Source organism: Hordeum vulgare, chromosome 5H (assembly GCF_904849725.1).
Source record: "Hordeum vulgare subsp. vulgare chromosome 5H, MorexV3_pseudomolecules_assembly, whole genome shotgun sequence".
Taxonomy (NCBI): domain Eukaryota; kingdom Viridiplantae; phylum Streptophyta; class Magnoliopsida; order Poales; family Poaceae; genus Hordeum; species Hordeum vulgare.
The window spans coordinates 46,724,767-46,796,855 of NC_058522.1; positions in this window are offsets into that span (position 1 = coordinate 46,724,767).

Here is a 72,089-nt window from a genome sequence, read left to right on the forward strand (position 1 = left end):
GATTCCTGCAAAAAAAATTTGGGGAGACAAGTTTCAAAACTATTGCAAGCAATATTCTTGACACTTGGGGGCTAATGTATGATTCTATTCGAAGTCATACAAAATTCAATATCCGGCTCATCTTTCAAAAGATGACCCGGCCCTTGGGGGCTACAGGTTGAAGATTTTTTCTCAATACAAGACCCGGCTCATCTTTCAAAAGATGACCCGGCCCTTGGGGGCTACAAGTTGAAATTTTTTTCTCAATACAAGACCCGACTCATCTTTCCAAAGATGACCCGGCCCTTGGGGGCTACACGTTGAAGTTTTTTTTCAATACAAGACCCGACTCATCTTTCAAAAGATGACCCGACCCTTGGGGGCTACACGTTGAAGATTTTAAACTATATACAAGACCCGGCTCATCTTTTAAAAGATGACCCGACCCTTGGGGGCTATGGACAGATCCGGGTCTGACAGACATTCCAACAAAAATTATTTCATCAAGCAAAGACTAGTCTATCGGAAGGCTAATGGGTGGAAGAGAATACATAATAGACGTACCTCATGTTTAACTTTCATCAGGTGGATCAAGCTTTTGTTCATTCCGTAACTCGTTTCTAGGCGACTTGCGAAGCCAGATCAGAGTTGATCAAATTCCAGCTTCTCATACTGGGGAAGTTTCATCTTATTGACATTTTTTCGGTGGAAGGATGGGATTCCTTTGAGGTGTGGTTAGATAACACCGCCGCCGCCACAGGTTGGGAGTAGCCAGTACCAGTGATTATGACGGCATCTGGATCGTTAGTCGCCTTGGGAGGGCTCGACGGGTTAACCTTGTCAGCAGTTTCCTTTAAGATGCCTGGCGAGTCTTCCCGAACGTTGGGGATATCATCCACAGGAACATCATGAGCCGCCACTTGGTCCTCATCAAGCTCTAGGACAGAGGCGCTCATGCCTAAGACCTCAGTCGTCTTAGGAGCAGAAGATGAGTCACCAGTTTTTCTTTTCTTTGCTTGTGCTCTGAGATGAAGCCACCAAGATTAGGGCAAATATCATTATTGGGAAGAGAAAGAGTTAATAAAGGAGCTAACCCTTGTACACGAATCATTGGCGGAAGAGCTGACATCGCTGAGTTTCCAGATGAAGGATGAGAAGTCTGAAAGAGTAAAAGTTTGAAGACTGAGGGAGTTGAGAATCGCATTTTCCACAAGGAAGAGTGTGTTTAGACAAAAGTATACCTCGCTTGTGCGCTTCCGATCGGTTGACTTCTCAGGCAACCTAGAAATTAAGTCGCCAGAGCGGCTCCGGGTTTTGTTCTTGGGAGTATATCTCGCCTTCTTCAAAAGGAAATCAGGGTCCATATAAGCATTTGGGTGAGACATGAGAACTTTCCCACAAATCCACGTGGCTAGCCTAGGTGAAGAGGAAGTTGAGTCAGAAGAAATAGAAATTACCTCAACCGCATCACCTTGGCTCTCGTTGTCGTTGCCCTACGCATAAAGACACATGGTATAAGCATGATTCAGAACATAAAGATGATAAGTAAAGGGGAAGTTTTACCTCTGACTGTTCTTTGACAGCTTGTGACTCGCCGACAATGGATTAATCCTTGACGGCGGCTTTGCCTTTGCTTGCTTTCTTCTTCTTCTTTGGTGGTGGTTTGGTGTTTTTTGGGCTGTCACTTTTGGACCTCTTTGCCAAAAGGGATCATCTTTCTGGTGGACGGAATAAAATTTCAAACCCGGAGCATTGGCACGTGTATTTATAAGGTAAAGGAAGGCGACTCCGATTCTTACCGACGGAGCTGGGTTGGAGCGGCAGAAGGCCTTGAGCCTGATTTTGGCACAATCTTCCAAAGACTCGCCGGTTAGCTTCTTAATTATCCCAACAATGTCCCTCTCTGCGAGTTTTTTTATGGTGGAAGCATTGCGGATGGTTGATACGTCTCCAACGTCTCCAACGTATCTATAATTTTTGATGGTTCCATGCTATTATCTTGTCAACTTTGGATATTTTGTATGCATTTTATATCTTTTTTGGGACTAACCTATTAACTCAGTGCCAAGTGCCAGTTCCTGTTTTTCCTGTGTTTTGACCTTTTTCAGAGGAGAATATTAAACAAAGTCCAGACGGAATAAAACCTATGGAAAGATTTTTTCCGGAACAGAAGATACGCAGGGAACTTGAGAACCAAGGCAAAGGGCTCCAGGGGAGGCCACAAGCCCCCTAGCCGCGGCCTTGGGGGGGGGGCTAGCAAGCTCGTGGGCCCCCTGTGGCTCCTTTGCCCTACCTCTTCCGCCTATAAATTACCTAAAAATCTGAAACCACGGGAGAGAGCAACGAAAATACTTGTCCACCGCCGCAAGCTTCTGTCTCTGCAAGATCCCATCTGGGGCACGTTCTGGTGCCCCGCCGGAGGGGGATTCGGACACAGAGGGCTTCTTCATCAGCACCATTGCCTCTCCGATGATGTGTGAGTAGTTCACCACAGACCTTCGGGTCCATAGCTAGTAGCTAGATGGCTTCTTCTATCTCTTGGATCTTCAATACAAAGTTCTCCATGATCTGCATGGAGATCTATCCGATGTAATCTTCTTCTGCGGTGTGTTTGTTGAGATCCAATGAATTGTGGATTTATGATCAGATTATCTATGAATCTTATTTGAGTTTCCTCTGATCTCTTATATGCATGATTTCATATCCTTGTAATTCTCTTCGAGTTGTGGGTTTTGTTTGGCCAACTTGATCTATAATTCTTGGAATGGGAGAAGTGCTTGGTTTTGGGTTCATACCGTGCAATGACCTCACCCTGTGGCAGAAGGGGTAGCGAGGCACGCATCGTGTTGTTGCCATCAAGGGTAAAAAGATGGGGTTTATATCTATTGCATGAATTTATCCCTCTACATCATGTCATCTTGCTTAAGGCGTTACTCTGTTTGTTATGAACTCAATACACTAGATGCATGTTAGATAGCGGTCGATGTGTGGAGTAATAGTAGTAGATGGAGAAAGTATCGATCTACTTGTCTCAGACGTGATGCCTATATGTATGATCATTGCCTTAGATATCGTTATGACTTTGCGCGGTTCTATCAATTGCTCGACAATAATTCGTTCACCAACCATAATATTTGCTATCATGAGAGAAGCCTCTAGTGAACACTATGGCCCGCCGGGTCTACTTCACATCATATTTTCAGCTCTACACTTTTACTTTGTTGCACTTTCCACCTTTAGATCTCACCTTGCAATCAATCGTGAAGAGATTGACAACCCCTTTGTAGCGTTGGGTGCAAGTTTGCTGTTTTTGCGCAGGTACTTTGGAGACTTGCCTTGATACTCCTACTGGATTGATACCTTGGTTCTCAAGCTGAGGGAAATACTTACTACTACTGTGCTGCATCACCCTTTCCTCTTCAAGGGAAAAACCAACGCAAGCTCAAGAGGTAGGAATGGTCCACGCTACCATCGTATTCACACATCAATCCGTCCCCGCGACTCAGAGGAAGAATGTTCCACTCCACCCAGCAACAGAACAAATCAATCCCAGTAAGCCCGTTATTAGTCAAGGACCGTAACTCGGAGAATATGGGAATGAATTCCGATTCTTCTTCTTCTGTGAGCTTCTCAGGCAGCTTGAAATCCATGGGCAGGCGATCTTCTCTATAACTCGGAATTGGGTCCTCGCCAGGAGGAGAGGTGTCGCGACAGTAAAACCATGACTCGGCCCAGCCTTTGGGATGGCTGGGCAGAAGGACTAATGGAAACCCACGCTCACGGCGTCTTTGGATGTTGACCCCTCCAAGTTCATGATTGGGTCCGTTAGAGAATTCAGTCTGGCGATTCAAATGAAACAAGTTCCAGAACAAAGGAACTATGGGCTCTCTAGGTATACCTCGCAAAACACTTGAAACTGGCAGAGATTGCTGATGGAATTGGGTCCCAGGTCTTGAGGATGAACGTTAAGGAAGTGCAGAGTGTCTCTGAAAAACTTTGACCCGGGCGGCTTACAACCTCGTTCAAGATAATCGGTGAAAATAACTACTTCTCCTTCGGCGGGGTTGGGGATCAACTCGCCTGGGGCGGTTCGCCAACCGATGACTTCCTTACTGTCGAGGTGATCTGACTTAAGAAATTTCTCAAGAGTAGCATCATCGATCTTGGTTGGTAACCAGTCGCACTTTCAAACAACGACCATGACTACAAAAAAAAGAGGAAACAAGGCGACTCAGTGGGGACCATGAAGTACGGTAACTTGCTAGTTCGGGATTTACGATGTGCCGGTGAAGGACTTTATGACTCGCCGTTAGGTGACAAAGTATGGGTGTGAAAGCATCCTAACTCGCCAGTTGGGTGATTTATGGAATATCTTTAAGGTATCGCGACTCGTCCCTCGACCGGAGAAAGGGCGTAGCTATGGGGATAAGTCTAAATCGCTGTGGTGGAAGGAACTGAGCGGCGACTCTCAAAGGTCTTTTTCCTTAGGAATATTTCCGGGAGAAGGACAAACATGTTTCTAAAAAATGAGTAGTAAATTACGGATCTACGGGCAGATCGAATTAAAAGGATAATGCTTAATAAAATGGCGAAGGCTATAAACACAAAGATGCGACAGTGTTATTATCTGGATCTACGGAGTAAAAACTTAGGTGGCGGAGAGATGCAATGAGGCTACCATGATTTGCTACTACAAAGATCTACCGCAAGAATATGAAGCAGATCCGGAACAAAAAAGGACGTTCGTTGCATTTCGAAGCTAACTTACAAGAACAATGGCGTTCTTGGTCTAATCCTGCTACATCGACAGAAACCTTCTGTCGTCTCTTGAAGTTGCGTTGGTTTTCCCTTGAAGAGGAAAGGGTGATGCAGCACAGGAGCAGTAAGTATTTCCCTCAGTTTGAGAACCAAGGTATCAATCCAGTAGGAGAATCTCGTCAAGTCCAGAGTAACTGCACAAACACAAAGAGCTTGCACCCAATGCTATAAAGGGGTTGTCAATCCCTTCAAGATTGATTGCAAAGTGAGATCTGAAGGCGGAAAGTGCAACGAAGAAAAAGTGTAAGGCTGAAAATATGGTGTGGAGTAGACCCGAGAGCCATAGTGTTCACTAGAGGCTTCTCTCAAAATAGCAAATATTACGGTGGGTGAACAAATTACTGTCGAGCAATTGATAGAACCGCGCAAAGTCATGACGATATCTAAGGCAATGATCATACATATAGGTATCACGTCCAAGACAAGTAGACCGATACTTTCTGCATCTACTACTATTACTCCACACATCGACCGCTATCCAACATGCATCTAGTGTATTGAGTTCATGACGAACAGAGTAACGCCTTAAGCAAGATGACATGATGTAGAGGAATAATCTCAAACCAATGATGAAAACCCCATCTTTTTACCCTTGATGTCAACAACATGATGAGTGCCTCGCTACCCCTTCTGTCACTGGGTGAGGTCACCGCACGGTATGAACCCAAAACCAAGCACTTCTCCCATTGCAAGAATCATAGATCTAGTTGGCCAAACAAAACCCACAACTCGAAGAGAATTACAAGGATATGAAATGATGCATAAGAGAGATCAGAAGAAACTCAAATAAGATTCATACATAATCTGATCATAAATCCACAATTCATCGTATCTCGACAAACACACCGCAAAAGAAGATTACATCGGATAGATCTACATGAAGATCATGGAGAACTTTGTATTGAAGATCCAAGAGAGAGAAGAAGCCATCTAGCTACTAGCTATGGACCCGTAGGTCTATGGTGAACTACTCATGCATCATCGGAGAGGTCATGGTGTTGATGAAGAAGCCCTCCGTATCCGAATCCCCCCTCCGGCAGGGCACCAGAACATGCCCAGATGGGATCTTGCGGAGACAGAAGCTTGCGGCGGCGGAAAAGTACTTTCGATGATCTCCTCATTTTTTCTAGGATTTTAGGGAATTTATAGGGGAAAGTCCTAGGGCAGAGGTGGCCTAGGGATCCCACAAGCCAAGGAGGCGCGGGCCCACCTGGCCGCGGCTAGGGGACTTGTGGGGGTCCCTGCAGGCCCCCTGCCCTGATTCTTGGGCTTCCCGATCTTTTTCTGCTTCGGAAAAAATCTTTTTGGCAGTTTCGTTTCGTTTGGACTCCGTTCAAAATCCTCCTCTGAAAGGGGTCAAAAACATGGAAAAAACAGGAACTGGCACTTGGCACCGAGTTAATAAGTTAGTCCCAAAAAATATATAAAAGGCATACAAGGCATCCAAAGTTTGACAAGATAATAGCATGTAACCATAAAAAATTATAGATACGTTGGAGACGTATTAAGCATCCCCAAGCTTAACTCTTGCTCGTCCTCGAGTAAGGAAGTGATAAAGACCGAATTTTTGATGTGGAATGCTACCTAGCATAGTTGTCCTTTGCAACTTCTTTCATGTGACATGAATGTTCAGATCCGTAAGATTCAAAACAATAGTTTGCTATTGACATGAAAACAATAATAATTCAAGCAAACTAGCAAGGTAATCATGAACTTTCAAAATAACAAGGCCAAGGGAAGTTATCCGTACAAAATCATATAGTCTGGCTATGCTCCATCATCCTCACACAACTAATGTAGATCATGCTCAACCCCGGTATTGGCCAAGTAATTGTTTTCGCACTCTTACTTTCTCAAACTTTTTTATAACTATCACGCAATACATGAGCGTGAGCCATGGATATAGCACTATAGGTGGAATAGAGTATGGTGGTGGTTGTGAGACAAAAAGGAGGAGATGGTCGCATTGACTCGACGTATCAAAGGGCTATGGAGATGCCCATTAATAGATATCAATGTGAATGAGTAGGGATTGCCATACAAGGGATGCACTAGAGCAATAAGTATGTGAAAGCTCAAAAGGAGAACTAGTGGGTGTGCATCGAACTTGCTTGCTCATGAAGATCTAGGGCAATTTTGAGGAAGCCCATCATTGGAATATACAAGCCAAGTTATATAATGAAGATTCCCACTAGCATATGGTAGTGACAAAGCAAGAAGCTCTCAATCATGAAGAACATGGTGCTATTATGAAGCACAAGTGTGGAAAAAGATAGTAGCATTGTGCCTTCTCTCTTTTTCAATCTTTTTTTATTTGGGCTCTTGGGCCTCTCTTTTTTCTCTTTTCTATTTTTTTATTTGGGATCTTTGGCCTCTTTTTCTTATTTCCTCACATGGTACAATGCTCCAATAATGATGATCATCACACTTTTATTTACTCACAGCTCAAAGCTTAGAACAATGATGACTTTAAAGGAAATGCCTCCGGAAGTGTACCAGGATGTGCAACGATCTAGCTTGGCGTATGACGTTGAAACATCTCGCTAGCTATCTTACGATCATGCAATGGCAATATGAGAGTGACGGCACAAGTCATGAGACGGAACGGTGGGAGTTGCATGGCAATATATCTTGGAATGGCTATGAAAATGCCATAGTAGGTAGGTATGGTGGTTGTTTTGAGGAAGGCATATGGTGGGTTTGTGCACCGGCGAGAATTGCGCGGCACTAGAGAGGCTAGCAATGGTGGAAGGTGAAAGTGCATCTATACCATGGACTCACATTAGTCATGAAGAACTCACATACTTGTTGCAAAAGTTTTTATTAGTAATCGAAACAAAGTGCTAAACGCATGCTCCTAAGGGAAGGGTTGGTAGGTGTTAACCATCGCGCGATCCCGACCTCAACACAAAGGATGACAATCAATAGATCGATTATGCTCCGACTTCCTAACATAGCGGTTCACCATACGTGCATGCTACGGGAATCACTAACTTCAACACAAGTATTTCTAGATTCACAACACCCTACTAACATAGCTCTTAATATTACCAAATCCACGTCTCAAAATTAATTGAGAGGAATCAAGACTTGTCTTTCTACTCAATGCACATGAAGATGGAGGTTTTTGTATCCTCTTTGGGTACCTATCACCTTTGGGACTACTTTCATTGCACAAACCAACTTCCAAGTCATGCACCACCGTGCTCTAAAAGATCTAAGTGAAGCACATAGAGAAAAATTATCTAGCTCAAAAGATATAAGTGAAGCACGATGAGCATTCTAGCAAAATCACGATGAGTGCATGTCTCTCTCATAAGGTGTGCAGCAAAGATGATTGTGACACAACAAAAATAAAAGACTTCTACGATACAAGATGCTCCAAGCAAAACACATATCATGTGGTGAATAAAAATATAGCTCCAAGTAATGTTACCGATGGATTGAAGACGAAAGAGGGGATGCCTTCCCGGGGCATCCCCAAGCTTAGGCTTTTTGGTGTCCTTGAATTTGGCTTGGGATACCTTGGGAATCCCCAAGATTGAGCTCTTTCCACTCCTTATCTCTTTTTCCATGAGAACATCACCCAAAACTTGAAAACTTCATAACACAAAACTTAAACAGAAACTCGTGATAACATTAGCACAAGAAAACAAACTACCACCACTTTTGGTACTGTAGCAATCTTGATTTCTATTTATATTGGTGTTGGGCTTATTGTATTTTCACTTTTCCATGGCTAGTACTCCCCGATACTATCCATAGTTTCATCAAAACAAGCAACCAACTCAACAAAAACAGAATCTGTCAAAAACAGACCAGTCTGTAGAAATCTGTATACTTCGTATACTTCTGGTACCTAAAAAATTCTGAACAATTACGACTGCCTGGGAAAAAGGCATATCAAACAGCAGAAAAAAGAATCAACTCAAAATCTCTTTCTGAATAAAAATGAAAAATCATCTCGTGAGCGAAAAGTTCCTGTCTTTTTCCAGCAGGATCAAACAACCATCATCAAGACTAGCCATAAAGGTTTTGCTTGGCTCAAACACAAAAAGAAACACAAAAAACACAATCACAACAGAATTATGATGGTGTGGACGCAACAAAACAGAAATAAAAAGATAAATTCATTGGGTTGCCTCCCAACAAGCGCTATTGTTTAACGCCCTTAGTTAGGAATAAGGCGATAAAATCCCGTATCGTCGTCTTTGGTGCTCAAACCATAAGTGTCCCTCATCATGGATTCATAAGGCAATCTTATTTCCTTTCTAAGAAAGTGCTCCATGCCCTTCTTTAAAGGAAATTAAAATCTAATATTCCCTTCCTTCATATCGATGATATCACCGATAGTCCTTAGGAATGGTCTACCAAGAATAATAGGGCATGTAGGATTGCAATCAATGTCAAGCACAATGAAATCCACGGGTACATAGTTCCTATTTGCACTAATAAGAACATAATTGATCCTTCCCATGGGTTTCTTGACAGTAGAATCCGCAAGATGAAAATTAAGAGAACACTCTTCAATCTCATTAAAACCTAGAACATCACATAAAGACTTTGGAATTGCGGAAACACTAGCACCCAAATCACACAAAGCATTGCATTCATAGTTTTTGATTTTGATTTTGATAGTAGGTTCCCACTCACCATGAAGCTCTCTAGGGATAGAGACTTCCAATTCAAGTTTCTCTTCAAGAGATTTTATCATAGCTTCGATCATATGATCGGTAAAGGCCTTGTTTTGGCTATAAGTGTGTGGAGAGTTTAGCATGGATTGCATCAAGGAAATGCATTAAATCAAGGAGCAACTATCATAATTGAGTTCCTTGAAATCCAAAGTAGTAATTTCATTACTACTCAAATATTTAATGTCTTCTACTCCACTTTCAATGCTTTTAGCATCAAGATAGATGGACTCCGAATCATTGGGGCGCTTTTCAACCAAAGTGGATTCATATATAGCCCCATCATCATTAGGTTTGACACAACAAAACAAAGATTTAATGGGAGTCACACCAAGCACTTTAAGATCTTCGTGATTCTTATCACGAGAACACGGCTTTTTAAGCCATTCATGTCTAGCACGAATTTGGGTGGTTCTTTCTTTGCTCTCAATCATGGAAACACGCATAGCTTTCAAAGTTTCATCCATATTGATCTTGGGAGGAGCACATCTAACTTTCAAAGCATCAATATCACTAGACATTCTATCAACGCTCTTAGCCAAATCGTCAATTTTGAGTAGTTTTTCCTCTATGGACGCATTGAAAATCTTTTGCGAGTTGATAAACTCTTTGATATTACTCTCTAGATCAGAGGGTAATCTATTGTAATTTCCGTGATATTGTTGTAGGAGTTGCCAAAGTTATTAGAAGAGTTATTAGGAAAAGGCCTAGGAACATAGTTTCCTCTAAAAGCGTTGTTGTTGCCAAAATTATTCCTACCAACAAAATTAACGTCCAAGCTAGCGTTGCTACTCTCAATCAAAGAAGACAAGGGCATATCATTAGGATCTAAAGGAGCACTTCTAATAGCAACCAAATTCATTAACTCATCCATCTTAGCGCTCAACGAGTTAATTTCTTCTATAGCGTGTACCTTCTTACTAGTAGGTGACCTTTCAGTGTGCCACTGAGAGTAGTTTGTCATGATCTTGTATATTAGTTTTGTGGCTTATCCTAACGTGATTTCCATGAACGTTCCACCCGAGGCGGAGTCCAAGATATTTCTAGAAGCGAAGTTCAAGCCAGCGTAGAAGATTTGTATAATCATCCAAAGACTCAAGCCATGAGCGGGACAATTTCTAATCATCAATTTCATTCTCTCCCAAGATTGTGCAATATGTTCATGATCAAGTTGCTTAAAATTCATGATATCATTACGGAGAGAGATAATCTTAGCCGACATAAAATACTTGGATATATAAGCATCTTTGCACTTATCCCAAGAATCAATACTATTTTTGGGCAAAGACGAAAACCAAGTTTTTTCTCGATCTCGCAACGAGAAAGGAAAAAGATTCAATTTAATCACATCATTATCCACATCTTTCTTATTTTGCATATCACAAAGCTCAATGAAGGTGTTAAGATGGGATGCGACATCTTCACTAGGAAGGCCGGAGAATTGCTCTTTCATAACAAGATTCAGCAAAGCGGCATTCATTTCGTATGACTCCGCACTGGTGGAGGGAGCAATCGGAGTACTAATAAAATCATTATTATTAGTATTTGAGAAGTCACAAAGTTTGGTGTATTCAGACATGGTCACTTCAGCAAGCAAGCAAGCACACGAGCGAACAAAGAGCAAGCGAGAAAAAGGGCAAACGAAAAGGCAAACGAAAAAGGAATATCTTTTTGTAAATTTTTGTTTTTCAGAAGTGGGGGAGAGGAAAACAAGAGGCAAAAAAGGTAAATGCAAGAGATGAGTTTGTGACACTTACTTGGATGAGTTCTTGACTTGATCCTCCCCAACAACGGAGCCAGAAATCCTTCTGCTACGTCGACAGAAACCTTCTGTCTTCTCTTGAGCTTGTGTTGGTTTTCCCTTGAAGAGGAAAGGGTGATGCATCATAGGAGCAGTAAGTATTTCCCTCAGTTTGAGAACCAAGGTATCAATCCAGTAGGAGAATCTCGTCAAGTCCACAGTACCTGCACAAACACAAAGAGCTTGCACCCAACGCTATAAAAGGGTTGTCAATCCCTTCAAGATTGATTGCAAAGTGAGATCTGAAGGCGGAAAGTGCAACGAAGAAAAAGTGTAAGGCTGAAAATATGTTGTGGAGTAGACCCGGGGGCCATAGTGTTCACTAGAGGCTTCTCTCAAAATAGCAAATATTACGGTGTGTGAACAAATTACCGTCGAGCAATTGATAGAACCGCGCAAAGTCATGACGATATCTAAGGCAATGATCATACATATAGGCATCACGTCCGAGACAAGTAGACCGGTACTTTCTGCATCTACTACTATTACTCCACACATCGACCGCTATCCACCATGCATCTAGTGTATTGAGTTCATGACGAACAGAGTAATGCCTTAAGCAAGATGACATGATGTAGAGGGATAATCTCAAACCAATGATGAAAACCCCATCTTTTTTATCCTTGATCGCAACAACACGATGCGGGCCTCGCTACCCCTTATGTCAGTGGGTGAGGTCACCGCATGGTATGAACCCAAAACCAAGCATTTATCCCATTGCAAGAATCATAGATCTAGTTGGCCAAACAAAACCCACAACTCGAAGAGAATTACAAGGATATGAGATCATGCATAAGAGAGATCAGAAGAAACTCAAATAAGATTCGTAGATAATCTGATCATAAATCCACAATTCATCGGATCTCGACAAACACACCGGAAAAACAGATTACATCGGATAGATCTCCATGAAGATCATGGAGAACTTTGTATTGAAGATCCAAGAGAGAGAAGAAGCCATCTAGCTACTAGCTATGGACCCGTAGGTCTATGGTGAACTACTCACGCATCATCGGAGAGGTCATGGTGTTGATGAATAAGCCCTCCGTATCCGAATCCCCTCTCCGACAGGGAACTAGAACGTGCCCCAGATGGGGTCTTGCGGAGACACAAGCTTGCAGCGGCGGAACAGTACTTTCGATGATCTCCTCATTTTTCTGGGATTTTAGGGAATTTATAGGCGAAAGTCCTAGGGCAGAGGTGGCCCAGGGAGCCCACAAGCCATGGAGGCGCGGCCCCCCCTGGCCACAGCTAGGGGGCTTGTGGGGTCCCTGCAAGCCCCCTACCCTGATTCTCAGGCTTCCCGATATTTTTCTGTTTCGGAAAAAATCTTTTTGGCAGTTTCGTTCCGTTTGGACTCTGTTCAAAATCCTCCTCTGAAAGGGGTCAAAAACATGGAAAAAACAGGAACTGGCACTTGGCACTGAGTTAATAAGTTAGTCCCAAAAAATATATAAAAGGCATACAAAGCATGCAAAGTTTGACAAGATAATAGCATGAAACCATAAAAAAATATTGATATGTTGGAGACGTATCAAACCCTAATGGGGAAATGCGTTTACCTGGGAGAGGAGAACGTCACCGGAGATGGACGCGGAGAACTTCGCGCCTTTGGTTGGCTCGGAGACGCCCAGGAACCCACGGCTGGCGATGAAGCTTCGGGGGCCGGTGAGGAAGCCGAGGCGCTGGCACAAGGAAGACGAAGGACGCGAGGAAGACGAAGGTCGCGAGGAGGCCGAAGTGGGGAGAGGTGACGGAGCTCCCACTCCCCCTGTGGTTATTTAAAGAGCTAGAGGAGGAATCGAGGTGGCCAGAGCGGGAATCAAGGTGGCCAGAGCGGGATCGAGGCGACAAATCGAGAATCTGCAATGATGGCACCTGGATTTTCGGGATAAGTAAATGTGGAGCAAAAGATCCGTTGGGTGGTTACAACATTAAAACCCCGGAATTAAAGGGATAAGGTGATGTTATCAAAGATTACATGGCGTGTTAAACAAATTAATGATGAATGGTGGCTTATCATCCGTCGAAAATAAAGTATGGTATAAGTCGCCCCAAGTGGGTGAAGGTTTATTGGCGTGAATGAATTCAAGACAATCTGGGGCCTAATGTTGGGGATATTACCTGCGTTATAACCCGCCCTAGATGCGTTATAATCCGCGGAGGAACGTCACTTTATATTGCCCACTGTGATAAAGAACTTTATTATGCAGTCTGTGGCTTTTATGTCTTCTTCACCACAGGTTCGTATAAAGCTTATTTTCCACACACTAATAGATCATACATATTAGAGAGAAATTTTTATTGCTTGCACCGATGACAACTTACTTGAGGGATCTTATTCAATCCATAGGTAGGTATGGTGGACACTCATGGCAAAACTGGGTTGAAGGTTTATGGATGCACAAGTAGTATCTCTACTTGGTGCGGGAGTTTTGGCTAATATGAGGTGGAATCAATCGTCACATGCTAAGGGATCTCTAATCATATAACATTGTTCATAGCCAAGCAAACACAATCCATTACGTCGTCTTCCTTGTCCAACATCTACTTCTAGGCATGCTATAGTTTGGTGAATGTTCACAATCACAGATGGTGTCAGAGATGATATATTTATATGTGAACCTCTCCTTCCTTATCACTTCCTATTAATTGCAACAATGACCAAGGTCTACGTTTGCCTACCCTCAAAAAGTTTCAATCCTCATTCTTTTTATATGTGAACCCATCACTCCTCATAAGATCATTACATGATCTTTCATGCTTTTGTTCTATTCTCACTCTTTTGATCATGGCAAGAGGCAAAGCCCTTCAACTAAGACACTCTTTATTATATGGCTCACGAGCAAGAATACATGGGGGGTGACACAAAGCAAAACTCAAGACTAAAACACTAAGACTTGTAAACTACTAGAGAAAGAGAAAACTGAAAAGGAAAACTAAAACAAAGGTAAAGGCAAAAGATGTGATGGTGATACGATACCGGGGCAACTCCCCCAAGCTTGGAAAAAGCCAAGGGGATTGCCCATACCAATGCTCAGTTGTCTTCCTTTGGTGGTGATGGTGGAGTTGTTGCAACATGAGTTTGATCGTCCGTCTTCCAAGGCATAGGTGCTCCATCATGGAAGGATGAACGAGTCACCGGAATCCTCAAATCTGCAGCCAAACGTATTGATTTCAATCTATACTCATACTCACAGTTTTGGTTCTGTAGGTCATAGATCTGGCCCTGGAGTTGATCAACCGTGTCATAGAGCCTGGAGAGGTGCTTCCCAATGTCATTGGCATCCATCTTTTGCTTGTTGGTGAACTCCGTGATCATCATGTGGTTGGCGTTGAGTCCACGCTCCACCATCCCTTGGCACTTGAAGACTTGTTGCTCCATTGCTTCAAGCCTCGTCTCCATGCTTTCGGTCTTCTTAGGCCCCTCAACATCATGGATGTGCAACATCCCCTCACGCATCTCAATAGATTGAGGGTGTTGCAGCACTTCCATGAGGTAGGGATTGATGACCTTCTCGAAGATTTTGTCCTTAGGAGCTTTTGGGGAAGTCATGGCGATCTAGATCTGCAACAGAAACACGCTCGAAGCGAAAAACAGAGGAAATCTGCATGATGCGGGGTCAGACCAAACAAAAGTATATATAATGAATTTTTTCAGACCAGAAGGAGTCCCATGCACGAAAACAGAGTCCGGGAGGCGCACGAGGTGGCCACAAGCCCTCACGGCGCGGCCAGGGGGTGGGCCCGCGCCGTGCAGGCTTGTCGCCTCCTCGCGCACTTTCCGGACTGCTTCCAATTTTTGTATTTTTTCAAATATTCCAAAACAGAGAAAAATTCCTACTAGAAAAGTTTTGGACTCTGTTTTCTTACCGAATCTCATACCTTTTCGCTTTCGGAGTCTGAAACAGGCTGATAAATGTCCCTAAGGTATTCTTCCGGAGTTATGGTATTGATGATATTGCTTTCAACATTTATGGGAGTACCTGAGATATAATGCTTGATTCTCTACCCATTTACAACTCTCGGACAATTACCTTCTGTGTTGTTGATCTTGATAGCACCGGAACGATATACTTCCTCAACAACATAGGGACCTTCCCATTTAGAGAGAAGCTTGCGTGCAAAGAATCTTAGGCGAGAGTTATATAGCAAGACATAATCACCTACATTGAACTCAAGCTTTTCTATCCTCTTATCATGCCACCTCTTAAACTTTTCTTTGAACAACTTGGCATTCTCATATGCCTGAGTTCTCCATTCATCAAGCGAGCTAATATCAAATAACCTCTTCTCACCGGCAAGTTTGAAATCAAAGTTGAGCTCTTTGATTACCCAATAAGCTTTATGCTCTAGCTCAAGCGGTAAATGACATGCTTTCCCATACACCATTTTGTACGGAGACATGCCTCTGGGATTCTTATAGGCAGTTCTATAAGCCCACAGTGCATCATTGAGCTTCTTAGACCAATTCTTTCTAGACCTATTGACAGTCTTTTGCAGAATCAGTTTAATCTCTCTATTACTTAGCTCTACTTGACCACTGGACTGAGGGTGATAGGAAGATGCAATTCTATGGTTGACATCGTACTTAGCAAGCGTTTTACGGAAAGCACCATGAATGAAGTGTGAACCACCGCCGGTCATTAGATATCTAGGGACTCCAAATCTAGGGAAGATAACTTCTTTCAACATCTTGATAGAAGTGTTGTGATCAGCACTACTAGTGGGGATAGCTTCTACCCACTTAGTGACGTAATCAACAACAACTAAGATGTGAGTATACCCGTTGGATTTGGGAAAAGGTCCCATATAATCAAAGCCCCAGACATCAAATGGTTCAATGACAAGTGAATAGTTCATAGGCATTTCCTGACGTTTGCTAATATTACCTAGTCTTTGACATTTGTCACAGGACAAGACAAACTTACGGGCATCCTTGAAGAGAGTGGGCCAATAGAAACCCGATTGCAATACCTTGTGTGCAGTTCTATCTCCCGCATGGTGTCCTCCGTAGGCCTCGGAGTGACACTTCTGTAGGATCTGTCCCTGTTCATGTTCAGGTACACAACGTCTAATAACACCATCTACTCCTTCCTTATAAAGGTGAGGATCATCCCAAAAGTAGTGTCTCAAGTCAAAGAAGAACTTCTTCTTTTGCTGGTACGTGAAACTAGGTGGTATGTATTTGGCAACGATATAGTTTGCATAATCAGCATACCACGATGGACTACGTGAAGCATTTATGACATCCAGTTGCTCACCGGGAAAGCTATCATCAATAGGTTGTGGGTCATCAAGAACGTTCTCCAACCTAGACAAGTTATCTGCTACTGGGTTTTCAGCACCCTTTCTGTCAACAACGTGCAGATCAAATTCTTGTAGCAAGAGAACCCATCTGATAAGTCTAGGTTTAGCGTCCTTCTTCTCCATGAGGTACTTAATAGCAGCATGATTAGTGTGAATAATGACTTTGGAATCAACAATGTAAGACCTAAACTTTTCACACGCAAACACGACTGCTAAAAATTCCTTCTCCGTAGTAGCATAGTTTCTCGGGGCACTGTCTAGAGTTTTACTAGCGTCGTGAATAACATTCAACTTCTTATCAACTCTTTGCCCTAGAACATCACCAACAGCATAATCACTAGCATCACACATGATCTCAAAAGGCAAGTTCCAATCAGGTGGTTGAACAATAGGTGCAGTTATCAAAGCCCTCTTAAGTATTTCGAAAGCTTCCTCACAATCTTCGTCAAAAACAAAAGGAATATCCTTTTGGAAGAGATTGGTAAGAGGCCTAGAAATCTCAGAGAAGTCTTTAATGAACCTTCTATAGAAACCAGCATGACCAAGGAAACTTCTAATCCCTGTGATATATGTGGGGTATGGCATTTTCTCGATTGCATCAACCTTAGCCTTATCGACTTCAATACCTCTTTTGGAAATTTTATGTCCTAAGACGATGCCTTCATTAACCATAAAGTGGCACTTCTCCCAATTCAAGACAAGATTGGTGTCTTTACATCTCTGCAAGACCCGATCAAGGTTGCTGAGGCAATCATCAAAGGAAGAGCCATAAACGGAGAAGTCATCCTTGAAAACCTCAACAATATTTTCATAAAAGTCAGAGAATATAGCCATCATACATGTTTGAAAGGTGGCAGGTGCATTACATAAGCCAAAAGGCATACGTCTATAAGCAAAGGTACCGAAGGGACAGGTGAAAGTGGTTTTCTCCTGATGAGATTGTGCAACTGGTATTTGGGAGAAACCAGAATAACCATCTAGAAAGCAGAAGTGTGTGTGTTTGGATAGTCTTTCTAGCATTTGGTCGATAAAAGGCAAATGGTAATGATCTTTCCTAGTGGCCTTATTCATCTTCCCAAAAACAATCACCATCATATAGCCAGTAATAATCCTCCGTGGGATCAACTCATCCTTATCATTAGGGACAACGGTGATGCCTCCCTTCTTAGGAACGCAATGCACCAGACTCACACAATCGCTATGAGAAATAGGATAGATAATACCTGCTTCTAGGAGCTTTAGTATTTCTTTTCTCACTACTTCTTTCATCTTAGGATTCAATCTCCTTTGATGATCAGCAACTGGTTTGAATTCAGGATCAGTTTTGATCTTGTGTTGGCATAGAGTGGGACTAATGCCCTTAAGATCATCAAGAGTATATCCTATAGCAGCACAGTGCTTCCTCAGAGTTTTTACTAACTTCTTTTGTTCCTGCTCTGAGAGGTTAGCACTAATAATAACAGGATGTATCTCCTTTTCATCAAGATAGGCATACTTAAGAGTATCTGACAACTGTTTAAGCTCGAACACAAGATCACCCTTTGGTGGGGGTGGATCCCCAAGCAGTTCAACAGGAAGATTATTCTTAAGGATAGGATATTGTTCTAAAACAACTCTATCTATTTCATCCCTTTCATCCATATGCATATCATTTTCATGCTCAAGCAAGTATTGCTCTAAGGGATCAGTAGGAGGCACGACAATAGATCTAAGGCAATAGTTTCATCCCTACTAGGCAACTCCTTTTCATGAGGTTGTCTACCAAACTTAGAGAAATTGAACTCGTGTGACACACCTTCAAAGCCAACAGTGACAGTTTGCTTCTCACAGTCAATATGAGCATTGACGGTATTGAGAAAAGGTCTGCGAAATATGATGGGACAAAAGCTATCTTGAGCAAGAACGAGGAAATCAGCAGGATACTTCGTTTTACCACACAAGACTTCAACATCCCTAACAATTCCCACAGGGCAGATATTATCTCTATTGGCAAGCTGAATAGTGACATCTATAGGTTCTATCTCAACAGGTGCAATCTCATATTTGACTTCATCGTATAAGGATTGAGGTATTGCACTAACACTAGCACCCAAGTCACATAAACCATGATAACAATGATCTCCTATCTTAACAGAAACCACAGGCATGCCAACAACAAGCCTATGTTTGTCTCTAACGTGAGGTTTAGCAATTCTAGCAGCATCTTCACAAAAGTGAATATTGTGTCCCTCAACTTCTTCAGACAGAAGATCTTTGATAATAGCAATGCTAGGTTCAACTCTAATTTGCTCAGGGGGTGTAGGTGTTCTAATATAGCCTCTACGTATCACAGTTGAAGCTTTAGAATGATCCTTTATCCTAACATGGAAAGGTGGTTCCTCAATGTAAGCACTAGGAACCACAGGATCATTATAGGCAATGACTTTCTCTTCAACTAGAGTGGGTTTAACTACATTGACTTCTAAAGGAGGATGAAATTTAAACCACTTCTCTTTGGGGAGATCAATATGAGCAGCAAAGGATTCACACAGTGAAGCTACTATATCAGAGTCAAGTCCATACTTAGCGCTAAAATCACTAAAGATATTTGTCTCAACAAAGGATTTAATGCAATCAAACGTGAAATTCATACCTGACTCCTTACCTTCTTCAAGCTCCCAATCTTCAGAGTTGCGTTTAATTCTCTCCAATAAATTCCATTTGAAGTCAATATCTCTCTTCATAAAAGAACCAGTACAAGAAGTGTCAAGCATGGTGCGATCATCATGAGAAAGCCGAGCATAGAAGTTCTGAATGATAATTTCTCTTGAGATCTCATGATTGGGGCATGAATATAACATTGATTTAAGCCTCCCCCAAGCTTGAGCAATGCTTTCTCTGTCACGAGGCCAAAAATTGTCAATATAATTTCGATCACGATGTACTAAATGTATAGGATAAAACTTTTGATGAAATTCCAATTTCAACCGATTGTAGTCCCATGATCCAGTATCATCACATAGACTATACCCTGTCAATGCCTTATCCTTCAAAGATAAAGGAAAGACCTTCTTCTTGACCTCATCCTCGGGCACACCTGCAAGCTTAAATAAACCACAAACCTCATCTACATAGATCAGATGCAAGTTTGGATGTGATGTTCCATCTCCTGTAAAAGGTTAGCCAACAGTTTCTCAAGCATAACCAAAGGAAATTCAAAGCAAATATTTTCAGTAGGTGCAGCAACTTGAGGAGCATCTCTTTGTGCTTCCGTTTGAGGTGAAGATACCCCGAACAAGCCCCTCAAAGGATTAATATCCATAGTGACAAGTGACAAGAAATTTCAGCACACAAGATGAATGTTTCCTTACCAAGTTCCACTTACCAAAGGCGCTTCACTCCCCGACAACGGCGCCAGAAAAGAGTCTTGATGACCCACAAGTATAGGGGATCAATCGTAGTCCTTTGATAAGTAAGAGTGTCGAACCCAACGAGGAGAAGAAGGATCTGACAAGTGGTTTTCAGCAAGGAAAAATCTACAAGCACTGAAATTGTCGGTAACAAGTGATTGTGTGGTGAGATGATTCGTAGCAAGCAACAAGTAACAAAAGTAGCAATGGTGCAGCAAAGTGGCCCAATCCCTTTTGTAGCAAGGGACAAGCCTGAACAAAGTCTTATAAGAGGAAAAACGCTCCCAAGGATACACGGGAATTTCTGTCATGCTAGTCTCATCATGTTCATATGATTCGCCTTCGTTACTTTGATAGTTCGATATGTGGGTGGACCAGCGCTTGGGTACTGCCCTTACTTGGACAAGAATCCCACTTATGATTAACCCCTCTCGCAAGCATCCGCAACTACGAAAGAAGAATTAAGACAAAGTCTAACCATAGCATTAAACTAGTGGATCCAAATCAGCCCCTTACGAAGTAACACGTAAACTAGGGTTTAAGCTTTTCTCACTCTAGCAACCCATCATCTACTTACTACTTCCCAATGCCTTCCTCTAGGCCCAAATACCGAATGAATACCAAATTCACATGACTGTGATTAGCATGACTTATCCCATGTCCTCAGGAACAAAAGTAACTACTCACAAAGCATAATCATAATCATGATCAGAGGTGTAATGAGTAGCATCAAGGATCTGAACATAATCTCTTCCACCAAGTAATCCAGCTAGCATCAACTACAAAGAGTAATCAACACTACTAGCAACCTTACAAGTACCAATCAGAGTCGCGAGACGGAGATTGTTTACAAGAGATGAACTAGGGTTTGGAGATGAGATGGTGCTGATGAAGATGTTGATGGTGACGAGTCCCCGCCGATGAGAGGAGTGTTGGTGATGACGATGGCGACGATTTCCCCCTCTGGGAGGGAAGTTTCCCCGGCAAGGTCGTCCTACTGGAGCTCTAGATTGGTTCTGCTCAAGTTCCGCCTCGTGGGGGCGGCAAAACCACGAAAAAGCTCCCTTCTGATTTTTTCCTGGACGAAACCCTCCATATAGCAAAAGAGGGGGGGGGGGGCAAGTGGGCCAGCAGGGTGCCCACAAGCCCCCATGGCGTGGCCTGGGGGGTGGCTGCGCCGTGCAGGCTTGTGGCCACCCCCTGACGCCCCTCTGGCACTTCTTCGGCCCAATATTTTTTATAAATTGGGAAAAAAATCTCCGTTGATTTTCACGGCGTTTGGAGTTGCGCAGAATAGGTATCTCAACTTTGCTCCACTTTCAGGCCAGAATTCCAGTTGCCGGTATTCTCTCTCTTCATGTAAACCTTGCAAAATAAGAGAGAAAAGGCATAAGAATAGTACCGTGAAGTGAAATAACAGCCAAAGAAGCGATAAATATCAACGTGAAAACATGATGATATCATTATGGTGTCTACTTTGCCGCCAAGAAGTTGATGCAATACTTCCAGGAGCATTCCATCACTGTGGTGAGCATTGCTCCACTCTCAGAAATCATGGGCAACCGTGATGCCACGGGCCGGATCACCAAGTGGACCATCTCCATGGCCGACCACGACATCCGCTACGAGCTGCGCACTACCATCAAATCTCAAGTGATGTCCGACTTCCTCGTCGATTGGGCTGAAACCCAATTTCTGCCACCGCCTCGACACTCCACTCATTGGTGGATGCACTTCGACGGCTTGAAGATGCGAACTGGTCTGGGAGCCGGCATTGTCTTGACGTCTCCGAAAGGAGACCAACTCAAGTATGCTCTCTAGATACACTTCACCGCCTCCAACAACGCCGCTGAGTACGAAGCGCTCGATCATGGCCTCCGGCTTGCCAAAGATATTGGCATCTGGCGGGTCCTTTGCTTCGGCGACTCGGACCTTGTGGTGTAGCAGGTCTCTGGCGAATGGGACGCCAGGGATGCAAACATGGCGAGCTACCGCTTCTTCATTCAGCAGCTCAGTGGACCTTTCGAGGGCTGTGAGTTCCATCATGTCCCCAGGGCGGATAATGAGGCGGCCGACACCTTGGCCAAAATTGGCTCCACAAGGCAAGCAATCCCAGTTGGCATCTCCCTCGAGCAATTATTCAAGCCCTCCATCAAGCCGTCTCCGGAGTCGGCATCAATCTTTGTACCGGCAGATCCTTCTGTCCCATCAACGTCGGCTATAACAGCTCCGACGGCTACAACAGCTGTGCCGGCTACAACTACTACGCCGGCTACAACTACTATGCCGTCTACAAGGATTCTGCCGGCTACAACTGCTGCGCTGGCTACAATGGAGTTGCCGGCTACGACTGCCTTGCCGGCTCCAACAACAACATCAGTCGCGCCAAGCCCCGAATCCTGTCGGCTCAACACCCAGTGGGTGGCCATTTTGGAGGTAGACGGTGTGCCGGCTGCCACGCCGGCACCAGAGACAGAAGGTCACGAGCCTGCGACTGCATCGTCAAGTGCGAGGGCTTCAGAAGCCCCTGACCTTCAGGTCCAGGCAGAAACGACTCCAGTGTCGGCTCCTTCGTGGGCACAACCCATCCTGGCCTTCCTTCTTCATGGCGAGCTTACCCAAGACGAGGTGGAGGCAAGGCAGATCCAGCGTCGATCCCCGGCGTACGCCATCATCAACCGCGAGATGGTTCGGCGTAGCGTGACCGACGTGTTTCAACGCTGCGTCGAGCCGGAAAAGGGGCAGGAAATCCTCAGAGATATACATCAGGGTGAGTGCGGGCATCATGCTGCCTCTAGAACCTTGGTGGGCAAGGTGTTCCGCCATGGATTTTACTGTCCCACGGCCCTCGAGGAGGCCACACACATGGTCAACAAGTGCGAAGGCTGCCAGCGCTTCAGCACGCAGAGCCACCTACCGACATCGGCCCTCAAAACCATCCCCCTTGTCATGGCCGTTTTCCGTCTGGGGGTTGGATATGGTGGGGCCATTCAAGACTGCTCGAGGCGGCATGACACATCTTTTGGTTGCTGTTGATAAATTCACCAAGTGGATTGAGGCCAGACCCATCAAGAACCTTGACGGTCCCACGACCATCAGGTTCATCAAGGACATTGCTGTCCGCTACGGCATCCTCCACAGCATCATCACCGATAGCGGCACCAACTTTGCCAAGGGTGCATTGGCGCTCTTCTGTGCCAAAGAAGGCATCCGGCTCGATTTGGCGTCGGAGGCGCACCCGCAATCCAACAGCCAGGTGGAAAGGGCAAATGACCTAATTCTAGCTGGCATCATGCCAAGACTGGTGTTGCCACTGGTTAGGTCAGCTGACTGCTGGATAGAAGAGATGTCGGATGTTCTGTGGAGCCTCCGCACCATGCCAAACCAGTCAACCGGCTTCACACCATTCTTTCTGGTATATGGGTCTGAGGCAATCATCCCCTCGGATGTTGAGTTCGACTCTCCTCGAGTCACCCTATACACGGAGACGGAAGCGAAGGAGGCAAGAGAAGACATCGTCGATCTGCTTGAAGAGGCACGGGAGCTGGCCTTGAGCCGGACGGCCATATATCAACAGAAGCTGAGGCACTACCACAGCAAAAAGATCAGGCCCCTCTCTTTCCGGGAGGGGGACTTGGTGCTTAGAAGAATCCAGCGAATAGCCGGCCAGCACAAGCTCCCCCCCATGGGAGGGACCTTTCATCGTCAGCAGGGCGTTGCATAACAATGCATACTATCTGATAGACGCCCAGAAGCCAAGGAAGCACAAGAGAGATGACTTTGGCCAGGAAACAGAGCGTCCATGGAACACGGCTTTGCTTCGCCCGTTCTATTGCTAGAAAGCAAGAAAAAAGCATGTACGTATGTATCTTCTTCCCTTTTGGGGACTTTTAATGAATGCAATAGCCGATGCTTGGGGCATACCTCTTTCAGATTCATGGCAAGAGTTGTTCACTCGTTTGTGAGTTCCCCGATCCGGCTCCACGGGCTCGAGGGCTCGCTAGCCGGGCTGAACAACTTCCTTAGTTGTAGGCGGACGTATAGTGTACACCGGGTCGAACCCTTGCCGCCTCGCACAATCTATAGTCCGGCTCCCGGCTGTCCGGCTAACGAGACTTTGGTAGGAAACACCGGCTACACGAAAATTTCGACTACAAAGAGGTTGTTGGCTCGGGCCGGTTTGATCGCTTCCGATCTTACTTTCTAGCCGGCCTCTGCTGGCTTGCTTTTAAGTGTAAGTGTCTCGATGGCTTTGAAAAATCTAGGTCCAATGTTTTCAAAGGTAGAAGCCTCGTCCCAGTTACAAACCTGCTCCCGGTTGTCGGCTTGGTAGGGCGGATGCTAGAGAAAGCAAGGGAGCTGGATGTATAGGAGCCAAAAGGGAATCGTAAGATAAAAAGCGAGTCGACAAGCACAAGGCTTACAAATACAATGCAGAATAGATATCATATATCATATTCAAAGCATTCAAAGGCCCACGACCAAAGTTCATTACAATAAAACACCCCTAGTGTGTGGAACTATTGGACTGACAACAAAATGCAGAAAAAAACAAAAAGAAGGAGAGCTAGTTGGTGGCGGCTCCGTCTGTGGCCCCAGCAGCGGCACCTGAAGTGGTGGCTTCACCATCTCCGGCTACGCCGGAGGTAGAAGCACCATCTCTGCCTCGGGCGCTTCCGACACCGTCCTTCATGGTCGAGTCCTCGTATGCCTCGCTGCTGAAGTCGACAACTTCTTCCTTAAGGGCCGTCTCGGCAGAGCTGCCTTCGGCGTCGTAGGGTTGTAGATGGAACAGATCCTCAGGGACCATGTTGCCGTCTGCATCGCACTCCAAGCCAAACAAGTCCCAGACGGCGAAGGAGGCGATGCCACTGGTTCTCACTTGTAGCGCATCCTCCAGGGCTGCCAGTTCCCCCTCTGAGTCGGCGCGCTGCACCGTGAGCTTTCCCAAGTCCAGGTTCCGATACCAGGACTTGGCCAGGCGGAGCACCATGTACGCTCCAGCATGCACGGCCTATGCGCGCCAGGCATCTAGGCGAGAGCTGTCGGCTTCAAGCCAACGGGATAGCGACTCATGGACGCCGGCTCCACAGCATTAGGCCATGGACCAGCCGACATTGGCATCCACTTCTTAGCCGGCGGCGCGATGTTCCTCATGGCTAATCTCCACGGGCCGCTTCTGCCGCCTCTCGTGTCCCAGGGAAGAGCACTGGAGAATGGGATGTGGTATGAAGGGCAAGGAGAGGGAAACGCCAGCAAGAACAAAGACAAAATCAATACGAAAAAGACTCATGGTTGAAGTGGGTGTCGGTCTCGCGTGCCTCCTCCAAGGCTTCGCGGTCTCATGCTGCGCTCTCTTGAGCCAGGCGGACGAGCTCGCCCTGGAGGGCCTGGGCCGCCTCGGTCTCCTTCGCCAGCTAGGACTGAACCTTGGTCAAGGCGGCGTCCTCCTCCAGGGTGGCGTTCTTCCGCTTCGCCTCCACAAGATGGACCTGCTCCAATCGCTCCATGTCGGCGGTATGGGAGGAATCCTTCTCGTGCAGGGCGGCGTGCAGCTGCTCCAGCTCCGTCTGGTGGGCCGTCCCGTGGTCCTTCTGCTCCATCTGGAGAAGATCCAGCTGCAGGCGGAGCTGCTTGCCCTCTTCGCACAAGGCATCATGCTCCGAGACGGTAGCGTCCAGCTGATACGTCTCAAACGTATCTATAATTTTTGATGGTTTCATGCTGTTATCTTGTCATCTTTGGATGTTTTATGTACCTTTTATATCTTTTTTGGGACAAATTTATTAATTCAGTGCCAAGTGCCAGTTGCTGTTTTTTCTGTGTTTTTGGCTCTTTTCAGATCTGATTTTGGAACGGAGTCCAAACAGAATAAAATCCCCGAAATAATTCTTTCCCGAACGGAAGAAGATCAGGGGGCTTGAGGGCCAAGCCAGGAGAGCTACAAGGGGCCCACAAGCCCTATAGCCGCCACCAGGGGGCGGCGGCTAGCAGGCTTGTGGCCTCCCTGGCACCCCCCTGACCTAGCTCCTTCGCCTATATATTCCCTAAAATACAGAAATAAATCAGGGAATCCACGAAAACACTTTTCCGCCGCCGCAAGCTTTCGTTTCCGCGAGATCTCATCTGGAGACCCTTCCCGGTGCCCTGCCGGAGGGGACTTTGGAGTTGGAGGGCTTCTACATCAACATCATCGCCCCTCTAATGACTCGTGAGTAGTTCACTTCAGACCGACGGGTCTGTAGTTAGTAGCTAGATGGCTTCTTCTCTCTCTTGGATCTCCAATACAAAGTTCTCCATGATCTTCATGGAGATCTATCCGATGTAATCCTGTTTGGCGGTGTTTTTGTCGAGATTCGATGAATTGTGGATTTGTGATCAGATTATCTATGATATATATTTGAGTCTTTGCTGATTTCTTATATGCATGATTTGATTCCTTGTAAGTCTCTCCGAGTCTGGGGTTTTGTTTGGCCAACTAGATCTATGATTCTTGCAATGGGAGAAGTGCTTGGTTTTGGGTTCTTACCGTGTGGTGACCTTTCCTAGTGACAGTAGGGGCAGCAAGGAACACATCATGTAGTTGCCATCAAGGGTAACAAGTTGGGCTTTGTCGTAGATATGAGATTGTCCATCTACATCATGTCATCTTGCTTAAGGCGTTACTCTGTTCTTTTGGACTTAATACATTAGATGCATGCTGGATAGCGGCCGACGTGTGGAGTAATAGTAGTAGATGCAGAAAGTATCGGTCTAGTTGTTTTGGACGTGATGCCTATAGATATAATCATTGCCATAGATGACGTCACGACTTTGCATGGTTCTATCAATTGCTCGACAGTAATTTGTTCACCCACCGTCTACTTGTTTTCATGAGAGAAGCCACTAGTAAACACTACGGCGCCCGGGTCTATTCACACCTATCATTTCCACTTTCGCTTTTACTTTGCTTTGTTACTTTGTTGCTTTCAGTTCTCACTTGGCAAACAATCTTTAAGGGATTGACAACCCCTTCATAGCATTGGGAGCAAGCATTTTGTGTTTGTGCAGGTACTTGTGATACTCCTTCACTTGATCGATACCTTGGTTCTAAAACTGAGGGAAATACTTACCACCGCTGCGCTACATCACCCTTTCCGCTTCGAGGGAACACCAACGCAAGGCTCCAAGGCCACGGGGGAAATCCTTTGCATATTTTCCTAGGAAGTCCCTTAAGGCGTAGCCGTAGGAAAACGATTCCGGGTGCCGTTGCTGAGGAGTATCAAGACAAGAACAGCTCCCGCCAGCACGTGTTTCTGGCGTCGTTGGAAGGTCTTTTGTTGCAGTAGCAGAAGTATTTCTGGCGCCGTTGCCGGGGAAGGACAGATCTATCCAAGTAGGTCTCACAAACTCATCTCTTGCATTTACTTTTTTTGCCAGTTGCCTCTCGTTTTCCTCTCCCCCACTTCACATTTGCCTTTCTCCTTTGCCGTTTTCTTTTGCTCGTTTCACTCTCTCCTCCTGCTCGTTTGTGTGTGAGATAGTCCATCAATGGCTAGACCCACCACTCCAAACGATACCCCTGAGAATGAAGTTCTCAATTTTAGGCAGTGTGAGGAAGAAAATTTAAAGGACGCTTGGTACAGGATTTGCAATGCTCAAAGTAGATATACTCGTAAGCAATACACTACCGTTCTTCTTCGCAGTTTCTATGTTGGAATTTCTCCTTGGAATAGGTATATCCTTGATACCATTGTAGGCGGGAATTTTTTGGGGAGCCATACTGTTGACTCCTATGGAGCTATCATGAATTTGGTAGGCTGACCCCTGCTCATGGTTAATGGAACTACCTTAACCTTGGAACACGTGATGCAAAGACTTGACGCTATTGAAAACAAAATTGCCACAGTTGAACTTATTGAGGGTTTGGATAGAAAGATCCACAATCAAATTACTTAGTACGGATCCAAAGTGGGAAATTTTTTGAAAAATTTAAGGGAGAAGGAACTTATAGTTAATGATTCTTCTCGAATTGGCAAACTAGAAGATGTCATAACCAACTTGGTTTTCGCTTTTGCCGCTGTGCAAAATACTCCAAATCTCACTCTCAAAAAGACCGTCAAGTCTGTTTTTGTTCCTAAAGCTAGTGGTGAGTCATCCAATAAAGATGAAGATCTTAAGATGATAAATGATCACACTACTTATGGTTTGAGCACCAAAGATGACTATACGTGATTCCACCACCTTTTGCCTAGATAAGGGCGTTAAACAAAAGCGTTTGTTGGGAGGCAACCCAACGAATCTATCCTTTTTCTTTCTGTTTTGTGTTTTACACACTTTCATAATTCTATTATGATTGTGTTTTTTCTGTTTCTTTTTGCGTTTGTGCCAAGCAAAACCGTTATGATTAGTCTTGGGGATGATCGTTTGGTCATGCTGGAAAAGACAGAAACTTTCTGCTCACGAAAAGAATTTTTTTTTATGTAAGAGCTTTTGAGTTGATTCTTTTTGCTGCTGATTTCTACGCACATTCTTCAGACAGTCGTAATTTTTCAGAATTTTTGAAGTACCATAGGTATATGAAATATACAGATTTCTACAGACTGGTCTGCTGTTAACAGATTCTGTTTTTGTTGTGTTGGTTGCTTATTATGATGAAAATATGGATAGTATCGGGGGGTATTAGCCATGGAAGATTGAAAATACAGTAAACCAACATCAGCACAAGTAGAAATTAAGTTTGCTACAGTACATAAGGAAGTGGTGGTTTGCTTTCTCATACTAATGTTATCACGAGTTTCTGTTTTAGTTTCGTGTTGTGAAGTTTTCGAGTTTTGCGTGAAGTTCTTATGGACAAAAAGATAAAGAGGGGCAATAGATCAAGCTTGGGGATTCCCAAGGCACCCCAAGAGATTCAAGGATGCCGTAAAAGCCTAAGCTTGGGGATGCCCCGGGAAGGCATCCCCTCTTTCGTCTTCAATCCATCGGTAACATTACTTGGGGCTATATTTTTATTCACCACATGTTATGTGTTTTTGCTTGGAGCATCTTGTATCATAGGAGTCTTTTATTTTTGTTGTGTCACAATCATCCTTGCTTCACACCTAGAGAGATAGACATGCACTCACCGTGATTTTGTCGAGCTTCACTTATATCTTTTGGTAGACAATTCAGCTCACATGTGCTTCACTTATATCTTTTGAGCTAGATACTTTTGCTCTATGTGCTTCACTTATATCTTTTAGAGCACAGCGGTGCGTGGCTTGGTAGTTGATCTATGCTTTGAAAGTAGTCTCAAAAGGGGTAGTTATCCAAAGGGATACGGAAACTTCCACCTTCATGTGCATTGAATAGTTAGAGAAGTTTGATTCATCTCAATTAGTTTTGAGTTGTGGTTATGGTAATATTGAAGTCATGCTAGTAAGGTGTTGTGGATCTAGAAATACCTGTGTTGAAGTTAGTGATTCTCGTAGCATGCACGTATGGTGAACTGCTATGTGATGAAATCGGAGCATGATTAGTCTATTGATTGTCATCCTTTGCGTGGCGGTCGGGATCGCGCGATGGTTTATACCTACCAACCCTTCCCCTCGGAGTATGCGTTGAACGCTTTGTTTCGATTACTAATAAAACTTTTGCAACAAGTATATGAGATCTTCATGACTAATGTTGAGTCCATGGTTTAGATGCACTTTCACCTTCCACCATCACTATCTTCTTAGTGTCGTGCAACTTTCGTCGGTGCACAAAACCCACCATTAGCCTCCCTCAAAATAGCCACCTTACCTACCTACTATGGCCTTTTCAAAGTCATTCCGAGATATATTGCCATGCAACTACCACCATGACATGTGCCACCACTTCTACATTGCCATTGCATGATCGTAGATAGCTAGCATGATGTTTCCATTAATGTCTATGCCATGCTAGATCATTGTCACGGTACACTACCGAAGGCATTCCATATAGAGTCATCATTGCTCTAAGTTTTGAGTTGAAAGTGTGATGATCATCATTGATGGAGCATTGTCCCATGTGAGGAAATAAAAGAGGCCAAATATGCGCACCAAAATAAAATAAAAAATAAAAAAAGAGGCCAAAGTGCCCATTCAAAAAAATGAGAGAAAAAGAGAGAAGGGACAATGCTACCACCTTTCCACACTTGTGCATATTAAGCACCATGATCTTCATGATTGAGAGTCTCTCGTTTTGTCACCACCATATAGCTAGTGGGAAATTTTCATTACATAACTTGGCTTGTATATTCCAATGATAGGCTTCCTCAAAATTGCCTTAGGTCTTCGTGAGCAAGCAAGTTGGATGCAGACCCACTAGTTTTCTTTAAGAGCTTTCACATGCTCTTAGCTCTAGTGCATCATTTGTATGGCAATCCCTACTCATTCATATTGATATCTATTGATGAGCATCTCCACAGCTCATTGATATGCCTAGTTAATGTGATCATCTTCTCCTTTTTGTCTTGCAACCTCCACCACACTCCACACCACTTATAGTGCTAAAACCATGGCTCACGCTCATGTATTGCGTGAGAGTTGAAAAGGTTTGAGAAAGTAAAGGTGTGAAAACAATTACTTGGCCAATACCGGGGTTGTGCATGATTTAAATTCATTATGCAATGATGATAGAGCATAGCCAGACTATATGCTTTTGTAGGAATAACTTTCTTTTGGCCTTGTTATTTTGAAAGTTCATGATTACCTTGATAGTTTGCTTGAATTATTACTGTTTGCACGTCAATAGCAAACTATTGTTTTGAATCTAATGGATCAGAACATTCACGTCACATAAGAGGAGTTACAAAGGACATCTATGCTAGGTAGCATGAAAGCATCAAAAATTCATTCTTTATCACTTCCCAACTCGAGGACGAGCAGGAGTTAAGCTTGGGGATGCTTGATACGTCTCAAATGTATCTATAGTTTTTGATGGTTTCATGCTGTTATCTTGTCATCTTTGGATGTTTTATGTACCTTTTATATCTTTTTTGGGACTAACTTATTAATTCAGTGCCAAGTGCCAGTTCCTATTTTTTCTGTGTTTTTCTCTCTTTTCAGATCTGATTTTGAAACGAACTCCAAACGGAATAAAATCCCCGAAATAAATTTTTCCCGAACGGAAGAAGATCACGGGGCTTGAGGGCCAAGCCAGGAGATCTACAGGGGGCCCACAAGCCCTATAGCCGCCACCATGGGGGGTGGCTAGCAGGCTTGTGGCCTCCCTGGCGCCCCCTGACCTAGCTCCTTTGCCTATATATTCCCTAAAATACAGAAAAATTAGGGAATCCATGAAAACACTTTCCCACCGCCGCAAGCTTCCGTTTCCGCGAGATCTCATCTGGAGACCCTTCCCGGTGCCCTGCCGGAGGGGACTTTGGAGTTGGAGGGCTTCTACATCAACATCATCGCCCCTCCAATGACTCGTGAGTAGTTCACTTCAGACCTACAGGTCCGTAGTTAGTAGCTAGATGGGTTCTTCTCTCTCTTTGATCTTCAATACAAAGTTCTCCATGATCTTCATGGAGATCTATCCGATCTAATCCTCTTTGGCGGTGTGTTTGTCGAGATCCGATGAATTGTGGATTTGTGATCAGATTATCTATGATATATATTTGAGTCTTTTGTGATTTCTTATATGCATGATTTGATATCCTTGTAAGTCTCTCTCAGTCTTGGGTTTTGTTTGGCCTACTAGATCTATGATTCTTGCAATGGGAGAAGTTCTTGGTTTTGGGTTCTTACCGTGTGGTGACCTTTCCCAGTGACAGTAGGGGCAGCAAGGCACACATCGTGTAGTTGCCATCAAGGGTAACAAGTTGGGCTTTGTCGTAGATATGAGATTGTCCATCTACATCATGTCATCTTGCTTAAGGCGTTACTCTGTTCTTTCGGACTTAATACACTAGATGCATGCGGGATAGCGATCGACGTGCGGAGTTATAGTAGTAGATGCAGAAAGTATCGGTCTACTTGTTTTGGACGTGATGCCTATAGATATAATCATTGCCATAGATGACGTCACGACTTTGCGCGGTTCTATCAATTGCTCGACAGTAATTTGTTCACCCACCGTCTACTTGCTTTCATGAGAGAAGCCACTAGTAAACACTACGGCCCCCGGATCTATTCACATCTATCGTTTCCACTTTTGCTTTTACTTTGCTTTGTTACTTTGTTGCTTTCAGTTCTCACTTGGCAAACAATCTATAAGTGATTGACAACCCCTTCATAGCGTTGGGAGCAAGATTTTTGTGTTTGTGCAAGTACTTGTGATAATCCTTCACTGGATCGATACCTTGGTTCTCAAACTGAGGGAAATACTTACCACCGCTGCGCTACATCACCCTTTCCGCTTTGAGGGAACACCAACGCAAGGCTCCAAGGCCATGGGGGAAATCCTTTGCATATTTGCCTACAAAGTCCCTTAAGGCGTAGCCGTAGCAGAAGGATTCCTCGTGCCGTTGCTGAGGAGTATCAAGACAAGAACAGTCTCCCGTGAGCACGTGTTTCTGGCGCCGTTGGAAGGTCTTTTGTTGAAGTAGCACCAGCCGGCTCTGAAGATCGCCGGTTCAGTCTTTAGCTCCCTGGATCTGCGCTAGAAGCGCGTTGTATGCGTGCACCTCTGCGTCATGGAGTCCCTACGAACAATAAAGACAAAGCAAGTAATGAGATTCGACCCGGCTAACTCTCAGCCGGCCCGATTCTCGGGGGCTACACCCAGTGGGTGCACGGGCGCGCCCCCACTGATGCAAAGACAAAGAGAAAACTGAAAGGCGCGGGTTTGGAAACTTACCGCAGTTCGTCCTTCGAGGCGCTCCAGGTCGCATTTGGCCACCAGAGCCGCCTGCGCCACCTTCTCGCGGCTGCGGGAAAATTCTGCCACCAACGCGGGGATGCCGCTGAGAACACCACGTGGAGGCAGAGCTGCGCGTTCGGTGTTGGCCACGCGCCAGGTCTTCACGGGCCGGCTCTCGAAGATGAGACTGGCTCCAGACGTGGATGGGCCGCGATTGGCTACGACCATGGTGCCGTCTCCGGGCGGTGGGCTGGCGGCCGGCTCCCTCGACGCCTCGGCCGGCGCCGTCTAAGCGGCGGGAGGTGGATTCGCCGTCTCTGGTACCTCCATCGCCATCTCCGGCGCGCCGTCTACATCAGCTTGAGGCGTGTTGGGGATCACGTCAAGGTCCACAGGCGTGGAGGACGCTGGCTCGGCAGACTTGGTTGTCTCGGCTGCCTCGGTGTGGTTCTGGGCCGGCTCGCTGGCCGGAATCTCCACACGTGCCTGTGGGGCGGAGTCGTGCCTCATCTTTGACCGCCTCTCCTTGGTGGCCAGCTTCTCGACCCGGCTGGGCTGGGTTCGGCCCTTAGCCGCCTTTCGAGCCGCCTCCTCCCACATGCGATGCTATTCCTCGACCACAGCCTTCCTGGCGAGGTCAGTGGCGGCCCAGGCGGCTCGCTCGGCGGTGGAAGAAATATCTTCCTCCGCCTCCTCGACATCCCTACCGGAAGCAAAATCGATAAGGGAAAGTCCTTCACACCAAAAAACCAAAAAGAAGGGGAAAAGTGTTCCCTTACCCGGCTACGACGGCCATCGTCCTCCTGCTGGTGGTGGCGTGCTACTTCTTCGCACCGCCGCCTCGGCCTCCAGCTGGAGTTCCAGCTGCGGCACGCTTGGGAGCCTCCTTGACAGTGGCAATCTTCTTGCCCTTCTGCCGCGCTGCTTCACCCGGCGCTGCCGTCTCACCGGCGGCTCGACGAGCTCGTGTCAGGGGAGGGCTGGAGACCTCCTCCAGGTCCTCTTGGCCCTCTTCGTCAGCTGCATCATGCACAGGAGGCGGTGTTTTGTCATCATCCGTCCAATCAAGAAGAGCAAACTTAAGATGCTCACCACGCGGCTTAGTGCCCTCCGACTCCGCTGCCCCATCCACGTCCGCGGAGGCGGCGATTTGCGGCTCCACCAGCCCCTCGTCCTCTATTTCAGCCGGGTCCGACGGCTCCACGTCGGCAGTCAGCTGCCGATAGATCCGCAGACGCTTGAACAGCTAGAGGACGGAGCCGGCATCTGACGTCAGAAAATGAAGAGAATACTCAAAGAAGATAAGAAAAAGATTCTGGGAATGCGCTTAACACTAGAGCTGGGTGGTTTCGGTCGAAAGGGGCCATGCCCCATTCCCAATCTCCGCCTTCATCCATGTTGGCGGAGGAGATCAGATTCACGTTCCGGGCCACCGCGCCGGCTCGGTAGTTTTTGGAGGAGAGCCGGCAAGGGTCGTGCCGGACACCCATCTGGCATATCAGGTGTGGCCGCCGCTGCAGAGGCAAGACCCGACGTGCTACCATGGTGGCGAGCAGGTCACGGGCCAAGAGGCCTCGGATCTTCATGTTGTCGAGGTGAGTGCATATTTGCGCCACCTCGTCGATCGGCTTCGGAAGCGTTGCCTTCAAGTTCTGCTTAGCCGTTGGCGGAGCAATGGCGAATGGAGGGAGGTTGATGAATTCACAGGAGGGGTCAACGTTCTTCACATAGAAGAACCCCTTCTGCCACTTCTTTATGAAGTCATGTAGCGGCAGCTGCAGGAAGCCGGACGTCGTCCAGTGGTGCACCAACGCGGCGCCGCAGGGGGTCATCAGCTTGGGACCCGACTGCTCCGCCGCCGTGGACTTGTCCGTCATCATGGACTATTGCTTGAAGAAGAACAACTTGCACCAAAGGTCTAGGAGGGGTTCAATCCCAATGAACCCCTCGCACAGGACGACGAAGGCGGCAAGCTGGAGGATGGTGTTGGGCGCCAGGTGATGCGGCTACAGACCGAAGAAGGTTAGGAAGTGAGAGAAGAAGTCGCTCGTCGGAATCCCGAAGCCGCGGTAGAAGTGTTCCTCGAACACCACCACCTTGCCCTTTTCGGGGGTCGGGGCTGCTTCGGCGCCAGGCACCCTCGCCGCCACAAGGTCTAAAGGAGGCACCACACGGCGGTGGCGAAGCACTTCGATGTGCTCGGCGTTGACCTCGCTCCCTACCCACGCGCCTCGGAACTGCCCCTTCTTGGGGGCGCCGTTGGACATGGTGGGTGGCGGCGAGGACTCAGACGGAGTCTCGGCGGCGAACAGCGGCGACGACTCAAACAACGGTGAAAGCAAACAACGCTCTCTTCTTTCTCCGGCTCAGGGAAGGAAGGGGCGTTTGTGCGGGGCGAGAAGGGGGTGAGTAGCCCCCTCGACGCCCCCGCATGCCTTTTAAACCCCAAGAGATCGGGGGATCCGATGCGCATGATCCCCACCTCCTCCGATTATGCAGGGGACATTTACTCTCCTCAGAGCCCAACCGTCGCGGCGTGATCCACAGAAGATCTGCATGCGCGAGGGCCGAGGAGGCGTCATGGCGGGACCCAGGGTGCAGGCCCCATCCCGTCACCCGTGCAGATAATCATGATGTCAGGCCCAGGGCCTGGCACGTGGCGCAGCGGTGGTGACTGCGGTGAAGCCGAGGCGTCCGTTGGAAGCCAGCCGGCTTCTGACTCGGCGTCTCCTACAAACAAGCGATCCATGAAGATCATCAAAAAGGAAGTCAAGCCGGCGAGGCCCTCCGCCTTGAGGCGGCAGACCTCCCCTGCTTCGAGTATTACTGACGGGGGGATAACCCCGGGGTAGGCTCATCGATCCTATTCCTTTGCGTCCAAGTATAAAGGGAATCATCAGCTTCCTCCAAACGGCCAACTCCTCATGTCCGGCTAGGAAGTGCCTACCGGCTAGGGACGAGACGGCCACCCCTCCTGGCCGGCTAGGAAGTGCCTGTCGGCTAGGGGAGAGACTACAACTCCAAGGCCGGCTAGCGAGATCGCTAGCCGGCTAGCGAGCCCTAGTCACATCAGATCCTAGGCTGTGACGGTACCCTATGATTAAAGGTGAATACGCGTCAGCACAGGTACAAGGTTGCGGCACACGGCAGACACAGTATCAGCGGCATAGCCATGTCGTTGACCTAGGCCGACTCCGATCCGTGAACCCCGCACAGTACCGGCCCGTCAGCACCCACTCCATTACCAAGCTTGGTGTGGTAACAGTTGAAATGGCCGTACTGGCGACCCATGACGTATCTCGAAATACGACGTTGGACATACCACACATGTCATGTGTGGGTCTCATGCGAGAGCTCCATTGGCTGGCCGGCGGGTCCCATGGCCAGATTGGACCTTGCAGCCGGCGGGACCCTCCAACGACAAGACTAGTCTACTATGGGCCCCTGGCCAGCCGGCGAGGCTCCCAGGCGGGTCCCTCTTATGTACCTTTATCCATATTGTAGGTCAGTGGGTTCGTCTATAAAACCTGTTGGAAATATGCCCTAGAGGCAATGATAAAATAATAATTACTATATTTCTTGTTTCAAGATAATCGTTTATTATCCATGCTATAACTGTATTGAATGGAAGCATAGATACATGTGTGGATATATAGACAAAACAATGTCCCTAATAAGCCTCTAGTTGACTAGCCAGTTGATCAAGGATGGTTAAGGTTTTTTGACCGTATGCAAGTGTTTTCACTTGATAACTAGATCACATCATTAGGAGAATGATGTGACGGACAAGACCTGTCGTGGGTATAAGTCTGACAGTAGAAGTATGGGGTACGAAAGTATATGGGCAGAGCCTTAGCTATGGCGAGGATGTATGAGTTCAGGCCCCTCTACGGTGGAGGTAAAAGCCCTACGTCACAGTGCTCTTGGGAGCTTTGTGTCGAGTGAATTATGGGATTACACCAAGTGCCAACCCTTGCACCGGTGGGGAAGGGCGGCTTATATAGAGTGCGTTGCCCTTCATAATGGTCCGGTGGACAGGGGTGGAGTAGTGGCGAGTAAACGCTTACGTTACAAGTAACGTAAGCTTTAAATGCTAATAATGGTGTATGAAAACGTATGACCGTTGCCCTCCTGGGAGGTTAAGATGTACAGAGTGGATTCCAGTCGGTACGTTAGATATGCTCCGAGTGGATCGTCACCGACTGGATGATGGGGGCGTCCTTAGTTAAGTCGGAACTGTCTAAGGGCCTTGTCTTCTATGAAGGGTAGTCCTTGGGTAGGACCTATAGGGTAGACCTATGACCCTACCCTGGGACTATAACCCCATCATTATTCCCCGAATGGATCGGGGTTGGAACGATGAAGTGATGTCTGGAGTTTGGAACCGACTGGTATTGAGGTGACTTTAGCGTTGTTTGCCTCGATCCATTTTATCTTTTCAGCTAGCGATCCGAGTGAATATGCTAGTGAAATGAACCGTGAGGGACCAAATGCTTCTGCGGAATCTTTCGACGTGACCGGTCATACTGACAGCGCTGGATTTTCTGGGATCCTTAAATTTCGGTTACCGCACGCTCAGCGGGGATGACGACATCACCATCGAGTAGGTTTCGCCTCCTCGATTACCGCGCCGTTATCTTCTCCACTAATCTTGCAGCGGCCGGTTGGGGGGATAAGATCCTGGGCCCACCTGTAGGTGACTCAGTCGGAGGCCTATTAAAGCTTCCCCGGCGGACTTTCCTGTTGCGCTGCTCATCCTCCTCCCGTTAATCTAGCTCCTCCCGCAACTCTCTGCACACCTCAAGCCACCTCCTTCCCCTCCTCCTATGAGGATCTGTCGCCTTCGCCATGACGAAGGGGCAGACCAGCAAGCTCTAGGCGCAGAAGAAGAAGAAGAAGGGGGCGGCCTCCACTCAGCGGCGGCAGCGGGCATTGCCGGCGGGCTGGATCTAGGGGGACTTCCTCCCCTCCTCGCTGATGGAGAACGATGTGCTGGAGCTGGTGGAGCACGGCATGGTCGCCAACAAGTCCTGGAGGCTGCCGGAAGGCGAGACGGAGCCGGCGCCGAAGGAGGGGGAGCGTGTTCTGCTGCTCAGCCATGTGGCCAGAGGTTTCTCCTTGCCTCCCCATCCTTTCTTCCGAGGTATCATGAATTACTTCGGGGCGCAGCTCCATCATTTGTCTCCGAATGCGATAGCTCATCTTTCCACATTCGTCACCCTCTGCGAGTGCTTCATAGGATATCCTCCCCACTGGGGGCTCTTTAAATATGTCTTCTCTGCTAGATCCCAAACTGTTAAGAAGCTTAGCCAGTCGGATGATAAGACACACATCCTCCAGCTCTGCGGGGGTTTAGGCTTTCAGAAGAAAACAAAGAGTAGTTATCCTTCCCTTCAACTATCCAAGTCGGTTAGGAACTGGCAATCGTCCTAGTTCTATTGCCAGGACATTGCGTGCCCGAATGCTTCGAGTGGGCTGCCACCCTTCAGTTTAGACCGTCCGGGCCCTCCCAGGAAGCTTGCGCTCTCTAAGGGAGAAAGAACCCAGATCCAGCCTTTGGTCGACGCGCTGATAGCCGTCGTCCGGAGGGGAGTCACTTGCATGGACATGCTGGAGACTTTTCTAGGTCGACGCATCCAGCCGCTACAAGCCCAAGACCACGCTATGTGGCATTACACGGGGCCTTCGGATACCAGTCGGTCCCATCCCGAAGACGTGAACGAGGAGACCATGAGCGCATGGGTCCGCATCATCACGGGCACGTGTGATAACCCCGTGAGAGCTCGGCGGGTGAAGGCCTTCCGTGCAGAAAATCCTCCTCCGAATGAGGTTAGTACATGTCGTTGAGTGCTTTTAACCTTCTCAGCTTTATTGCTTTTCTTGTCTCGCTGACTGACGTTGCCGACTGTGTTTTGTGCAGGAGTGGACGAACTGGCATTCTGTAGTCTCGAATGGGAATCCAGTCGAGGAACAGGAAGGCAGCATGGAGGGCAGCTCGGATAGCACCGAGTACGTCTCTGACAGTGGGGAGACGGAGGAGGAGACGGAAGAGGAGGAGGAGGAGAGTGGAGAGCAGAGCTCGTCACCCTCACCACCAGAGCACCGAACCAAGCGCCGTCATGACCCAGCTGCTCCACCGGCTCCTCCCGTGGCCCCGAGTGCTCGGAGTGTGAAGAGAACCAGGGGTGCTTCTGCCGAACCCGTGAACCAGCCGTCCAAGTTGGCTAAACCCAGCGGGTCTAAACCTCGGAAAGCCTTGCCCCGGATGAGGATCGCTGTTCTGGTCGCCTCAGCGTAAGTATCTTTACTCTTCCATCTTCCTTCAGTATCCGATTGAACTCTTCTTTTTGGGAACTCATGTTTATCCGTCGAGTGGATTTCACTCAACAGAGATGCTACCTCCGCCACCTCTCTGCCGCCCCAGGACGATGATCCAATGGACATTGATAACGCCGCCACATCCCAGCAAGGTACGTTGTCACGACTCCGAGAGCTGTATTACTATTTCACGAGTGCTGTCTTTGATCATGACCTTTTTCTGTAATTTTATTTTGTTCAGTCGGGCTTCCTTCGGAGGTGATCCATTTGGACGACGATGACCAAAGGAGGTCGGAACCAGCTTTGGCGCCTGTCCCTGGGGTTATCCAACCTCCTACCAATCCCGCCCTGAACGTGCCGCCGACTGAGACGGTGCCGCCGACTGAGACGGTGGCCCTCACGGCGGAACCGACTGGAGCAAAGCTCGGGATGCCCAGGGAGCCTTCTGCCACGTCGGGACCGTCGGCTGTTCAATATGATGCCCGACGCCTCCCGGAGGATCAGGTAGGAGCCGCCAAGGACGCCATGGTGCAAGTGGAGCTGATGGTGGGCGACGCCAAGGGAGCATATGACTCCATCGCCTCTCTATACCAGAAGAGCTTGGAGCTTCGGGATGATATCCGAGTAAGTGCGCTAGTAAGTGTTTACATTCCTCTTGGTGCCCACTGGGGGTTTCAGCGAGATACTCGGATACAGTAGGATGATTTTGCAGTGGGTTCGCTCCGAGTGAATCCAGTGGGTGTAGTCCCCGAGACTTCTGCCGAGTGCTTGCACTGGCAGTTGTCTTTATATGTATTTTCCATAATCTGTACAGATCAGAGCTGATTTGCCCGAATGGTACCAGTGGGGGCACGCCGAGTGCACCCACTAGGTGTAGTCCCCGAGAGTAGTGTTACTCGGGTCGAGTAATAGTAATCTCATAGCGTTGTTGGTTTGCTATGGAGCTCAATAGGGCCGACCTGTTCGAGCTTCATACCAGTGGGGTCACTCTGAGTGAACCCACTGGATGTAGTCCCCGAGACCGCTGTCGATTGCTTGCATCGGCAGGGGTCTGAATTTTTTTGAGCTTTGATTGTGTTGTCATATCTGTCGAGACTTTTTCCTTGTTGAATGTGGCTGATCCTCCCTTTGTGTCTCTTTGACAGAAGACTTGTGAAATGGGATCGGCCTATAATGCTCTGAAGGCTGAGAAGACTCAACTTGCTGCCGACTTGGAGGTAGCTGCAAATGACCTGGCTCGCACGAAGAAGGCTCTCGCTGAACGAGAAAAATCTTTGGAGGAATCTCGGGAGGCTAACAAGGCACTGCTAGCCGAAGTAGAAAAAATGAAGAGGGAGAGATCCGAATGGATGGGCCAGTTGAAGGTAATGAACACTCGGTGCAGAGCGCAGGAGAACTACGTCGGCGACTGGGCGAAGAAGATGGTCGCACTGCTTGGTGGTAAGTTCTTGCCGAGTGCTTTTTGACTTTGGAGTTCACTCCGCGCTTATTTTCTGCTTGTCTTTTCTTTACAGATTTCTGTTAGGATGTTGAGGCCGATACAACCGAAATTGAACGGTCGCTTGTTCCGAATGTTCCACTCGGCGATGAAGCTAATCGGGACATGTTCCGAGTGAATTCTTGCCTTAACAGGGTGGGCCCTTTCATTGGTCGCCTGAGAGGAGTTGTCGGCCGAATCGACAAGGAGCTGTGGCCTGAAGATGACTCCCGGAGCATGTAGTTGTCAGTTCTTTTCATATCCACATGAGCCTCAATGAGGGTCTGCTAAGCCTCCGAGTGTATCTTGAGTGCCCACTCGGAGGAAGCTTTTTTACTTAGGCGACTCTGGTTCGCATCTAAGTCTCCGAGTGTGACTTGACATGCACACTCGGAGCAAGTTGTTTACTTAGGCGACTCCGAGTCGCAGCTAAGTCCCCGAGTGTGACTTTTGGTGCACACTCGGAGCGAGTTTTTACTTAGGCTACTCTGGGTCGCAGCTAAGTCCCCGAGTGTGACTTTTAGTGCACACTCGGAGCGAGTTGTTACTCATGTAGTTGTCAGTTGTCTTCACATCCACATGAGCCTCAATGAGGGTCTGCTAAGCCTCCGAGTGTATCTCGAGTATTCATTGGGAGGAAGCTTTTTACTTAGACGACTCTGAGTCGCAGCTAAGTCCCCGAGTGTGACTTTTGGTGCACACTCGGAGCGAGTTTTTACTTAGGCGACTCTGGGTCGCAGCTAAGTCCCCGAGTGTGACTTTTGGTGCACACTCGGAGCGAGTTTGTACTTAGGCGACTCTGGGTCGCAGCTAAGTCTCCGAGTGTGACTTTTCGTGCACACTCGTAGCGAGTTGTTACTTAGGCGACTCTGGGTCGCAGCTAAGTCTCCGAGTGTGACTTTTCGTGCACACTCGGAGCGAGTTGTTTACTCAGGCGACTCTGGGTCGCAGCTAAGTCTCCAAGTGTGACTTTTGGTGCACACCCGGCGCGAGTTTTTACTTAGGCGACTCTGGGTCGCAGCTAAGTCCCCGAGTGTGACTTTTATTGCACACTCGGAGCGAGTTGTTACTTAGGCGACTCTGGGTCGCAGCTAAGTCTCCGAGTGTGACTTTTCGTGCACCCTCGGAGCGAGTTTTTACTTAGGCGACTCTGGGTCGCAGCTAAGTCCCCGAGTGTGACTTTTCGTGCACACTCTGAGTAAGTTTATACTTAGGTGACTCTGGGTCGCAGATAAGTCCCCGAGTGTGACTTTTCGTGCACACTCGGAGTGAGTTGTTACTTAGGTGACTCTGGGTCGGAGCTAAGTCCCCGAATGTGACTTTTCGTGCACACTCGGAGCGAGTTGTTACTTAGGCGACTCTGGGTCGCAGCTAAGTCCCCGACTATGACTTTTAGTGCACATTCGGAGCGAGTTTGTACTTAGGCGACTCTGGGTCGCAGCTAAGTCTCCGAGTGCGACTTCTCGTGCACACTCGGAGCGAGTTGTTACTTAGGCGACTCTGGGTCGCAGTTAAGTCCCTGAGTGTGACTTTTAGTGCACACTCGGAGTTAGTTTTTTAGACCAGATTCTGCAAACGCGGAAGAATTTTGAATCGACAAGAAATCAATCTGCTTTGTATTACTTCGATGATACTTGTTCTTTACATTGTCTCCATCGGCGGTTATGTGTAGAAGCGCTTCAGTAGATCTCCATTCCAAGCTCGCGGCTCGTCCGTTTCCCTGTCGAGGTTGTAGAGTCGATATGCTCCGTTGTTCAGCACCTTAGAAATGATGAACGGTCCTTCCCAGGCGGGAGCCAATTTGTGTGGTCTCTGTTGATCCACTCGGAGCACCAGGTCGCCTGCTTGGAACGTGCGGCTCCTGACGTGCCGCGCATGAAATCGCCGCAGATCTTGTTGATAAATTGTTGAACGGATCAGTGCCATCTCGCGCTCCTCTTCTAAAAGGTCCACTCCGTCTTGCCTGGATTGCTCTGCTTCAGCTTCAGAGAAGAGTTCGACTCGTGGAGAGTTGTGAAGCAAGTCACTCGGAAGGACTGCCTCTGCTCCATAAACGAGGAAAAACGGGGATCGCCCTGTCGATCTATTCGGAGTTGTGCGGAGGCCCCACAACACCGAAGGCAGCTCGGTGACCCATGCGCCGGCGGCATGTCCAACTTCTCGCAGGAGTCGAGGCTTCAACCCTTGAAGAATAAGTCCATTCGCCCGCTCCGCTTGCCCGTTTGTTTGGGGGTGCGCAACGGATGCAAAATCCACTCGGATACCTTGGCCTGCGCAAAAAACCTTTGAACCTGTCCGAGTCAAAGTGTGTGCCATTGTCGGTGATTATGCTGTGTGGAACTCCATATCTGGCGATGATGTCTCTGATAAATTTGATGGCTCTAAGGGCAGCAAGCTTCTTGATAGGCTTGGCTTCAATCCACTTGGTGAATTTGTTGACTGCTACCAGCAGATGGGTGAATCCTCCTTGGCCTGAATGGTCCGACTGTATCTAATCCCCACACGGCGAATGGCCAAGCAAGAGGAATTGTCTTCAGCGCACACGTTGGCTTGTGGGACTTGTTTGAATAGAACTGACAACCTTTGCAACGATCGACTATATCCTTTGCCATTTCATTCTCCTGCAACCAGAATAAACCAGCTCTGAATGCTTTGGCAACGATTGCCCATGAAGAGGCATGATGGCCGCAGGTTCCTGAGTGAATTTCTTCCAAAATTAACCGTCCCTCCTCAGGGGAGATACAGCGTTGAAGAACGCCTGAAACACTTTCTTTGTATAACTGGTCATCAATGACGGTGAAGGACTTCGACCTGCGAACGATCTGCCTAGCTTGTACCTCGTCTTCTGGTAACTCTTGCCTCAGGATGTATGCAATGAATGGCACGGTCCATTCGGGAATGACAGCTAGAATCTCCATAATCAAGTCAACCACAGCGGGAACCTCGACTTCAGTCTGATCTGTTGAGCTCTTCGGTTGTACAGGTTCCTCTATAAAAGGATCTTCTTTTACCGAGGGGAGGTGTAGGTGCTCGAGGCAGACATCACTCTGGACTGGTCTCCGCGTGGATCCAAGTTTTGCCAATTCATCTGCTGCTTGGTTTTTCAGTCGGGGAACATGGTGAAGTTCCAGGCCTTCGAACTTCTTCTCGAGCTTCCTTATTGCGTTGCATTATGCATTCATGGTGGGGTTCCTCACATCCCACTCCTTCATTACTTGATTAACCACTAGATCTGAGTCGCCATAGACCATCAGGCGACGGACGCGGAGTGTGATGGCCATGCGCAACCCGTAAAGGAGAGCTTCGTACTCTGCTTCATTGTTGAAAGAATCAAAATGGATCTGCAACACATACTTGAGTTTATCACCTTTCGGGGATATGAGCACTACGCCAGCGTCGGAGCCATTCAACATCTTGGACCCATCGAAGAACATGGTCCAATGAGCCGAGTAGATGTGAGTCGATTGCTGTTGTTCTACTCATTCTGCTATGAAGTCAGCAAGAGCTTGAGAATTTATAGCTTTCTTGGCTTCGAACTTGATGTCGCAGTATAGCATCTCCATTGCCCACTTTGCCACTCGGCCTGATGCGTCCCGATTGTGGAGAATTTTCGACAACAGAGCATCAGATATGACAGATACCGAGTGGTCTTGGAAATAATGAGCCACCTTCTTTGCAGTCATGTAGATCCCATAAATAAGCTTCTGATAATGGGGATACCTCTGCTTGGAAGGAGTCAGGACTTCGGAAACATAATATACTGGCCTATGAACCTTGTACGCTTTGCCTTCTTCTTCGCGTTCGACTATCAGAATGGTGCTGACGACTTGATTTGTAGCCGCGATGTACAAAAGAAGGGGTTCTTTACTGAGCGGGGCAGTAAGAACCGGCTGGGTGGAAAGCAGGGCTTTGAGGTCGTCGAATGCGATTTGGGCTTCGTCTGTCCACTCGAAGGTATCTGACTTCTTCATGAGTCGGTACAGAGGTAACGCCTTCTCGCCGAGTCGAGCGATAAACCTGCTCAAAGCCGCTAGGCAACCTGTGAGCTTTTGAACATCATGTACTCTTACCGGTCGCTCCATTCGAACAATGGTCCCGATCTTTTCGGGGTTGACATCGATCCCTCGTTCGGAAACGAAGAAACCGAGTAACTTCCCGCTGGGAACGCCGAATGAACACTTGGCTAGGTTGAGCTTGATATCGTACCTACGTAGGTTGGCAAATGTTTCTGCCAAGTCAGTCAGCAGGTCGGAACCTTTGCGTGACTTGACGACGATATCATCCATATATGCCTCCACATTTCGACCGATCTGGTCTAGGAGGCATTTTTGGATCATGTGCATAAAAGTTGCTCCTGCATTCTTGAAACCGAATGGCATAATGATGTAACAGAAGCACCCGAATGGGGTGATGAAGGCTGTTTTTAATTCATCTGGACCATACAAACGGATCTGATGATAGCCCGAATAGGCATCAAGGAAGGATAAGCGCTCGCAATCCGCAGTCGAATCAACGATTTGATCAATGCGGGGGAGCGGGAAGTGATCTTTCGGACAAACCTTATTGAGATGCTTGAAATCGATGCACATACGGAGAGACTTGTCCTTCTTGGGCACCATGACAACATTAGCAAGCCACTCGGAGTGGTGTACCTCGCGAATGAAGTTGGCTACCAAAAGTTTAGCCACCTCCTCTCTGATTGCTTTCCTCTTGTGCGCGGCGGACCGACGCAGGCGTTCTCGGACGGGCCGAGCGGCAGGATCCACATGCAGTCGGTGCTCAGCCAACTCCCTGGGTACACCTGGCATGTCAGCAGGCTTCCATGCAAAAATGTCCCAGTTCTCACGAAGGAATTGGATGAGCTCGGCTTCCTATTTTGGATCAAGGGTGGTGGAGATGTTTGTTGGGGCGGCGGTATCATCCGTCGGGTGGAAGCTTACTTTCTTCGTGTCTCCCGCCGACTGAAATGCGGACTCGGAAGCTGGCTTCTTTGAACACATCAGGTCAGCAGGGTCGGCGGTCTTCTTGTATTCATCCAACTTGAGTACAACCATCTGATGAACGACAATTCTTGACCCCTGCTGCAGACACTCCTCGGCCCGCTGCAGATTGCGTGTGACAGTAATCACACCTTTGGGACCGGGCATCTTTAGCTTCAAATAGACGTAACATGGACGGGCCATGAAACGCGCATATGCCAGACGGCCCAGAATCGCATGGTATGCACTCTGGAAGTCTACCACCTCGAATGTCAACTTCTCTTTGCGGAAGTTCTTGTCAGAGCCGAAAACAACATCCAACGCAATCTGACCGAGTGATTTGGCCTTTCTTCCTGGGACGACTCCATGGAACTGCATACTGCTCTCGCTAAGTGTTGACATCGGAGTGCCCATTCCCTTGAGAGTATCGGCGTACATGATATTCAAGTCGCTGCTGCCGTCCATGAGGACTTTGCGCAGCCTAACTCCTTCCACCACCGGGTCGACGACCAGAGCTTGCCTCCCTGGGGTGGGTACGTGTGCTGGGTGGTCTGACTGATCAAAGGTGATTGCAGTCTGTGACCACTTGAGGAATGTGGGAGTGGATGGGGTTGCCATGTGTACCTCCCTGTTGACAAGCTTCAGTCGACTTTTGCTTTCCACATCAGCAAAAATCATTAACGTTGCATGGACTTGGGGGAACGGATCCTCCTTGTCCTCGTCATCTTGCTTGGTGTCCTTCTCACTCGGTTGTCCTTCACCGAATCCTTGGATCAGGAGGCGACACTGCCGAGTGGTATACTTCGGCAATATGACATTGCATTCTTCATCTGTCTTCGTGTGGATTGGACACGGTTGATCTAGGATGGAATTTCCCGACTGTTTCTTCTTGGGGGTGTACTGTGCTTTCCCCTTGCCTTTGAACTTAGCATTTGTAACGGCTGCCGCCTCTGCTTGCGGAGTGGATTGAGCTTTCTGTTTCTGCTTCCGAGTGTTGCTCCCATCTCCGTCGGCGACTGACTTATGCTTGCTGCTACGTATGCGGTCCTCCTCTTCGCCATTTGCATAGCGCGCGGCTATCTCCATCATCTTGCTCATGGATATGTCACCTGTCCGACCAAACTTTAGGTACAAATCTCTGTACTGAATGCCTGCCTTGAAGGCGCAGACTGCTTGGTGCTCTGTGACATTCTCCACCATGTGGTAGAGGGTCGTCCAGCGCTGGATGAAATCGCGCAAGGGCTCGTTTTGCTTCTGGACACAGTGCTGAAGCTCTACGAGACCAGCAGGGCGTTTGCACGTTCCCTCGAAGGTCCTGATGAAGACTCGGGCCAGATCTGCCCAACTGTAGATGCTTGATGGAGCTAGCTGGTTTAGCCAAGCTCGCGCCGAACCGTCGAGCATCAGTGGGAGATGTTTCATGGCGACATGGTCATCTCCGCCACCGATCTGGACCGCCACTCTGTAGTCGTCCAACCAAGTTTCTGGTTTGGACTCTCCGATGAATTTGCTGATTCCCGTCGCCAATCGGAAGTTGGGAGGGATGTCAGCTGAGCGGATGGCCCGACTGAAGCACTCGGGGCCAGAAATGACGGTCCTGCTTCCACTCAGACGGTCTCTATCGTGACCATCACGGTGGGCTCGACTTCTATCGACCTTCTTCTGAGCGATGTGCCCTCTTGCATCAGGCCTTGGATCATGCGCGCCACCGCCCGAACGACGATCATCGTAATGCCGGGGTCCGTAAGGCCCACTCCGCGCAGGAGTACGCGAACGGCGACGATCTTCAAGGTGGGACCGAATGGAAAGCGGATTCCGACTCAGGTCCCTAGAACGGCTGCCCCCTCTTCGTTGCTGGTGAGAGTCGGGACTGAAAACCGACCGATGCGTGTTCACTTGAATGGAACTGTTGTGGATCCTGTTGTGCGACTGGGAGACCGCCGAATTTTTCTGTTGCGCCGTATGCAACAAGGCACGGATCTGCTCGATTCCTCTACCAGCCTCTCAATCAGTCGGCTGGAGAGAATCGGCTATCCTGGCGGCTACAGCCAAGTTGAGGATGGCTGTGCGGAACACCTCGACGTTGCTCCGGCGAGTGCGTCGACTGGAAGAACGATGGTGCTGACGACGAGCGCCGGATGATTCTCTGAACTCACGCTCGTTCCGACTAGTCCCGAGGGTACTTTCGTGGGAATCAGCCATGAGTACTTCGGCTGCAGGCCCGCGACCCGGATACTCGGAAGGTAGTTCAGTCGGAACTGACTCCAAGCACTGGGATGACAGCGGGACCACAACCAACTCAAGCACCGCCACTTGAGAGGACGCGTTTTGTCGCGCCTGGGCGTGTCACACCCAACGCTGGAGCCGCGGACGACGGGATCGCTTGTTGCGGCGCGTGACGGGGGCGAAGATCGACACCGGGGTCGATGGATGGAGAAGAAGAACACCGCAGGAACTGGCACGGAAGTGCGTAGCCCTGCGATTGGGAAGCGCCTCGACGTCGAGGGGAGCATCCCGAAGCCATGCCGAATCGTCGGCGATGAAGGAGAGGGCACCGAAGAGGATCTCATGATCCATGCACAGATCTCCGCCGGACGACATGACGAAAAGATGAAATCGCAAACTCGGTGGAAGTCGCTTAGACGCCTGCCCCACGGTGGGCGCCAAGTGTCGTGGGTATAAGTCTGACAGTAGAAGTATGGGGTACGAAAGTATATGGGGGCAGAGCCTTAGCTACGGCGAGGGTGTATGAGTTTAGGCCCCTCTACGGTGGAGGTAAAAGCCCTACGTCTCAGTGCTCTTGGGAGCTTTGTGTCGAGTGAATTATGGGATTACAACAAGTGCCAACCCTTGCACCGGTGGGGAAGGGCGGCTTATATAGAGTGCGCTGCCCTTCATAATGGTCCGGTGGACAGGGGTGGAGTAGTGGTGAGTAAACGCTTACGTTACAAGTAACGTAAGCTTTAAATGCTAAGAATGGTGTATGAAAACGTATGACCGTTGCCCTCCTCGGAGGTTACGATGTACAGAGTGGATTCCAGTCGGTACGTTAGATATGCTCCGAGTGGATCGTCGCCGACTGGATGATGGGGGCGTCCTTAGTTCAGTCGGTACTGTCTAAGGGCCTTGTCTTCTGTGAAGGGTAGTCCTTGGGTAGGACCTATAGGGCAGACCTATGACCCTACCCTGGGACTATAACCCCATCAAGACCCAAATTATAAACGTAGCATGTGATCATGTCATTTTGTTGCTATTGTTTTCTGCGTGTCAAGTATTCATTCCAATGAGCATGAGATCATGTAACTCACTGACACCGAAGGAATACTTTGTGTGTATCAAACGTCACAACGTTACTAGGTGACTATAAAGGTGCTCTACAGGTATATCCAAAGGTGTTTGTTGAGTTAGCATGGATCAAGACTGGGATTTGTCACTCCGTATGACAGAGAGGTATCTCAGGGCCCACTCGGTAATACAACATCACATACAAGCCTTGCAAGCCATGTGACTCAAGTGTAAGTCACGAGATCTTGTATTACGGAACGAGTAAAGAGACTTGTCAGTAACGAGATTGAAATAGGTATAGAGATATCGACGATCAAATCTCGGGCAAGTATCATACCGAAGGACAATGGGAATGTTATACGGGATTACATGAATCCTTGGCACAGAGGTTCAACCAATAAGATCTAATACCGTAGAATATGTTATACGGGAAGTATCATACCGTAGAATATGTAGGATCCAATATGGACATCCAGGTCCCGCTACTGGATATTTACCGAGGAGTGTCTCGGGTCATGTCTGCCTAGTTCACGAACCCGCAGGGTCTGCACACTTAAGGTTCGATGACATTTTAGTATATTTGAGTTATAGGTGTTGGTGACCGAAGGTTGTTCGGAGTCCCGGATGAGATCACGGACAACACGAGGGTTTCCGGAATGATCCAGAAACGAAGATTGATATATAGGATGGTTTCATTTGGTCACCGGAAAGATTTCGGGCATTACCAGCAGTGTACCGGGAGTGACGAATGGGTTCCGGGTATTCACCGGGAGGGGACCACCCACCCGGGAGTGATCCCCATAGTCCTAGGGTGGAGCACCAGCCCTTAGTGGGCTGGTGAGGCCAACCCAACTGGACTATGGCACCACAAGAGGAAAAACCAAAAGAAAAGAAAAAAAGGGAGAGGGAGGTGGGAAGGAAGGAGTGGACTCCTCCTCCAAATAGAATTGGAGTGGGAGTCCATGTCCTCCTTCGACCGGCGCCCTTGGGGCTCTATTGAGCCCCAAGGCTAGCCCCTACACTCCTCCTATATATACTCGTGGTTTTAGGGTTTTTGAGACACAACTTTGCCACGTGCAACTCAAACCTATACCTCGTAGTTCTACCTCTAGATCGGATTTCTGCGGAGCTCGAGCGGAGCCATGCTGGAATAGATCATCACCATCACCGGCGCGGCGTCACGCTACCGTAGAACTCATCTACTTCCCCGTCTCTCTTACTGGATCAGGAAGGCGGAGATCGTCATCGAGCTGTACGTGTGCTGAACGTGGAGGTGTCGTCCATTCGGTGCTAGATCAGGAAGGATCATGGGACGACTACATAAACCGCGTTTCTTAATGCGTCCCGCTTAGAAATCTACAAGGGTATGTGGATCCGATCTCCCTCTCGTAGATGAACCTCACCATGATAGGTCTTCATGTGCATAGGAAATTTTTTGTTTCCCATGCAACATTCCCCAACAGTGGCATCATGAGCTAGGTTCATGCGTAGATGTAATCTTGAGCAGAACACAAAAGTTTTTGTGGGTGTTGATGTTCGATTTTCTTCCCTCCTTAGTATTTTCTTGATTCGACGGTATTGTTGAATTGAAGCGGCCCAGACCAACATTACTCGTACGCTTACGAGAGACCGGTTTCATCGACCAAAATGCAACTCGTTTTATAAAGATGACTGGCGGGTGTCGGTTTCTTCAACTTTAGTTTAATTGGATTTGACTGAGGCGGTCCTTGGAGAGAGGTTAATTAGCAATTTGCACATCTCCGTTGTGGTTTTTGCGTAAGTAAGATGCGATCATACTAGACACCCATAGCAGCCACGTAAAACATGCAAGAACAAATTAGAGGACGTCTAACTTGTTTTTGCAGGGTATGCTTGTGATGTGATATGGCCAAAGACATGATGTGATATATTGGATGTATGAGATGATCATGTTGTAATAGTTAATATCGACTTGCACGTCGATGCTACGGGAACCGGAAGGAGCCATAGGGTTGTCTTTAAACTAACGTTTGTGTTTGCAGATGCGTTTACTATATTGCTAGGTTGTAGCTTTAGTAGTAATAGCATAGATAGCACGACAACCTCGATGGCGGCACGATGATGGAGATCATGGTGTGGCGCCGGTGACAAGAAGATCATGCCGATGCATTGGTTATTGCTACGGCAACAGAAATCCTTCCGCTACCTCTTGAGCTTGCGTTGGTTTTTCCCTTGAAGAGGAAAGGGCGATGCAGCACAGGAGCAGTAAGTATTTCCCTCAGTTTGAGAACCAAGGTATCAATCCAGTAGGAGAACCAAGTCCAGAGTACCTACGCAAACACAAAAGAGCTTGCACCCAACTCTATAAAGGGGTTGTCAATCCCTTGAAGATTGATTGCAAAGTGAGATATGAAGGCGGAAAGTGCAACGAAGTAAAATTGTAAGGCTGAAAATATGGTGTGAAGTAGACCCGGGGCCATAGTGTTCACTAGAGGCTTCTCTCAAAATAGAAAATATCACAGTGGGTGAACAAATTACTGTCGAGCAATTGATAGAACCGTGCAAAGTCATGACGATATCTAAGGCAATGATCATACATATAGGCATCACGTCCGAGACAAGTAGACCGATACTTTCTGCATCTACTACTATTTTTCCACACATCGACCGCTATCCAGCATGCATCTAGTGTATTGAGTTCATGACGAACAGAGTAACGCCTTAAGCAAGATGACATGATGTAGAGGGATAATCTCAAACCAATGATGAAAACCCCATCTTTTACCCTTGATGGCAACAACACGATACGTGCCTCGCTACCCCTTCTGTCACTGGGTGAGGTCACCGCATGGTATGAACCCAAAACCAAGCACTTCTCCCATTGCAAGAATCATAGATCTAGTTCGCCAGACAAAACCCACAACTCGAAGAGAATTACAAGGATATAAAATCATGCATAAGAGAGATCAGAAGAAACTCAAATAAGATTCATAGATAATCTGATCATAAATCCACAATTCATTGGATCTCGACAAACACACCGCAAAATAAGATTACATCAGATAGATCTCCATGAAGATCATGGAGAACTTTGTATTGAAGATCGAAGAGAGAGAAGAAGGCATCTAGTTACTAGCTATGGACCCGTAGGTCTATGGTGAACTACTCACGCATCATCGGAGAGGTCATGGTGTTGATGAAGAAGCCCTCCGTGTACAAATCCCCCCTCTGGCAGGGCACCAGGACATGCCCCAGATGGGATCTTGCGGAGGCAGAAGCTTGCGGCAGCGGGAAAGTGATTGCGATGATCTCCTGATTTTTTTGGGATTTTTAGGGAATTTATAGGCGCAACCCCTAGGTCAGGGGACGCTCAGGGGGCCCACAAGCTTGGATGGCGCGGCCTCCCCCCTAGCCGCGGGGTGGGGCCTTGTGGGGCCCGTGGGGCTCCCCTGCCTTGGCTTCAAAGCTCCCCGATCTTCTTCCGTTCCATAAAAAATCTTTTCGGGGATTTTCTTCCGGTTGGAGTCCGTTTGAAAATCTCCTCTGAAAGGGGTCAAAAACATGGAAAAAACAGAAACTGGCACTTGGCACTGAGTTAATAAGTTAGTTTCAAAAAATATATAAAAGGCATGGAAAACATCAAAAGTTTGACAAGATAATAGCATGAAACCATAAAAAATTATAGATACATAGGTCTGTGGTGAACTACTCACGCATCATCGGAGAGGTCATGGTGTTGATGAAGAAGCCCTCCGTGTCCGAATCCCCCCTCTGGCAGGGCACCAGGACGTGCCCCAGATGGGATCTTGCGGAGACAGAAGCTTGCGGCGGGGGAAAAGTGATTGCGATGATTTTCTGATTTTTTTGGGATTTTTAGAGAATTTATAGGCGCAACCCCTAGGTCAGGGGACGCTCAGGGGGCCCACAAGCCTCGATGGTGCTTCCTCCCCCTGGCCGCGGGGTGGGGGCTTGTGGGGCCCCTAGGGCTCCCCTGCCTTGGCTCCCAAGCTCCCCGATCTTCTTCGTTCCAGAAAAAATCTTTTCGGGGATTTTCTTCCGTTTGGATCCGTTTCAAAATCTCCTCTGAAAGGGGTTAAAAACATGGAAAAAACAGGAACTAGCACTTGGCACTGAGTTAATAAGTTAGTTCCAAAAAATATATAAAAGGCATGCAAAACATCCAAAGTTTGACAAGATAATAGCATGAAACCATAAAAAATTATAGATACGTTGGAGACGTATCACTTCACGCATCTCAAGCAAAACTCCATAGAGAAAGTCAAGTGCACTCAACTCAGTAGCAAATGGTTCAACATAATTGGATCTCTTAAAGAGATTAGCAAGTGGATGAGGATCCATATCACTAGATTTTCAGCAAGCGAAGATGCAAGCATATTGAAGGCACATAACACACAAGCAAAGGAAAGCAAGCGAAAAAGGTAAACGAAAAAGGCAAATATTTTTGTAAATTTTTGTTTTTCAGAAGTGGGGGAGAGGAAAACGAGAGGCAAAAAAAGTAAATGCAAGAGATGAGTTTGCGACACTTACTTGGATGAGTTCTTGACTTGATCCTCCCGGCAACGGCGCCAAAAACTCTTCTGCTACGGCAACAGAAATCTTAAGGTAGAAAGTGCAACGAAGTAAAATTGTAAGGCTGAAAATATGGTGTGAAGTAGACCCGAGGGCCATAGTGTTCACTAGAGGCTTCTCTCAAAATAGCAAATAATACGGTGGGTGAACGAATTACTGTCGACCAATTGATAGAACCACACAAAGTCATGACGATATCCAAGGCAATGATCATACATATAGGCATTGCTACGGCAACAAAAGACCTTCCCTGGCAACGGCGCCAGAAATCCTTCTGCTACGGGCTACGCCTATAGGGACTTCCTTGGCAAATATGCAAAGGATTCCCCTGCGGCCTTGGAGCCTTGCGTTGGTGTTCCCTTGAAGAGGAAAGGGTGATGTAGCACAGTGGCGGTAAGTATTTCCCTCAGTTTGAGAACCAAGGTATCAATCCAGTAGGAGGATCGCGTCAAGTCACAAGTACCTGCACAAACACAAAGAGCTCGCACCCAACGCTATGAAGGGGTTGCCAATCCCTTATAGATTGTTTGCAAAGTGAGAACTGAAAGCAGAAAGTAAACAAAGCAAAGTAAAAGTAAAAGTGGAGACAATAGTTGTGAATAGACCCGGGGGCCATAGTGTTCACTAGTGGCTTCTCTCATTAAAGCAAGTAGACGGTGGGTGAACGAATTACTGTCGAGCAATTGATTGAACTGCGCAAAGTCATGACGTTATCTATGGCAATGATCATATCTATAGGAATCACGTCCAAAACAAGGATACCGATACTTTCTGCATCTACTACTATTACTCCACACGTCGACCGCTATCCAGCAAGCATCTAGTGTACTGAGTTCATAAGAATAGAGTAATGCCTTAAGCAAGATGACATGATGTAGATGGACAATCTCAAATCTATGATGAAAGCCCATCTTGTCACCCTTGATGGCAACAACATGATGTGTGCCTTGCTGCCCCTTCTGTCACTGGGAAAGGTCACTGCACGGTATGAACCCAAAACCAAGCACTTCTCCCATTGCAAGAATCATAGATCTAGTTGGACAAACAAAACCCAAGACTCGGAGAGACTTACAAGGATATCAAATCATGCATATAAGAAATCAGCAAAGACTCAAATATAATTCATAGATAATCTGATCATAAATCCACAATTCATCGGATCTCGACAAACACACCGCCAAAGAGGATTACATCGGATAGATCTCCATGAAGATCATGGAGAACTTTGTATTGAAGATCCAAGACAGAGAAGAAGCCATCTAGCTACTAACTACGGACCCGTAGGTCTGAAGTAGACTACTCATGTGTCATTGGAGAGGTGATGATGTTGATGTAGAAGCCCTCCAACTCCAAAGTCCCCTTCGGCAGGGCACCAGGAAGGGTCTCCAGATGAGATCTCGCGGAAACGGAAGCTTGCGGCGGCGGAAAAGTGGTTTCGTGGACGCCCTGATTTTTATGGGATTTTAGAGAATATATAGGCGAAAGAGCTAGGGCAGGGGAGCGCCAGGGAGGCCACAAGCCTAGTCGCCGCGGGCCCCCCTAGCCATAACGTCAGGGCTTGTGGGCTCCCTGTGGGCCTCCTTCCTTGGCCCTCAAGTCCCCCGATCTTCTTCTGTTCTGGAAAAAAATCATTTTGGGGATTTTATTCCGTTTGGACTCCGTTCCAAAATCAGATCTGAAAAGAGTCAAAAACACAGAAATAACAGGAACTGGCACTTGTCACTGAATTAATAAGTTAGTCCCAAAAAAGATATAAAAGGTATATAAAACATCCAAAGTTGACAAGATAATAGCATGAAACCATAAAAAATTATAGATACGTTTGAGACGTATCAAGCATCCCCAAGCTTAACTCCAGATCGTCCTCGAGTAGGGAAGTGATAAAGAATGATTTTTAGATTCTTTCATGATACCTAGCATAGATGTCCTTTGTAACTACTCTTATGTGACGTGAATGTTCAGATCCGTTAGATTCAAAACAATAGTTTGCTATTGACGTGGAGACAATAATACTTCAAGCAAACTAGCAAGGTAATCATGAACTTTCAAAATAACAAGTCCAAAAGAAAGTTATCCCTACAAAATCATATAGTCTGGCTATGCTCTATCATCCTTGCACAACGAATTTAAATCATGCATAATCTCAGTATTGGCCAAGTAATTGTTTTCACACCTTTACTTCCTCAAAAAATTTCAACTCTCACGCAATACATGAGCGTGAGCCATGGTTTTAGCACTATAAGTGGAATGGAGTGTGGTGGAGGTTGCAAGGCAAACAAGGAGAAGATGGTCACATTGACTAGGCATATCAACGAGCTATGGAGATGCTCATCAATAGATATCAATGTGAATGAGTAGGGATTGCCATACAAATGATGCACTAGAGCTAAGAGTAAGTGAAAGCTCTTAAAGAAAACTAGTGGGTGTGCATCCAACTTGCTTGCTCACGAAGACCTAAGGCAATTCTGAGGAAGCCTATCATTAGAATATACAAGCCAAGTTATATAATGAAAATTTTCCACTAGCTATATGGTGGTGACAAAACGAGAGACTCTAAATCATGAAGATCATGGTGCTTAATAAGCACAAGTGTGCAAAGATAGTAGCATTGTCCCTTCTCTCTTTTTCTCTCATTTTTTGGTGGGCATCTTTGGCCTCTTTTTGTAAATGGGCTTCCTGGCCTTTCTTATTTCCTCACAGGGGACAATGCTCCATCAATGATGATCATCACACTAACAACTCAAAACTTAGAGCAATGATGACTCTATATGGAATGCCTTCGGTAGTGTACCGTGACAATGATCTAGCATGGCATAGACATCAATGGAAACATCATGCTAGCTATCTTATGATCATGAAATGGCAATGTAGAAGTGGTGGCACATGTCATGGTGGTAGTTGCATGGCAATATATCTCGGAATGGCTTTGAAAAGTCCATAGTAGGTAGGTATGGTGGCTGTTTTGAGGGAGGCTATATGGTGGGTTTTGTGCACCGGCGAAAGTTGCACGACACTAAAGAAGATAGTGATGTGGAAGGTGAAAGTGCATCTAAACCATAGACTCAACATTAGTCATGAAGAACTCATATACTTGTTGAAAAAGTTTTAGTAGTAATCGAAACAAAGCATTCAACGCATACTCCTAGTGGAAGGGTTGGTAGGTATAAACCATCGCGCGATCCCGACCGCTACACAAAGAATGACAATCAATAGTCTAATCATGCTCATACTTCATCACATAGCGGTTCACCATACGTGCATGCTACGAGAATCACTAACTTCAACACAAGTATTTCTAGATCCACAACACCTTACTAGTATAACTTCAATATTACCACAACCACAACTCAAAACTAATTGAGATGAATCAAACTTCTCTAACTATTCAATACACATGAAGGTGGAAGTTTTCATATCCCTTTGGATAACTACCCCTTTTGAGACTACTTTCATAGCATAGATCAACTACCACACCACGCGCTTCCGTGCTCTAAAAGATAGAAGTGAAACACATACTCAAAAGATATAAGTGAAACACATGTGAGCTGAATTGTCTAACCAAAGGATATAAGTGAAGCTCGACAAAATCACGGTGAGTGCATGTCTCTCTCTATAGATGTGCAGCAAGGAAGATTGTGACACAACAAAAATAAAAGACTCCTACGATACAAGACGCTCCAAGCAAAACACATAACATGTGGTGAATAAAAATATAGCCCCAAGTAACGTTACCGATGGATTGAAGACGAAAGAGGGGATGCCTTCCCGGGGCATCCCCAAGCTTAGGATTTTACGACATCCTTGAATCAACTTGGGGTGCCTTTGGCATCCCAAAGCTTGAGCTCTTGCCATTCTTTATATCTTTGTCCATAAGAACTTGACCCAAAACTTGAAACCTTCACAACACGAAACTTAAACAGAAACTCGTGATAACATTCCTATAAGAAAACAAACCACCACTTCCTTAGGTACTGTAGAAAACTTAAATTCTACTTATGTTGATGTTGGGTTACTGTATTTTCAATCTTCCATGGCTAATACCCCCCGATACTATCCATAGTTTCATCAAAATAAGCAACCAACTCAACAAAAAACAGAATCTGTTAACAGCAGACCAGTCTGTAGAAATCTGTATACTTTGTATACTTATGGTACTTCAAAAATTCCGAGAACTTACGACAGTCTGAATAATTTGCGTAGAAATCAGAAGCAAAAAGAATCAACTCAAAAGCTCTTACCGAATAAAAATGAAAATTCTTTTCGTGAGCAGAAAGTTTCTGTCTTTTCCAGCACGATCAAACGATCGTCCCCAAGACTAATCATAACAGTTTTAGGTAGCACAAACGCAAAAGAAACAAAAAAAACACAATCATAACAGAATTATGAAAGTGTGGAAAACACAAAACAGAAAAAGGATAGATTCTTTGGGTTGCCTCCCAACAAGCGCTATTATTTAACGCCCTTAGCTAGGCATAAGGTGATGGAATCACGTATAGTCATCTTTGGTGCTCAAACCATAAGTAGCCCTCATCATAGATTCATAAGGCAATCTTATTTTATTTCTAGGAAAATGCTCCATGCCCTTCTTTAGAGGAAATTGAAATCTAATATTCCCTTCCTTCATATCGATAATTGCACCAATAGTCCTTAGGAAAGGTCTACCAAGAATAATGGGACATGAAGGATTGCAATCTATGTCAAGTACAATGAAATCCACGGGTACATAGTTCTTATTTGCAACAATAATAACATCACTGATCTTTCCCATGGGTTTATTGATAGTAGAATCCGCAAGATGCAAATTAAGAGAACACTCTTCAATCTCATGAAAACCAAGAATATCACATAAAGACTTTGGAATGGCGGAAACACTAGCACCCAAATCACACAAAGCATTGCATTCATAGTTTTTTATTTTGATTTTGATAGTAGGTTCCCACTCATCATGAAGTTTTATAGGTATAGAGACTTCTAATTCGAGTTTCTCTTCAAGAGATTTCATCATAGCATCTACGATATGTGCGGTAAAGGCTTTGCTTTGGCTATAAGCATGTGGAGAGTTTGCAATGGATTGCATTAAGGAAATGCATTCAAACAAGGAGCAACTATCATAATTGAATTCCTTGAAATCCAAAGTGGGAGTTTCATTACTACCCAATATTTTGATTTCTTCTACTCCAGTCTCCACACCTTTATCATCAAGATAGGTGGACTTCGAAACATTGGGGCGTTTTTCAACCAAAGTGGATTCATATCCAGCCCCTTCATCAATAGGTTTGACACGTGAAAACAATAATTCAAGAGGAGTCATACCAAGCACTTTAAGATCTTCGTGATCTGCATCACAAATTTCAGGTTTAGTTGCCATCTTATTGGCTAAGGTAGCCTGCTTGTCAGAAATTTGGCCCACCAATTTTTCAAGGTGAGCAAGCTGAGAATTTAGTGCAAGGAATTCTTTGGCCATATCATCAACTTCTTTATTCAAACAGGCCATAAAAGAATTTTGCTCTTTTAATTCCCTACGGAAGTAACTATTTTGGTCAAACTGAGAAGACATGAAACCTTTGACACTAGTTTCAATCTCTTCCAACCTTCTGAAATAGTTTGGTTTGGCCATGAGGAAAGGTCTCTCACGAACAAGCCCAAGAGCAAGCTAGGATAACAGACGGAAAAAGAAGGCAATAGAAGAAAGAAAACGACGAAGGAGAAAGGAAAATGAAAACGGCAAATGTGAAGTGGGGGAGAGGAAAACGAGAGGCAACTGGCAAAAAAAGGTAAATGCAAGAGATGAGTTTGTGACACTTACTTGGATAGATCTTGACTTGATCTCTCCCCGGCAACGGCGCCAGAAATAGGCGTGTTGACGGGAGATTATTCTTGTCTTGATACTCCTCGGCAAGCGATCCTCCCCCGGCAACGGCGCCAGAAATAGGCGTGTTGACGGGAGATTATTCTTGTCTTGATACTCCTCCGCAAGCGATCCTCCCCGGCAACGGCGCCAGAAATACTTCTGCTACGACAACAAAATACCTTCCCTGGCAACGGCGCCAGGAATCCTTCTGCTACGGGCTACGCCTATAGGGACTTCCTTGGCAAATATGCAAAGGATTCCCCCGCGGCCTTGGAGCCTTGCGTTGGTGTTCCCTTGAAGAGGAAAGGGTGATGTAGCACAGCGGCGGTAAGTATTTCCCTCAGTTTGAGAACCAAGGTATCAATCCAGTAGGAGGATCGCGTCAAGTCACAAGTACCTGCACAAACACAAAGAGCTTGCACCGAACGCTATGAAGGGGTTGTCAATCCCTTATAGATTGTTTGCTAAGTGAGAACTGAAAGCAAAAAGTGAACAAAGGAAAGTAAAAGTAAAAGTGGAGACGATATTTGTGAATAGACCCGGGGGCCGTAGTGTTCACTAGTGGCTTCTCTCATGAAAGCAAGTAGACGATGGGTGAACGAATTACTGTCGAGCAATTGATAGAACCGCGCAAAGTCATGATGTTATCTATGGCAATGATCATATCTATAGGCATCACGTCCAAAACAAGTAGACCGATACTTTCTGCATCTACTACTATTACTCCACACGTCGACCGCTATCCAGCATGCATCTAGTGTATTGAGTTCATAAGAAAAGAGTAACGCCTTAAGCAAGATGACATGATGTAGATGGAAAATCTCAAATCTATGATGAAAGCCCATCTTGTTACCCTTGATGGCAACAACACGATGCGTGCCTTGCTGCCCCTTCTGTCACTGGGAAAGGTCACCGCACGGTATGAACCCAAAACCAAGAACTTCTCCCATTGCAGAATCATAGATCTAGTTGGCCAAATAAAACCCAAGACTCGGAGAGACTTACAAGGATATCAAATCATGCATATAAGAAATCAGCAAAGACTCAAATATAAGTCATAGATAATCTGATCACAAATCCACAATTCATCGGATCTCAACAAACACACCGCCAAAGAGTATTACATCGGATAGATCTCCATGAAGATCATGGAGAACTTTGTATTGAAGATGCAAGAGAGAGAAGAAGCCATCTAGGTACTAACTACGGACCCGTAGGTCTGAAGTGGACTAGTCACGAGTCATTGGAGAGGCGATGATGTTGATGTAGAAGCCCTCCAACTCCAAATTCCCCTCCGACAGGGCACCGAGAAGGGTCTCCAGATGAGATCTCGCGGAAACGGAAGCTTGCGGCGGCGGAAAAGTGGTTTCGTGGACGCCCTGATTTTTTCTGGGATTTTAGGGAATATATAGGTGAAATAGCTAGGGAAGGGGAGCGCCGGGGAGGCCACAAGCCTGGTCGCCACGGGCCCCCATGGCCGTGGCATCAGGGCTTGTGGGCTCCCTGTGGGCCTCCTACCTTGGCCCTCAAGTCCCCCGATCTTCTTCTGTTTTGGAAAATTTCATTCCGGGGATTTTATTCCGTTTGGACTCCGTTCCAAAATCAGATCTGAAAAGAGTCAAAAACACAGAAAAAACAGGAACTGGCACTTGGCACTGAATTAATAAGTTAGTCCAAAAAAGATATAAAAGGTATATAAGACATCCAAAGTTTACAAGATAACAAAATGAAACCATAAAAAATTATAGATACGTTTGAGACGTATCAGGCATCATGTCCGAGACAAGTAGACCGATACTTTCTGTATCTACTACTATTACTCCACACATCGGCCGCTATCCAGCATGCATCTAGTGTATTGAGTTCATGACGAACAAAGTAACGCTTTAAGCAAGATGACATGATGTAGAGGGATAAACTCAAACCAATGATGAAAACCCCATCTTTTTACCCTTGATGGCAACAACACGATGTGTGCCTCGCTACCCCTTGTGTCACTGGGTGAGGTCACCACACGGTATGAACCCAAAACCAAGCACTTCTCCCATTGCAAGAATAATAGATCAAGTTGGCCAAACAAAACCCACAACTCGAAGAGAATTACAAGGATATGAAATCATGCATATAAGAGATCAGAAGAAACTCAAATAAGATTCATAGATAATCTGATCATAAACCCACAATTCATCGGATCTCGACAAACACACCGCAAAAGAAGATTACATCGGATAGATCTCCATGAAGATTATGGAGAACTTTGTATTGAAGTTCCAAGAGAGAGAAGAAGCCATCTAGCTACTAGCTATGGACCCGAAGGTCTATGGTGAACTACTCACGCATCATCGGAGAGGTCATGGTGTTGATGAAGAGGCCCTCCGTATCCGAATCCCCCCTCCGGCAGGGCACCAGAACGTGCCCTAGATAGGATCTTGCGGGGATAGAAGCTTGCGGCAGAGGAAAAGTATTTTCGTGGATCTCCCTCGCAGTTTTGGAATTTTTCTGAATTTATAGGTGGAAGAGGTAGGGTAGACGAGCCACAGGGGGCCCACAAGCCTGCTAGGCGCGGGTCCCCCTGGCCGCGCCTAGGGGGCTTGTGGGGTCCCGTGCTGGCCCCTGCCTTGGTTCTCAAGTCTGGTGCGTATCTTCTGTTCTGGAAAAAATCTTTTCAGAAGTTTTATTCCGTTTGGACACCGTTTAAAATCCTCCTCTGAACAGGGTCAAAAACACGGAAAAAAATAGGAACTAGCACTTGGCACTGAGTTAATAAGTTAGTAACAAAAAGATATAAAAGGCATAAAAAACATCCAAAGTTTGACAAGATATTAGCATGGAACCATCAAAAATTATAAATACGTTGGAGACATATCAGTGATGGGGATCAAGAAGCATAAGATCATGGCCATATCATGTCACTTATGAATTGCATGTGATGTTAATCCTTTTATGCACCTTATCTTGCTTAGAACGACGGTAGCATTATAAGGTGATCCCTCACTAAAATTTCAAGATAAAATTGTGTTCTCCCTGACTGTGCACCGTTGCGACAGTTTGTCGTTTCGAGACACCACGTGATGATCGAGTGTGATAGACTCAACGTTCACATACAACAGGTGCAAAACAGTTGCACACGCGGAACACTCAGGTTAAACTTGACGAGCCTAGCATGTGCAGACATGGCCTCGGAACAAAAGAGACCGAAAGGTCGAGCATGAATCATATAGTTGATATGATTAGCATAGATATGTTTACCACTGAAACTATACTCAACTCACGTGATGATCGGACTTGAGGTAGTGAATTTGGATCATGCCACACTCAAGTAACTAGAGGGATGTCTATTTGAGTGGGAGTTTATTTGTAATTTGATTAGTTAAACTCTAATTGTCTTGAACATAGTCTAAGTCCACTTTGCAGTATTTTATGTTGTAGATCAATGGCTCATGCAGTAGCAACCCTGAATTTCAATACGTTCCTAGAGAAAGCTAAGTTGAAAGATGATGGAAGCAACTTTGTAGACTGGGCACGTAATCTTAGGCTCATCCTACAAGCTGGGAAAAAGAATTATGTCCTTGATGCTGTGCTAGGAGATGAACCACCCGCTACGTCTGACCAAGATGTTTTGAACGCTTGGCAATAGCGTAAGGAGGACTACTCAGTAGTTCAATGTGCAGTCTTGTATGGCTTGGAACCGGGACTTCAATGGTGCTTTGAGCGTCATGGAGCATATGACATGTTCCAGGAGTTGAAGTTTATCTTTGATAACCCTCAAGTATAGGGTATCGCAACAGTTTTCGAGGGTAGAGTAATCAACCCAAATTTATTGATTTGACTCAAGGGGAAGCGAAAGAATATTCTCAAGTATTAGCAGTTGAGTTGTCAATTCAACCACACCTGAAAGATTTAGTGTCTGCAGCAAAGTATCAGTAGCAAGGTGGTATGATAGCAGCAGTAGCAACAGTAACCAGTAGCAGCAAAGTAACAGCAGCAAAGTAACAGCAGCAAAGTAACAACAAGGTAACAACACTAGCAACAGAGTAACAGTAGCAGCAGAGTAACAGTAGCATCAAAGTAACGTAGCAAGGGCCAGTAGTAAAAGACTCGTAGGCATTGTATCGGTGATGGGTGATTATGCCGGATGTGATTCATCATGCAACAGCTATAACACGGAGAGATAAGTAACTAGCTCTCGTTCGTCAATCTAATGTAGGCATGTATTCCGTATGTAGTCATACATGGTTAGGGAAAAGAACTTGCATGACATCTATTGTCCATCCCCCCTGTGGCAACAAAGTCCTAATGGAAACTACGGGATCTTAAGGTTCTCCTTTTAATAAAGAACCGGACCAACGCATTAACACTTGGTGAATACATGAACTCCTCATACTATGGTCATCTCCGGGAGTGGTTCCGGCTATTGTCACTCCAGGGTTGCCGGGTCATAACACATAGTAGGTGACTACAACTTGCAAGATAGGATCTAAAACACACATATATTGGCGACAACATAATAGGTTCAGATCTGAAATCATGGTACTCGGGCCCTAGTGACAAGCATTAAGCATGACAAAGTAGTAGCAACATCAATCTCAGAACATAGTGGATACTAGGGATCAATCCCCGTCAAAAGTAACTCGATTACATGATAGATCTCATCCAACTCATCACCGTCGAGCAAGCCTACGATGAGATTACTCATGAACGGTGAAGAGCATCATGGAATTGGTGATGGCGGTGGAGCTCTGTGGGCCCCACAAGCCTACCAGGCGCGGCGAGGGGGGGTGGTTGTGCGTGGTGGGCTTGTGGCCCATTGGCTCACCTCCTCCAGTGGATCTTTGTGCAGGTATTTTTCATTAATTCCAGAAAAATTCTCCGTAAATTTTCAGGTCATTCCGAGAACTTTTATTTCTGCAAAAAAACAACACCATGGCAATTCTGCTGAAAACAGCGTGAGTCCGGGTTAGTTCCATTCAAATCATGCAAATTAGAGCCCAAAACAAGGGCAAAAGAGTTCGGAAAAGTAGATACGACGCAAACGTATCAACTCCCCCAAGCTTAAAGCCTTGCTTGTCCTAAAGCAATTCAGTTGACAAACTGAAAGAGACAAAAGAAAAACTATGACGAACTCTGTTTGATCTTGTTGTTGCAACTATGTCTAACTCATAACCAGAATTTCAGCAAGATCACAAGCAAACCACATAAGCAAATGACATCTAGGTCTCACGGTAAACTCATATCAATGGCATAATCAGCTAGCGAGCAAATAATAATAAGCCTCAAATGTCAACACTTCAATCAAAACAACATGAGGCAGTACGAACAGATGGTATCTCGCTAGCTCTTTCTGAGACCACAGAACATAAATGAAGAGCACCTTCAAAGACCAAGGGCTGACTAAACATTGTAATTCATGGCAAAGAAGATCCAGTCACACTCATACTCAACACAGTTAAAACCAAAGCATAAAAATGACAGAGGTGCTCTCTAATTGGTGCTTTTATAAGAGGAGGATGATGATGACCCACAAGTATAGGGGATCAATCGTAGTCCTTTCGATAAGTAAGAGTTTCGAACCCAACGAGGAGCAGAAGGCTCCGATAAACGGATTTCAGCAAGGTAATAACTGCAAGCACTAAAAGTAGCGGTAACAAGTGATTGTGTAGCAAGGTGAAACGTAGCAAGCAAAGAGTAACAAGTAACAAGTAACAAGTAGTAGCAACGGTGCAGCAAGTGGCCCAATCCCTTTTGTAGCAAGGGACAAGCCTGAACAAAGTCTTCTAGGAGGAAAAACGATCCTGAGGACACACGAGAATTTCTGTCATGCTAGTTTCATCATGTTCATATGATTCGCGTTCGTTACTTTGATAGTTTGATATGTGGGTGGACCGGCACTTGGGTACTGCCCTTACTTGGACAAGCATCCCACTTATGATTAACCTCTCTCGCAAGCATCCGCAACTACAAAATAAGAATTAATACAAAGTCTAACCATAGCATTAAACTAGTCGATCCAAATCAGCCCCTCACGAAGCAACGCATAGACTGGGGTTTAAGCTTCTGTCACTCCAGCAACCCATCATCTACTTACTACTTCCCAATGCCTTCCTCTAGGCCCAAATATGGTGAAGTGTTATGTAGTCGACGTTCACATAACACCACTAGAGGAAAAACAACATACAACATATCAAAATACCGAACGAATATCAAATTCACATGACTATTATCAGCATGACTTATCCCATGTCCTCAGGAACAAAAGTAACTACTCACAAAGCATAATCATAATCATGATCAGAGGTGTAATGAATAGCATCAAGGATCTGAACATAAACTCATCCACCAAGTAATCCAACTAGCATCAACAACAAAGAGTAATCAACACTACTAGCAACCTTACAAGTACCAATCGGAGTCGCGAGACGAAGATTGGTTACAAGAGATGAACTCGGGATTGGAGAGGAGATGGTGCTGATGAACATGTTGATGAAGATGCCTCCCCTCCGACGAGAGGAGTGTTGGTGATGACGATGGCGACGATTCGCCCCTCCGGGAGGGAAGTTTCCCCGGCAGGATCGTCTTGCCGGAGCTCTAGATTGGATCTGCTCAAGTTCCGCCTCGTGGCGGCGGCGAAACCACGAAAAAGCTCCTGATTGATTTTTTTCTGGACCAGGATGCTTCATATAGCAAAAGAGGGGAACTAGTGGGCCGTCAGGCAGCCCACAAGCTTGCCCTGCGCCACCAGGGGGGTGGTGGCGGAGTGGGGGCTTGTGGAGCCCTGGTGGGCCCCCTCCGGTAGTTATTTCGCCCAGTATTTTTTATATAATCCAGAAAAAATCCACGTAACTTTTTAGGGCATTTTGAGATGTGAAAAATAGTGGACTAGGATTTGCTCCTTTTCCAGTCCAGAATTCCAGCTGCCTGAATTCTCCCTCTTCAAATAAGCCTTGCAAAATAAGAGAGAAAAGGCATAAATATGGTACCACAAGTAATATAACAGCCCAAGAAGCAACAAATATCAACATGAAAGCATGATGCAAAATGGACGTATAACCTCCCCAAGCTTAGACCTTGCTTGTTGACGTCAACCGAGCTTCCCTGGCAATGGCTCCAGAAAAGGGTTGATCCTGCAATCTCTGGCGTTAGCAAGACGAATGCTTATAACAACGAACCTTCTCCTGCAACGGCACCAGAAGAATGCTGCTAGCACTCCCCGGCAATGAAATTGGAAGAATGTTGTTGATGGCCCACCAGCTCGTGGGTTCGCATCTGTTTTCGAGGGTAGAGTATTCGACCCAATTTGTTGATAAGCCCATCAGGAGGTGAGAGTATACTCTCAAGTATTAGCAGCTGAATTTGTCAGATTCAACCACACCTGAAAGATTAGTATCTGCAGGTACAATGGTAACATCAAAGTAATATGATAACAACGGTGTCAGAAACGATCTATTGACGGCAGACTATTCCTAACGATTGTATAAATGGCGCCTCCGTTGCCGCGTAGACGGAAGTTGTTAGTTCCCGTCAACGGCCGGTGAACCAACAGTGTAGCAGGTAGCAGCAGTGTAACGAGCAATAGTAGTGGCAAGGAACAGCAGTAGTGATAGCAGTAGCAAGTAGCAACAGTAGCAAGCGACAGTAGTAGCAACAGTAGTAGTAGCAGCAGAGCAAGACAAGTAACAGCAGTAGCAACGGTAGTAGCAGTAGAGCAAGACAAGTAACATCAGTAGCAACAGTAGTAGCAGCAGAGCAAGACAAGTAACATCAGTAGCAACAGTAGGACAAACTCGTAGGCAATGGGTCGGTGATTTGTTTGGATGATATTCATCATGCAACAGCTATAACACGGAGAGATATGTGGCTAGCTCCCGTTCGTCAAAGTGATGTAGGCATGCATTCCGTGTGTCGTCATACGTGCTTAGGGAAAAGAACTGGCATGACATCTATTGTGCATCCCTCCCGTGGCAGCGGGGTCCAAAAGGAAACTACGGGATATTAAGGTTCTCCTTTTAATAAAGAACCGGACGAACGCATTAGCACTTGGTGAACACATGAACTCCTCAAATTATGATCATCACCGGGAGTGGTTCCGGTTATTGTCACTCCGGGGTTGCCGGATCATAACACATAGTAGGTAACTACAACTTGCAAGATCGGATCTAAAACACACATATATTGGTGACACCATAATAATTTCAGATCTGAAATCATGGCACTCGGGCCCTAGTGACAAGCATTAAGCATGGCAAAGTAGTAGCAACATCAAATCTCAGAACATAGTGGATACTAGGGATCAATCCCCATCAGAACTAACTCGATTACATGATAGATCTCATCCTACTCATCACTGCCCACGAGCCTACGAATAGATTACTCACGAACGACGAAGAGCTTCATGGAATTGGAGAGGGAAGAAAGTTGATGATGACGATGGCGATGATTTCCCCTCTCCGGAGCCCAAGACGGACTCCAGATCTGCCCTCCGGATGAAGAACGGGTGGTGGCGGCGCCTCTGTATCGAAAACGCGACAAAAACTTCTCTTTTTATTTTTCTGGGACGAAAGACAACTTATAGAGCTGGAGTTGGGGGCGGCAGGTGCCTATGGGCTCCACAAGCCTGCCCACCGCCACGAGGGGGGTGGTGGCGGAGCAGGGGCTTGTGGCCCACTGGCCCACCCCCTGAGGTGGAACTTGGCGCAGATATTTTTGATATTTTCCAAAACTGCTCCCCGTAAATTTTCAGGACGTTTGGAGAACTTTGATTTCTGCACAAAAATAACACAAAGGCAATTCTGCTGAAAAGAGCGTCAGTCCAGGTTAGTTCCATTCAAATCATGCAAATTATAGTCCAAAACAAGGGCAAAAGAGTTTGGAAAAGTAGATATGTTGGAGACGTATCAACTCCCCCAAGCTTAAAACCTTGCTTGTCCTCAAGCAACTCAGTTGGCAAACTGAGAGAGAAAGAAAAACTTTGACAAACTCTGTTTGATCTTGTTGTTGCAACTATGTCTAACTCATAACCAGAATTTCAGCAAGATCACAAGTTAATCACATAAGCAAATGACACAAAGGTCTCACGGTAAACTAATATCAATGGCATAATTAGCTAACGAGAAAATAATAATGAGTTTCAAATACCAACACTTCAATCAAAACAAGCATGAAGCAATATGAACAGGTGGTATCTCGCTAGCTCTCATGGAAAAACTTTTAGGTTTATGGAAGTGGATGCACAGGCAACATTCCCGCTTAGTACAAGTGAAGGCTAGCAGAAGACTGGGAAGCAACCAACTAGAGAGCGACAACAGTCATCAAGATGCAATGAGTTTGACTAACATTGAATGCAAGCATGAACATGATATAAATCACCATGAACACGAACATCATAGAGGCTATATTGATTTTGTTTCAACTACATGCATGAACATGCGCCAAGTCAAGCCACTTGAAACATTCAAAGGAGAATACCATCCTATCATACTACATCATAGTCATCTCAAAATCTATGTTGGCAGTCAAGACAAACCATTATAAGCTCTCAGCTAAGTAAGCATGGCATCAGAAACTATGATCTCTAAGTTGTCATTGCAAACATGGTTCTCTCACAACAAAGCTAAATCTGGGTCGACAAGCTAGTCATATTTACGAAAACAAAATAGATAGAGTTCATACCAGCTTTTCAGTCTCAGTCACTTGATCATATATCATCATTGTTGCCTTTCATTTGCACGATCGAATGATGAAAACGATAATAAGCGCACTGGACTAAGCTGAATCTGCATGCAAACACAAAGGAGAAGACAAAATAATATGGCTCTTTGAAAGCTAAACAGGTAAGCATGTAAGAACCACTAAGCATTGTAACCAATATCTTCTACCTTGACACAAAGAAAAAGAAAACTATTTACACGGGAAAACTCCCAACAAGCAAAAGAAGAAAGAAAAATCTTTTTGGGTTTTCTCAAAAGGACACAAAACAAGAAAACAAGAAAACAAAAAGAAACTAGCATGGATAATACAGTGGCAAAATGTAAACACCGGCTAACAAAGTAAAAGCATAAGCATGAATGTAAAGTCGGTGAGAACACGTACTCCCCCAAGCTTAGGTTTTTGGCCTAGCTTGGTCTACTCCCATGGTGGGAAATAACCAGCTCCAGGATACTCTGGAGCAGACTGTGGATGCCACTGCTGTGTGAACTGCTCTGGCTCCCACTGATAAACTGGCGTCTGGTACTCGACTGGCGGCTCGGGCACGGGCACCTGTGTTTGGGCCAAGCCCCAATATGCGTAGATGTCCGCGGGCATAATAGTGTACCTGCCTGCATGAAGATCAAACAAAGAAGGAGCAGGCAAAGCAATAGTCTCTCGAGTACCCTGACTAAACACCAGGTTATAAATCATCCGTCCACTAGCATCTCTATCCAGAAAATCATGGCGAACCATGCTATCATAATCCAGGTATCTCTCAGGGAGAAGCATCTCTCCTTCCTCTCCGAGTCTAATCGGTATCTCAAAGTGTCTAGCAAGACGGGTAGCATAGATACCTCCATAGACAACACCTTTAGAACGGTTCAGGTTCAACCGTTGAGCTACTATAGTGCCCAGGCTATAAGTCTTATCGTTATAAAGGCCTTCGCGCAAAACCGCAAGGTCTGGAGAACTAAGTGATCCAGCCTCCCCACGGCCAATCAAACATTTTCCCACAAATAGTGAGAAGTACTGAAGCACAGGAAAATGTATGCTAGCAATTCTAGCGTGAGACACTCCTCTCTCCTCTCCAACAACAATAGAACCAATGGAATCTTTCAAGTCCCGTGGACGAGGGTCACGGATATCCCCAACATAAGGTAATTTGCATACATTACAAAAATCCTACAGCGTCATGCATTGGGCGACATCGTATATCATGAACTCAACCATGGGAGGATTCTTCCTCGGATAAAAGTTGAAGCTTTGAACGAAAATATTGGTGAGGAGGAGATATTGTGGGCACTTATCTTCAACGAACGCAGTAAGACCTGTGTTCTCCACCAAGTAATAAAAGTTTTCATAAAGTCCGGCGGCGCGCAAAAATTCATCACTTGGCCACTCGCACGCTCGAACTTCTGTGACTCGAGGGACTACGTACTTGGGGTGGTTCTTCTCATCCTCCTTGGTGTTACGACTTGAAGAGCCTCTCAAGAACCTCCTCATCTTTTCCCTTTTCTAGCTCTGAAAAATTCTGAAATTTTTAGAGACTTCGAAAGAAAAGTGAATAAGGATTAACCCAACTTGTAGCAACTACTCCTACTAGTGCCTAGAGACCGTATCACGCGCTAAAACTACTTGGGACCAGCTAAAATCAACTTTTCTAGCACAAGAACAGGGTCACCAAGGTAGCAAGAACTCGCGAAGGATAAAGCACTAGAGTAAAAACTAATTGGACCAATGGAGGAGTCACTTACCAAGGAGCAATTTCCCCAAAACGGTTCGGAGAATGGTGCTTTGAGCAAGGAGATCGAAAATCACAGCCAAATGAGCAAGAACACGGGTTTGAGCTGTGAAACGATTTTTTCTGGAGGTGGAAGAAGAGGCTGAGAGCTGGAATGAGTGGAGGGGGTGCCTGTGGTCCCCACAAGCTTGCACCCCGCCACCAGGGGGGTAGGTGGCGGTGGCAGGGTTTGTGACCCACAGGTCAGGCCCCCAGGCCAGCTCTGAGGCCTAGAAATTTTCAAAAATTCCAGAAAAAATCATACTAAATTTTCAGGACCATCGAAGAACTTTTATTTTCGAGGTATTTTTCTCCGGGACGCTAAAACAGAAAACAGGAAAGGCTAGACTAATTCTATCATTTTCCTTCTAAGCAACAGAAAAAGAAAGCTTAAAACAAAGGTATGTGACTCCTTGATTCATCCGTTTCATGGTCATCGAAATAAATCTGTCAATGGGATTGATCAAGTCCTTATGACAAAACCTTCTCCAATCGCAAGAGAGAACGGAGAATTTTCGAATTGCCACTAAGTCACCTCAATGGGGATACGTATCTCCCCAACAAGCAAATCATACTTCATCTTGACACGAGGAATAGGGCATTCAAAGCTCCCAATAAGAATCGATGAAGTCTTTTCGATAGCATTGATGCAATGTACTTGATACCGTTTCTTCGGAAAGTGCACGGTGTGCTCATTACCGTTGACATGGAAAGTGACATTGCCTTTGTTGCAATCTATAACAGCCCCTGCAGTGTTTAAAAAGGGTCTTCGGAGGATGATAGCCATGGCTTCGTCCTCGGGAATATCCAAGATAACAAAGTCTGTTAAGATAGTGGTATTAGCAACCACAACACGCACATCCTCGCAAACACCGATAGGGAAAGCAGTTGATTTGTCGGCCATTTGCAGAGAAATTTTAGTGGGTGTCAACTTATCCAACTCAAGTCTACGATAAAGAGAGAGCGGCATAACACTAAAACCGGCCCCAAGGTCACATAAGGCAGTTCTTACGTAGTTTCCTTTAATAGAGCAAGGTATAGTAGGCACTCCGGGATCACCAAGTTTCTTAGGAGTTCCACCTTTGAAAGTGTAGTTGGCAAGCATGGTGGAGATCTCAAGATCTAGTATCTTCCGTTTATTAGTCACGATATCTTTCATGTACTTGGCATACGGATACATCTTGAGGATCTCAGTTAACCGCATCTGCAGAAAGACGGGTCTTATCATCTCAACGAAGCTCTCAAAATCCTCATCATCCTTTTTCTTGGATGGCTTAGGAGGAAAGGGCATAGGTCTCTGAACACATGGCTCTCTTTCTTTACCATGCTTCCTAGCAGTGAAGTCATTCTTGTCATAACTCTTAGG